This window comes from Calliphora vicina, chromosome 1, assembly GCF_958450345.1.
Source record: "Calliphora vicina chromosome 1, idCalVici1.1, whole genome shotgun sequence".
NCBI classification, from domain to species: Eukaryota; Metazoa; Arthropoda; class Insecta; order Diptera; family Calliphoridae; genus Calliphora; species Calliphora vicina.
The window spans coordinates 133,273,324-133,345,412 of NC_088780.1; the positions used below are offsets into that span (position 1 = coordinate 133,273,324).

General features: G+C 29.3%; 2 protein-coding genes across 2 annotated transcripts; one reads left to right on the forward strand and one right to left on the reverse strand.

The window, feature by feature from the left end:
* Positions 1 to 2,789: 2,789 nt before the first annotated feature.
* LOC135963887 (uncharacterized) lies at positions 2,790 to 24,387 on the forward strand. The gene is made up of 2 exons (XM_065515886.1): positions 2,790 to 3,135; positions 24,195 to 24,387. The coding sequence occupies exons 1-2, from the start codon at positions 2,863 to 2,865 to the stop codon at positions 24,357 to 24,359; spliced, it is 438 nt and encodes a 145-aa protein (XP_065371958.1). The 5' UTR covers positions 2,790 to 2,862; the 3' UTR covers positions 24,360 to 24,387.
* Positions 24,388 to 27,441: 3,054 nt separating this feature from the next.
* Positions 27,442 to 34,931, reverse strand: LOC135963886 (E3 ubiquitin-protein ligase TM129). Its single transcript, XM_065515885.1, has 3 exons — positions 34,305 to 34,931; positions 34,098 to 34,227; positions 27,442 to 28,061 (listed from the first exon to the last, which is right to left on the reverse strand). The coding sequence occupies exons 1-3, from the start codon at positions 34,808 to 34,810 to the stop codon at positions 27,477 to 27,479; spliced, it is 1,221 nt and encodes a 406-aa protein (XP_065371957.1). The 5' UTR covers positions 34,811 to 34,931; the 3' UTR covers positions 27,442 to 27,476.
* Between the last annotated feature and the right edge of the window lie 37,158 nt (positions 34,932 to 72,089).

Below are 72,089 nucleotides of genomic sequence, written 5' to 3' on the forward strand. Positions count from 1 at the left end.
TCCCACGGTGCACAATGATTTAGAAACAATTTATTCTGGAAATAATTCGATAGCTAGTGATAGTCTGCTTTTACACAGGGCAAGTTTTCTTGCCGCAAGTCTGAGTTTATAGGAGAGATAAACAAGAAGAAAGAAGAGAAAGGCACACACTTGCTTCTGCTGGCAAGTCTCTTCAATTCACTTTTGTTTACTCATTTTCACTATTTCGTCTATTAGGTTTTGACATACAGACGAGTTTAGTTTAAAAGAGAATCGAGAGACTTGCTTCAATAAAGTATATATTTGAATTTTACACAATCAGAGCTGAGGTATTCTCAGTTGATTTACATAGTTTCGTAGTTGTTAAGGGGCAAGTGATCGGCAAAAAGAGTTTGAAGCAACTCCAAAAGTTAAAGAGCTATGGCAAGATAAAAACTTTATGTTTGGGACATATTTTTCAGAATTTTAAGAATCTAAGTAAGGAAATTGGCAAAAATTATAAAGCCATTGATTAAAAGATCTTTATAGATCCAAGTATAAGTAACAAATTCTATTACGACGTATATTTTAAGTTAATTAAAATTTTAGATTGTGTCCTCGACAAAATCACCCAGCAAAAACTTGGTAATGACTTGCATTTACTTAATAACTAACTTTTCAATGACTAATACATACCGTATGTATTACTTAGTAGTCGTATAATGACCTATTTATTATCAATTCATATATAACTGCTTACTTTCTAGTCATTCTGTTATTACTGATAGCGGCTTCTGTGATACCTAACTGTCAATATGTTATTTAAGTCATTACTTGTAACTAGTTTTAGTGATATTAATGTAACGACATATTTTTAAGTCGCATAGAATTGAGACTTAAGAGAACTCCACAAGAAAAAGTCTAACGGGGTCAAGTCGCACGACCTCGGTAAGAGATCTTGTCCTCAAATCGCTCGTGCCGAATGACCAATGTGGCATGAGCTGTGTGGCCCGTAGCGCCGTCCTGTTGAAACTACATATCGTTGGTGTATATATCTTCCCCTTATGCCCGTAATTTCAACAAATAGATATCTATCAGTGTTTAGTTACTTATGGAGTAAAAATATTTGGTAATTTTTACCCGTAGATATTGATTTGAAGTTAATGTCAAGTTACCTTTTAGGCAAATTTATCTGCTGGGTATTTTACACCGTAGATATCTATTTGTTGATGTTACGGGCATTAAAAAACAATAGTGTATAATTTTTTTTTGTCATTTCGAAATAATTGAGTTTAAAATTTTTGTGTTAGTAGACATCTAGAACAAAAGTAATATTTCAATTGATCTTTTGACCCACTTTGTGGAAGTAGAATTGCACCAAATTTTGACCACATATAGAATCAGTTATGTAGATGCTTATACACTATTGTTTTATCGAGGGGACGATATCATCCATATCCATGTTCAATTTTCCATGACTCTGGCGCATTAATCAGGCTGAATTTAACCGATGGCATGGGTTATGTTGGCTTTGAGGGCAGCTGTGGTTAGTGGCTTATTTGCATAGACCTGCGACTTAAGAAAACCCACAAAAGTCTTACTGGGTCAAATCGCACGATCTCGGTGTGATATTCATCCCAATTATGAATACAAAATTCCGCGGGAGTTTGTTCCCCGGGAGTTTTATCCCATTGAATTTGAATAGGAAAAATGAGAAAAGGGGAAAAACTCCCTCGGAATTTTTATTCATAATTGGGCTGACTATGTCCTCAAATCTCTCGCGCAGAATGTCCAATGTGGCATGAACTGTGTGGCACGTAACTCTGTCCTGTTGAAACCACATATCGTTGGTGTCCATATCATCCATTAAATAAATATGGAACGATGCCCAGAACGCTCTTGGATCTCATGTGGATTCGAATCTTCCCAAATTCTACAATTTTGTTTATTGACGATATTCAGCGATCAGTTCCATTTATGGACATCCAGACATGGGACAGATCGCTGAATATGATTTTTTGACAAAACAATTTTATCAGTTGCACGTATTGTTGAACTAAATAAATGACAGCCAATACCCAATTGTCCCTATTGGAAGACCCTTTACAATAACTATTCAATTTCTTTGGGCTTAAGAAATAAATGAAAGTAAACAACACGTGGTTGACCGGCAGACTGACTTAAGTGTTTGTTTGATTATTTAAATAAAGGAATTAGGTAAATAACAAATAAATAATTTATTAAAATCTTTTGTTAAGAATCAAACAAAAGCAAGCTGCTTATTATAAAACTATTCAATTCAAATTCAATGAATTAAAAATACAACAATGAAATTGCTCTTTTTAAACAGACTAATTTCTGGCAAAATAGTTGCAGTTAAAATAAAAGAAATTTAGAAAACACAGTGTTTTTTTTCGAAAGAAAGTTTATACAAACAAAACAACAATATAAGAAAATTTCTGTGAGTGTAAAATAAAAGAAATTTGTTTAAATGTGTTTTAATATCATGCTAAATTATATAAAAACAAGTGTTAAATGAAATATTAAAACTAAGTTTAAGAATTACACGATTACAAAAGAGTTAAACCAAAAACAAACTAATTTTATTTAATAAAAAATAAACTATAAAATGTTTTTAATATAATAATAAAAAATATTCAAAATAAAAATGTTTATAATATATTTCATAAATAATTTTTTATTATTTTTCTAGAATAAAATTTAGAAAAAAAACACTTGAAATTATTTTTGTTTTCAAAAAAACAAAATTTTTCCATGAGTGTAATGTAAATAACTTTTTGTTTTTTTCAATTTCGAGAGTTGTTTAAAAACATTATTAACAATATAATAAACAATAAAAAGTAAAATAAACAGCAAAAAAAGTTAAAACAAAAAAAAAAAAATATGAGCAATACAATGACCGCTCATGAACCCATAAACTACTTGGATAGCATCCTTAACGAAGAGGAGAAACGCTGTGAGTACAGTCATCAATGGCGCAATTTCACCATATCACGTTCAGGTCGCTTCAAATCAAAAAACAAACATCGTAATGCTGTCGATGGTAAAATGTTTGATCATACAGCAGGCACAACATCTACTACATCATCGTCAGCAGCAGCAGCATCAATGGGAACTTCATCAGCTTTTAGTACATCCTCTTCAGATAAGGATAAGGTGAGTAGGTTAAAATGTTAATGTTAAAGAAAATTTTATTTTTTTCCCTTCAGTTTTTGGAGAATAAAAGTGTTGATCTACATTTAAATGATTATTATACCTAATGAGATTTAAACTTCATTACCATTAGCATCTGTAGCAGGGATGGACAATTTAATATTATGAGAATTTTTGTCATGGAAACTGTTGCCATATTCATATTCATAACCATAATTCGCTTAGGTAAACTGTAAATTTTGTAAAGTTTTTTCAATAACTTAAGTAGTCTATAATTAACTTTCAATACTTTTAAAATTTTCAGTTAGTATCATGATGTATGTATATATATGTACATCATTTTGCTAAGAACAATAGGTAATAAGTTATATGGATAAAAAAAACACCTGTTTGGCCAAAATGTCAAATTTTGACCTCCTATAACTCAGAGAGTTCTTGACCGATCTTGTTGAAAAATCGTGTCCGAATTACTATCCAATAGAACTAACATTGGTGCAAATTTCATCGGAAGACATCGATTTCAAAAGTTGGTTCACTTGACGTGAAATGCCCCATATATGTATGTATATGAAATCTTTTTATTCACATTTTCTTTCATGTTTTTTGATTTGAAATAATCGTGATAAAATTTTGCACAAATTTGTTCTAAGTGGACACACTAAACTTCTAAAAGAAGATGGTACATTTTTCTTCTCTGGAACATTCCTGATCTTCCAAAAATGGAGTTTATCGTAATACCACAACGAAGACTCCAAAACATCATCTGTTCCTGCAGTATTCGAAAAACGTTGATTTTTTTACCATTCTTGCTCTTGGCTCACCTCTTTCAATTGTTCTACCATTTTATTGTAGCATTGGTTTTTTAATTCATAGGCAAGGCATTGTTTTATAAACTTCGAAAAATATTTTTTTTTTTTTATTTTTTGATGTTTATGTCTTGACGATTTAAATTTTATGATCTAATTTTACAACACACGATTCAATCATGCTGGTTCAATCAAAAAAATATCAAACTATTTTTGATAAAGCACCAGCAGCTGGTACAATCACACCACAAGCTCATACACGATCAATCAGCTGGCACAATCATGATGTTGTTGTGTATGGGCCCTATAACCGAAATTCAATCATTCAATTGTTTATTCAATTTTGTTATGAATTAATTCCATCATGAATTTATTCAACGATGAATGAATTCTATTTAAATGAAAGACTTTGAATGAAACTATAGAACATGATTTTTGGATTGGATTTATTGGATGAAGAATGGCTGACATTTTTTAATTCGAAACTAATTTAAATTTACATAAATTTAATGAATTAATTCAACAAAATGAATGAATTATATTCAAATAAAAGTGTTTGAATGAATTTCAAGAATTTGATGAAATGTATTGCATAATTAATTGTGAATTAAAATTTTAAATTTAATTAAATATTTGTAAAAAGTTTTTTTTTTCAATTTTTTGGAAAAAAAAAATTTCGAATTGGTTTTTTAAATTAAATTTTTTTTTTTTAAAAAATTCCCATAGTAGGTTCAACTTAATATGGTCTTATATACGTCGTTGCAAAGGTCTTTGAAATATCTATCATTAGATATCCATGACTTAGTAATCCAGATATAGGTAAAAAATCGAGGTTGTCCTGGTTTTTTCCTGATATCTCAGCCATTTGTGGACCGATTTTCTCGATTTTAAATAACAATCGAGCTGGAAGAATTCCGGAGATATTGATTTATGAATCGTGTATGTAAGGGGGCTTCGGAACGTTGATTTCAACAGACAGACGGACAGACAGACTCCGCTATCTATAAGGATCCAGAATATATATATATATGTACTTTATAGGAAATTACAAACGGAATGACAAACTTATATATACCCTTCTCACGAAGGTGAATGGTATAAAAACAAAAACCGCATTGAAAAGATATGTCATCTATTGAAAATCCCACATAGATTTAGCGTTAACTATCGAACTGAAAAGTTATGTTCGAAAATTGCAATTCCCCAACTCTGATCAGAAATATATAAAATTTGTTATATAAAATTGATGACTTGTTTGTTCAAGTTTTTAGTATTTTATACAGTTCGTTCGTTTCGTTTCTTTGTTTCGAAATAAAAAGGGAGTTTTTAAAATAAAATTCAAACATATAAAAATGTTTTTTTTTTTTTTTTAATTCATACATATTTACTATATATGTATATGGGGGATTTCATGTCAAGTGAACCAACTTTTGAAATCGATGTCTTCCGATCGGGATGAAATTTGCACCAAGGTTAGCTCTATTGGATAGTAACTCAGACACAATTTTTCAACAACATCGGTCGAGAACTCTCTGAGTTATAGGGGGTAAAATTTTGACAATTTGGTCAAACAGGGGTTTTTTCTTATCCATGTAACTTATTACCTATTGTTCTTAGCAAAATGTGTTCCAAATAGTATAGATAGCTATTTCTTCGATCTTTCGAAAAAAAATATTTAAAAAAAAAAATAAAAAATTTTTAATATTTTTTTTCCGAAATCAAAAACTTTTTTGACTTTTTTTTAAAATACGCTATTTTTTTTTATTTTTTTTTTTTTCTTAAAATAAAGTTTAGATATTTTCCTTGAACACCTACTTGGTCGCTTAGTGGGATGCGAGTGGGATATCTATCAAAATAAATATTTTGTAACTCAAAACATAAAATTTTTGACTTTTTTTGCAAAATCAAAAACTTTGTTGACTTTTTTTTTTCAAAATGGACCCTTTTTTAATCTTTTTTTTTAGGTCAAACAAAAGCTTAGATATTATCCTTGAAGACCCTTTTGGTCGCTTAGTGGGATGCGAGTGGGATATCTATCAAAATAAATATTTTTTAACTCAAGACTTACAATTTTTGACTTTTTTTTTTGCAAATACGATTTTTTTTCCAAATGGGCCCTTTTTTTAAAATTTTTTTTGTAGTCAAAAGAAAGCTTAGGTCCATTCCTTTAAGATATTTTTAGTCCCTTAGTGGGATGCGAGTGGGATATCTATCAAAATAAATATTTTGTAACGCAAGACATACAATTTTTTAATTTTTTTTTGCAAAATCAAAATTTTTTTCCAATATGGGCCCTTTTTTAATTTTTTTTTTTTGCTCAAAAGAAAGCCTAGGTCCATTCCTTTAAGATATTTTTAGTCCCTTAGTGGGATGCGAGTGGGATATCTATCAAAATAAATGTTTTAACACAAAAATTTTATGTCTTGAGTTACAAAACATTTATTTTGATATATATCCCACTCGCATCCCACTAAGCGATCAAAACCATCTTAAAGGAATAGGCCTAAGCTTTCTTTATAGCAAAAAAAAAAATTACAAAAAGGGCCCATTTTAAAAAAAAGTCAAAAAAGTTTTTGATTTTGCCAAAAAATCAAAAATTGTATATCTTGAGTTACAAAATATTTATTTTGATAGATATTCCACTCGTATCCCACTAAGGGACCTAAAATATCTTAAAGGAATGGACCTAAGCTTTCTTTTGACTAAAAAAAAATTTTTAAAAAAGGGCCCATTTTGAAAAAAAATTCGAATTTGCAAAAAAAAAGTCAATAATTGAATGTCTTGAGTTACAACATTTTTATTTTAATAGATATCCTACTCACATCTTCCTAAGTGACAAAATAGCTCTTAAAGGAAAAGACCTAAGCTTTCTTTTGAGAAAAAAAAATTTTTAAAAAAAAGTCCCATATTGGAAAAAAATTTCGATTTTGCAAAAAAAAATTAAAAAATTGTATGTCTTGCGTTACAAAATATTTATTTTGATAGATATCCCACTCGCATCCCACTAAGGGACTAAAAATATCTTAAAGGAATGGACCTAGGCTTTCTTTTGAGCAAAAAAAAAAAATTAAAAAAGGGCCCATATTGGAAAAAAATTTTGATTTTGCAAAAAAAAATTAAAAAATTGTATGTCTTGCGTTACAAAATATTTATTTTGATAGATATCCTACTCGCATCCCACTAAGGGACTAAAAATATCTTAAAGGAATGGACCTAAGCTTTCTTTTGACTACAAAAAAAATTTTAAAAAAAGGGCCCATTTGGAAAAAAAAATCGTATTTGCAAAAAAAAAAGTCAAAAATTGTAAGTCTTGAGTTAAAAAATATTTATTTTGATAGATATCCCACTCGCATCTCACTAAGCGACCAAAAGGGTCTTCAAGGATAATATCTAAGCTTTTGTTTGACCTAAAAAAAAAGATTAAAAAAGGGTCCATTTTGAAAAAAAAAAGTCAACAAAGTTTTTGATTTTGCAAAAAAAGTCAAAAATTTTATGTTTTGAGTTACAAAATATTTATTTTGATAGATATCCCACTCGCATCCCACTAAGCGACCAAGTAGGTGTTCAAGGAAAATATCTAAACTTTATTTTAAGAAAAAAAAAAAAATAAAAAAAAATAGCGTATTTTAAAAAAAAGTCAAAAAAGTTTTTGATTTCGGAAAAAAAATATTAAAAATTTTTTATTTTTTTTTTTAAATATTTTTTTTCGAAAGATCGAAGAAATAGCTATCTATACTATTTGGAACACATTTTGCTAAGAACAATAGGTAATAAGTTACATGGATAAGAAAAAACCCCTGTTTGACCAAATTGTCAAAATTTTACCCCCTATAACTCAGAGAGTTCTCGACCGATGTTGTTGAAAAATTGTGTCTGAGTTACTATCCAATAGAGCTAACCTTGGTGCAAATTTCATCCCGATCGGAAGACATCGATTTCAAAAGTTGGTTCACTTGACATGAAATCCCCCATATATATGTTTAGTATGTATGTATATAATTTTATATAAATACACATGCATATTTATATGGCTTCTGTTAAAATATATAAATATTTTTTTTTTATTATTATAATTTAGTTTTGTACGAAAAAAAAAACACAACTCCAAGTCACAATTTAAATCTGACTCATATTTTTTCTTAGTTTTTTTTTGTTTGTTGTTTTCTTTCTTTAAGACTGTTGGGAGACACTATTATTAATTATAATAGACCTAAATAAGTTTTGATAAAAATGTTGGCAAAAAAAAAATAAAGTTGTCTGTTGTTGTTTTAACCATATTGAACTTTTTCCTATCACCACCTATGTTGTTTTTTCGATATTGTGTTTGATCTTGAAATACATTTATACACATAGATAGAAATATAGATACATTTTAATTTAGATAACGAAAAATTGTGTGATTCTTTAATTATGTGTTTAGTAGTCGGAGAGTACAGTGTGTATTAGAATAATGTTTACACTATTAGTGTTGAGAAGTTTACGAGCGAATCAGTTCAAAAGAATTAGGTACTTCAGAACTTATATCTGGCACCGAATTACCGCTTTTGATATCTAGTAAACTTGATCGTAATTTTCTTATTCGAGATTATGATATTCTATATCTATATAGAGCCAGAAAGTAGTACATACATATATTTTATTTTTAGATACCACAGCTCATACGATCACGAATGAGTTAATTCATCCTTAGTATTGTAAGCCATTTTTCCACAGTATTTACAGCGTTTGTTAGAAGTATGTTTAGACTTTTAATTAGTTCTCTCTGCTACTGTTGCAGGTTTTGTTACCTTCAACGCTTTCATATTTATTATTTTTTTATTTTATCACACAAATACATCAAATAATATAAAAAAGGTTTTTTTTTTGTTGCTGAAAAACTCAAATTTTGCAATTATTTGAAACGCAATATTTGAGTCTAGTTAATATAATATCGTTAAAAATGTTTGTTTTGTTAATTTATTTACTTTATGTCTTCTTTTTATTATTACTGTTGTTGTTTCTAACAAAGAAATATTAAATCCTATTTAACAATTACCTTCAATAAACATTAATACTCTTAACGTACTTATTGGAGCAATTAATTTATGAAAAATATATATTATAATATACAAAAATAAGTTTAAACTGTTTATATAATAAATACCCTACATTTGATCTGTGCAGTGAAAGAGATAATCTAAATCAAAAATCGCTCGCTCTAGAATGTGTGTAAGAGAAACATTCGCTTTAGGACACGTTACCTTAACGCACACATTAGGGCTAAGCAACATTTTCTACACAATTTATGATGGAACTTGTCACACTCGCCCAAAGCTAATCCCTTCTTAAAGATAAGAAAAATTATTTTAACGTTAAATGGTAAATTATATTAAAATTTAAGATAACAAATCCAATTGACATGAATACTCGCCGTTATCCATTGAACATCTGTTCGTGGGTGTAACAAACATCTAATCCAACTTATACTACCAGGATACGAGACAGTATGGTTCGTTAAATATTTAAAAAAAAAGTGATTGTACTTGTACCAAGTAACCATTACACACAAATGAAACCGGTATTACAAACATTTAGTGGCGTCTGCTTTGTTGGCTGTAATTCGAAAACAAAAGTAATAGTTATTTATTTATAATTCAAAATTATAGTGATTCAACTTAAACGGAAATTAAATCAAACAAATACATGATTCATTTTCGCTTGAACAGAATATTAGAAATAAATAAATTTATGTAACATTACAATAAAACAAAACAAAAACATACATTTAATTCTGTATGATGAATTTGTTTTTTATTTAATTTATTTTAGAATATGAGTATAATACCTATAAAACAACTAAAAATTTCAAACTGAAATCTGCCATATAATTTGAATATTGTATGATTTAGAGCAGGGGTTCTCAAAAGCTTTTGCTTCACGGCCCCCTGACTAGTGTTTATAAACCGGTTAACCGAAAAACCGGTTTTTCTTCGAAATCTCATTTTTTTGCGAACCGGTTAATTTAAAATGTTGATTTTCGGTTAACCGGTTTATCCGGTTTTTATCACTCGGTTAACCGGTTTTTAAAATTTGGGACTAAAATTGATAAATTTCATGTTTTGGTGCAATTTTTATATTCATTGTACACCCTTTATTGGTCTAATTTGAAATCTAAACTGCTGATTTACAATACAAACCTATTTAGACTGATATTTTTAAGAATTGCAATAATTCTAAATAGTAGAAGACGATGAGTTTACTTAAAAACTTTTTCACAATAAATTGCACATGAAACTATTAAAAATTAATAATGATTCATTATAAACTTAGTGATGATTTTACCTAACGTTAACTTGAATTTGATGTGCATACCTTCTTTCAATGAATTTGACTTCATTAGTGCGTTTTGTTCTTAAAATTTTATTTTATTAATCATTAAGCTAACGATTAGTGTCCCTTTTAAGAAATAAACGGTCTAAAATCCATGATTTGAAATATTTTTGAAATCTGATAATGGAGTTTTATTAATTATTTAGTATGATTTAAATGACAAATAATCACAGCTAAGAAGAAGTGCATTTGCATATTATAGGTCCTTTTTTGGACTTGCAACATTTTCTGTTTCATATCTGAAAGTCGAGGTGATAATAAATTTTTAAAATTATCAAATATTTAATTAAAAAACGGATTTACATTTTTTGGTTGAAATTTAATGAATAAACAAAACACTAAAACATATTTATACTCAATTCCATTTGAGTGAGATAACAATTTTGAAATTTTTACAAAATAAAATGGACTTAGCACTTTTGAATATTCATAGTTATTTAATATTAGCCATTACTGATTACTAATAACTACAAATTTTAAAGCTGTATATACTTTATTGGTCTTTTTATTTTTTCTACACATACATATGTATATGACGGTTAACCGGTTTTTTCAATGTCGGTTAATCGAAAACCCCGTTTTCTAAAAAAGGCCAATTTTCGGTTAACCGACAAACCGGTTTTTTAAAAAGTCGGTTTTTTATAAACACTACCCCTCACCCATTTCATTGAAAACACGCATCACTTCTCTTATACACAAAAAAAAAAACATTTCTATGGTCAGCTACATATAATTTATATTTCTTTTCGAGTCGAAATTGAGAAAATACAGATTGAAATCAAGAAATTCAAATTTATTTTGAGAAATAAAAAAATTGAATTCAACAAATCAAACTAATATTGAGAAAACCATGGAGAAAACCATGAGATGAATATTTCCTCCATCTTTTTTTTTGGGTATAAAAATGTCACATCTAGTTTTTAATTTTTTTTTAAATTATAATAAATACATATGTTTATTATAATTAATCTGACTTTTAATAAAATTCAACAATATTAATCATAATATTTTTTTTATCATTTGCTCCTCCATTTCAAGTTGAAATTGAGAAAATAAAAATTTATATTAAGAAAAAACAAACTGAACTTGATTTTCAAACTGATGATGAGAATATTGAGAAAATAGATGTTGCAATTTAGAAAATCAAGTTAATATTGGGAAAAACCCAATTGAAAATGAGAAATCGAAATTAATATGGAGAAAATAAAAATTATTATTATTATTTCTCAATATTAATTTAGGTTTTCTCAACATTAAGATGTATTTTTACAACTTCAATTTTCATTCTCTGAATATTAATTTCGATTTCTCAATTTCAATTGGGTTTTTCCCAATATTAACTTGATTTTCTAAATTACAACATCTATTTTCTCAATATTCTCATCTTCAGTTTGAAAATCAAGTTCAGTTTGTTTTTTCTTAATATAAATTTTTATTTTCTCAATTTCAACTTGAAATGGAGGAGCAAATGATAAAAAAAATATTATGATTAATATTGTTGAATTTTATTAAAAATCAGATTAATTATAATAAACATATGTATTTATTATAATTTAAAAAAAAATTAAAAACTAGATGTGACATTTTTATACCCAAAAAAAAAGATGGTGGAAATATTCATCTCAGACCCCCAAAGGATATATGTATATTCTGGGTCATCATATGATTCTAAAACGATCTAGCTATGTCCGTCTGTCTGCCAGTTGAAAACACGATAGGGCCCAAACGAAAGGAGTTAGCTGGATGAAATTTTATATAAATACTCTCAAAATCGGTCCATGAATTCACTTAGCCCTCATACAAATGTTCCCTCGGAATACTGTTTGAGCAGTCATAAATATGTTGTATTATGCGGCAATCCTGATAAAATTTTGCACAAATTAGTTGTAAGTATTCTGAAATTATATTGTAAAGTATGGCGAAAATCGGGCAACATTTTTCCCTAGTCACCATACAAGGTCCCCCTCAGAAAATGACTTGAACATTCATAATAAATAATATCTTGATGAAATTGGACATAAACAAGATTTATAAGAACCTAAATCTTTCTATCAACCATAAACTCTATATCAGAAAAATATTTTATTGTCACATATTGATGGTTGGTTGCATTAATTTAAGATAAGCTTAGAATTTTTTTTAAAAAAATTAATATTTTAAGACATATTAAGATGAATAAGATATTCTATATTGATTTAAAAATTAGACATTTTTGAAGTCAGATGTTATCAAATACATACATACATACATAAATATGTAAAAATATTAAACTTTTTTTAAAAAAAATTTGAGAAATATTAAAAACAATTCATTTTATTTAGAAATTTTTCAAACTCATTATTTTTCCCGATTATGCGGATTGATATTTCTACAAAAAATCTGTTTTCGTGTTATTTCAGAATTTATTAAAATTAAGACGATATTTTTAGAAAATTATTTGGACAAACCTTACCGAAGATATTTTCAAAAAACAAAATGATGTCAAAGTAAAAAAACAAAAATTTAAAAATTTTAACTTAAATATCATTTAAACTATAAGAGATAACTTAGTGAATTAAACCGGAATTTCTTAACTTTCCCACTTTCCATATTTGTACAAGTTATAAGCTGTAAAAAGTGTTCCTAACCAGAGGTGGTCGACTTTGACAGCATGAATCGTTGTATGCCAACAGTAGTTTAGAAGATTCTGATTTATTACCATTTTTTGCCGATCGACCATAATGTGCAACATCATTTAATGGATTTTATCACTTAAGTTTTATCAATTGGAAATATTGTGTTTATTGCAAAAACAACTGTCAAAAATTACAGCTTATCAGTTGCACAAACTGATGGACAGTTCGGCACTTTATTTGTTTTTGGTGTTTTTTTTTGTTTTTTTGCACATCATTACCTTTAATATTTATTTATATTGTTAGCGGAACTTTCTTATGCAATGATATAAAATATTGTGTTTTATTAGAAAGTGTGATTATTTTATATCAATTATTTGAAGAATTGGCCTGTCATCACTTATCAGCAGAGCTGAATTCATTCGATTGAGGAGTGAATAGCGATTGAGGAACATTTTATCATTTTAAGAATCGTGGCTTATTTTTTGTAATTTTTATCTGAACTGAAAAGTGAATTAAAAATTGAATTACAATTGAACATTAAAATGAATTCATTCAAATTTAAATTCAATTCATAATTTGGGCAAAATTAATGCATTCAAAAACTAAAAATTCGTTGCCTGGTTGATTCGAAGTTTCATTCAAAAATTCATCATTATTTTACAGCTCTGCTAACCAACAAGAACAGAATAAATATGTTTTAAGTGCCAAATAATGAAAATCTGAAATAGAGTCTGATTTTAATTGACAAGTCTTCAAAGTATCAATAATTTAAAAATACTTATCAGGTTCCAATCTTAGTACATCGTGTAATTGTGCCTACCTTTGGTATCTGAATTCAAAACTATCCATATCATTTTTATTTACAATTTTAGTTTGTATGTACAAAGTAAAGAACGCATGACGATTTTTGACAAATAAACAACTCTCAACGGTCTTATTTAGGTATATCTGTTACACGTGGATTCATAGAGAAATATTCATAGAGCGGAAAATCCCCTGTCAAAGACCTAACTCAGTTGTCAAAAACCTAAGTGGTGAGAATTTATTAGTAAATAAAACTATGTTAAGACAAAAACAACACTCGTATGTGTGATTATTTTGAGTAAAATTTTGTTTTGATTTTTTTTTTAGTTTCCGCTCTTGTTTCTATGCCTGGATTCCCGAAGCCTTAAACAAGTAAGAGTGTGACAATAAAATAATTTTCTGATATAGGGATTATATGGGAGGTAGAGTCAATTATGGACCGATCCTCACAAAAGTTGGTAGAACGATTTAGGTTCATATAAAATTGTTTATATCCAATTTTATCACGATATTAATTATCATAAAACAATTATGAATGTTCAAGACAATTTCTGAGTGGGACATGGGATGGGAATTAGGGAAAAATTTTGCCCGATTTTCGCCATACTTTACAGTATAATTTCAAAGTACTTAGAACTAATTTGTGCAAAATTTTATCAGGATGGCGCATAATCAAGATATTTATGACTGCTCAAACAGTATTCCGGAGGATATTTGTATGGGGGCTAGATGAAATCATGAAAATCGTTTGGGACCTATAGTGTTTTCAACAGACAGACTCATAGCTAGAACGTCTTAGAATATTGTGAGTACCCAGGATATATATATACTTTTTGGTTCTACGACGAATATTTTGATGTGTTTCAAACGGAATAACAAAATCAATATACCCCCCTATTTTTTGAGGGTCTGTATAAAAACATCTGTCAACAATGAAAGCAATAAAATTTTCTTTTGTTTGTCATTTTTATTATTTTTATTACTGTTTTAAAAACTCAAATACTTGTAGGTACTATAGTACTTTTATTTCGAAAATTTACGAATTTCTTTCATTATTTTCTTAACAAATGATTATTACTGTATTTTTAAAACGCACGAAACATACACAAAAAAAACTGTCGAGATTAATGAAGGTGACACAATTTTTCACAACAGTCACAAAATAATTATAACAAAATGAAAGCCTTATCAAAAGTGCATAAAAATCCGATAATCTAAATGTTTTTGATAGCCCAGTTTGAACACATTAAGTACTTGCTCTCATACTATATATGTACATATGATTACGAATTTTAGATTACTCTAGCGTGAGGTGCTGGAGTACTAAAATAATAATAATAACTTTAAAAAATATATATTTAAGCGAAATACAAATAAATTGACATTTTTGCTGAGTGGTAGCAATTAGTGGGCGTGGCGTTAAGTAGCTGCAATTATTTTGGAATTAATCTAAATTGCTAAGAATAATCCATCATATTTCAGATTTTTAAATGATTTGTTTGATATTTTTGACAGGTTGTCCGATATATTAAATGTTATATTATAGTTTTGCTTGTTATCATATAACAAGTGCTAGTAAATACATAGATATATGAAATAATTTTAAGATTATAATTTTATTAACGATTTTTAATGACAAGTATTGAGCGAAGTATTTAGATGTTCCATATAATTTATATACTTTAAATAAAAGTATGTTCGATTTATTGATGGTACTTATTTTCAAGATTTAAACTAATGCCCCCACTTATCTCATAACTATTTATACACTATTTAGTCGATCGAAAGCCGAATGATTATTAGTTCTTAAGAAGGACAGTTTAGTTATTGAGCGCTTCCATAGAACTTGTTGCGAAGTGATAATTTCAAAAAAAGATCTTTGGCCTCCAAACTAGGACGAGTAATAACGTATTCATGCGTTGCGGAAATACTACAGTTTTTCTAAGGATAAAGTTAATCACCCCTATTGCGAATCAATATTTCAAATGAAATTCATCAACTTTGTTCACGTGAAAAAATTCACCTTGTTGTGAAATTTTTAGATGGAATTTTGTAAACAGTAAACAGCTGTTACGAACAAAATTAACTATTGTAAATGAAACGTTCATGGGAATATCACGATAGCCATTTTCCCTTCGAGGGAAATGTTATTGCCGATAGGGGTGAATATTTGTTTAAATATTTTTTCTCTTTAAATCTAAAACTCTTAACGAGTATATAAGAAACTACTTATACAAAGGCATAACAATACAATGTATCGTCAAAAATAACACACATATATCGGAAACTCTCCTGTCAAGGACCTAACTCAGTTGTCAAAAACCTAAGTGGAGAGATTGTATTAGTAGAAAAAGCTTGTGGAAACAAAAACAATATTCATATGTGTGATTTTTTGAGTAATATTTTTGTTGGAGTTTTTATACCATTCACCTTCCTGAGAAGGGTATATATAAGTTTGTCATTCCGTTTGTAATTTCCACAAGATCCTTATAGATAGCGGAAGCCCCCAAATAACTTACATACACGATTCATACATCAATATCTCCGGAATTCTTCCGGCTCGGTTGCTATTTAAAATCGATAAAATCGGTCCACAAATGGCTGAGATATAAGGAAAAAACCAGAACAACCGCGATTTTTGACCTATATCTGGATTACTAAGTCATTAATATAGACAATATGAATATCTAATGATAGATATTTCAAAGACCTTTGCAACGACGTATATAAGACCATAGTAAATTTGACCTACAATGGGTAAAAATCGGAAAAAATATTTTTTAACCCGAATTTTTTTTTTCACCAAAAGTTTTTTTTTGGTAAATATTAAAAAAAAATTAAAAAACAAAAAAAAATTTAAAAAAAACAATTCGACAAATATTTTTTTTCCAAAAAATTAAAATAAATAAATTTTGTTTACCTAAAAATATTTAAAATTTTGGCCGACTTCATAAACGCAATAATGCAAAGCAATACTTTGTGACATTCATGAACGCATAAATGTTTTGTAAAGAAACATAAATAAAAACAGTTCACAAATTTGACAGATGCTGCGCATGGACAAGGATTGCCATACAATAATGAACTTGCGACATTGCCAAAACAAAATCTATTGCGTTTATGAACACTATGCATTGCAGTGTTGCTTTGCAAAATGCGTTTATGAAGTCAGCCTTTTATTTTGAAGTATAATTTGGTGAAGGGTATATAAGATTCGGCACAGCCGAATATAGATCTCTTACTTGGTTTTATTTCAATATCTACATATTCTACTTATTACACATTTTTTGGATATTTTTGGCATTTGATAAGAACAATTGTTGTTTTTGTAGAACTGATACCACCTTGTATGAATTCGGCTTGATTAGTTCCTTTTAAACTTTATAGAAGTATTTTATATTTATTTTCCCGTCAACTTAAGTGATATGGACTAGTTCGTTTAAAACAATTGGCACAAATTGCCCGTATGTAACCTAAACGAAAACTATGTATATCGATAACTTTTTCATTAACCTAAGTAATTGGGAAAATCCAATAAACCTTATTTTCCTTTTACATTTACAATTCTGTATATCATTGTTTTTATTACAGTATTAATATTGACGTTCATGTATTTTAAACCCCCATAATCAGTTCTTTCTAAACTAAAATGATAATCAAATGTTATATATTCGATCTTAATTACTACTTCTTAATATCCATTGAATTTTCAAATGTTATTTTTTTCAAATTACTTTGAATGTCACGTCTTTCAATTGTAGTTTTGATTATTTTTTTTTTAATTTCCATTACATTTGTATTCTTATCAGAACTTATGTATGTATGGAATGAATGTAGCAAGAACATGTAAACTTCCGTTTATAGTACTCATAAGTATGTTCAATCACTTCCTTTTTTATGCCCTTCTCATTATGTTTTGTTTTAAAAACTTAACGGCCGGGCCGGCGCTCATGTAAAGTTTTGTGCTGATAATTAATTAATTAATTATGTGACGTACGTAAAGCAATTTAATGTTCTTTATTTTTCCACTTACACACAATCGTTCTGTAATCACTTTGTACTTTATGTCACACAATTGTTTATAAGTTTTGTTTTCGTGTTTTTTTTTAATTTAAAGTTTATTTTAGTATGACTGTATTTATTGTTTTTTATTTATTTTTTTTAGCTTTTAGTTAAGGCTTTTTTAAGCCTCTCATTTGTAGATAAAATAAATATGAATGTATTTATGTACATTTATTTTTAAACATTAACGTATCACTTTTTCTATATAAATATTTAGTTTATTTTTTGCAAAGACTGTATAACATAGAAAAACTGAATAAATAAGTTTTCTTTTAACATTATTCTTAGCAATTAACGTCACACTTCTTTTGAATACAATAATCTGTTGTATAATGAGACCAACTATTAAAATTTTAAGTAAATTTAAATATTTCAAAATCTTTGTATAAAAACAATTTTAAAATATTTGTGTTTTAATGGGTGAATGAGGGAAGGACCAATTCATCGTTCAGTTTTCTCTTCTTTTCTTTTACATATGAAAAATAATTCTATCAGGAGAAACAAAATTGTGTGTATTTTTCAAAAAGTCAGTCGTCGGCACTCATAGCCACCAGGTGCCGAATATCATGGTTTATTTAGAATCAAAAACTCATGAGATCCAAGAGCTTCCAATGTATCCTGAAAATTTCACTATTTGGTGTGGATTTTGGGATTATCATCGGTGCATATTTATTTGAGATCGACGTTGGACAGGACATCAACGGCGAGTGCTATAGGTCGATGATTACCAAACTTTTTTTGGCCTGAACTGGATGATATGGACACCAACGATATGTGGCTTCAACGAAGTCGCGGCGGACATTTGCATTCGTTCATATTAAAGATATTTTGAAGCTCTAACACAATAAGAGTTTCGAATTAATTCAATTTAAGCTTAATTCACTAAAATCATAATTCGGAATTACAAAATATCAGCAATTCAAACCATTCACAACAAAAAAATCTTTAGTTTGATTCAAAGACTTTTACTTGAATAGAATTAATTCGATTATTCGATAATTATTGACCGAATAATTATACCCTACACCACCATAGTGGGGAGGGTATTATGCGTTTGTGCAGATGTTTGTAACGCCCAAAAATATTAGTCTAACACCCACCTTAAAGTATACCGATCGACTTAGAATCACTTTCTGAGTCGATTAAACGATGTCCGTCCGTCCGTCCGTCTGGTTGGCTGGCTGTCCATGTAAACCTTGTGCGCAGAGTACAGGTCGCAATTTTGAAGATATTTCGATAAAATTTGGTACATATTTTTTTTTTCGGCCCAAGGACCAAGCCTATTGAAACTGGCTGAAATCGGTCTATTATTTCACCTAGCCCCCATACAAATGTCCCCTCGAAATTGGACTTTATCGGTCATAAACGTTTAATTTATCTATGTATCTACACAAATTTCGCTCCAAATAAGTTTTATATATACAAAATTCATGTCACCAAATTTTGTTACGATCGGTCCATAATTAGTCATAGCTCCCATATAGACCCGCTTCCGAAAATCACTTTAACGTGCTTAAATCGCTTAAAAATGTTGGTATACACACAAAATTCAACATAGTTAACTTTAATATAGACATAAATCACACGACCTAATTCCATGGTGATCGGTCCATAATTGGTCATAGCTCTCATATAAGGCCCACTTCCGAAAATCACTCAAAAATATAAATTATTGATATTTTAAAAGAAAAATGTTTTTGCTCTTTTACTTAGTGTAGGGTATTATATGGTCGGGCTTGACCGACCATACTTTTTTTACTTGTTTTTATTCTTAATTGAAAAATTTTATTCGTTCGAATAAAAATTATTTTTTTACTCAATTATTCGAATGACAAACCTATTACAAAATGAATTGAAAAAAATGTTTAAAAAATATTTGTAATATATTTGGTCATGTTTTTGAAATCTGAGATTACGAAATATACAGCCCAATTATGAATAAAAAATCCCTCGGAGGTTTTATCCCATTGAATATGAATAGGAAAAATTTGAATAGATAAAATAAGAAAAGGGAATTTTTATTCATAATTGGGCTGATAGTTTTAAAAAAAGGGTGAATTCCAAAATGTATGTATGCAATGCAACCTTAAAAAGTCGAGCGGTTCTTAACGCAACCGTGTAAACTTTGATAATGTTTCATATCGCAAAATGTATAAAAAAGTAAAATCAGGCAGTATGATAAGTTTTTTTTTTAAATTTTAACTACGCGTTTGCATACATACATTTTGGAATTCATCCATAATTTTAATTTTATTGTCCCTCACTGTATATCTGGCCAAAAATACAACGCTCATATGGCTTCGAAATCTTTTTTTGAGTTTCTAGTAGGGTATTCAATCGGTTAACCGATTAATTTTGGTCGGTTAACTGTTCGAATAATTCAAAATTGCCGATTTTCAAATAACGAATAAACCGATTAATTTGTGTCGGTTAACCGATTAACCGAAAATTATTTTTTTTGCACTTTAACATATTTTTTTGGTTCTTAATTTTCAATTTTAATTCAAATTCAAATACAAATGTCAAAGTAAAATTACATATTTTTTCGAACATTCAAGAAATATATTTAGTGAGTATAATAACTGATATATTTAATTTACATGTAATTCTCGGATGAGAACATGATAATAGACGAAACTGGAGATACTTCTGAAACGAGTTTTTATCAGAACTTATTGAAATTATTAAAAGTATTTAAAATGTAAAAAGTGTAAAAAGGAGTCCATTGGAATAATGGAGGATTTCATATGCTTAGAAAAAACTAAAAAAATAACTGACAAATTGGATATTCTTTATCATGTCTTACTTTCGATTTCTCCAACATCTACAATCAGGGAGAGAGTTTTTTCCAAGTCGAATTTTATTAAAACTAAAGAAAATTATTTACTTTTTGGTTGAATTGTTATATTTTGTTTATTTTTTATGTTTTTGTTCTTTTTATTAATAAAATACTTCAATAAGTACACAAAATTCGTGATTTAGTTTCAGTTTAACATTTAAATAGAAATTATTTGGTTAATCGAATAATTTAAAATTAACCGATTATTAACCGATTAAATCTAAACCCCGATTAATTATTTGCTCGATTAACCGATTAAACCAGAAACCCGATTAATTGAATACCCTAGTTTCTAGACTGCGAACAGAAGAGGTAAAACGTACCTATCGGTGACAGTAGGGTATGATACTAATATGTATACCGACACCCACAGTTTTTTACTTGTTAATACAGGAAAAATTCGTTCTTTCGATACACTTAACTATCCTCTATATCAACAGAATGCTTGTAATCACAATAGTTTCTAAAAGCTTAGACTGTGTATAATTTTCGGGTACATTATTTATCTATTGAAACAGTAGGTTAGGTTTAATTTTAAACACCAATTTGTTTGCGATCGATACAAGAATATTAGAACATTTTGAGAAAACATTTTTATGAAACTATTTGGAATCTAAAGTAGATTACAGGTCCACATAGTTAATAAATAATCAATTAATTTAAAATAGACATCTTTTTAAATAAATTTCAAATTATTATTATTGTATATAACCATCATTGTCTTCTTAAATGGAATTTTTTTAAATTTGAAAAATATTCTTTCTTATGTACAGTGGTGGTCAAAACATATGCAACCAGCAACAGAATTTTACAAAAGTGGTTTAAACTAGTTTAAGATGTAAACAAAAATATTCATTTGCTTATAATATTTTTTAATTAATGCTTTAAAAATAAGAATATGAAATTTAATTCAGAATTTTTTGCATTGAAAAGAAAAAAAAAAATAAAAAACTACGTATGGGTTGATATTTCATTGGCCAAAACATATGCAACTAATTGCTTTTAAAACATTTCTGTCTATAAAACTTAATATTTCGTGGCAAATCCTATATTTTCAATGACGGCCTTACATCGGCAAGGCAGTGAAGCTATCAAATTGGTAATAAAATTTGCAGGAATAGCGTTCCAAGCATCTACCAATCCTTGAAACATAATATCTGTATTAGTGCAATTTTCGGGATCGATTCTTTGATTAACGATTTCCCAAATGTTCTCAATGGGATTTAAATCTAGTAATTGTGGTGGCCATTCCATTACCGAAATTCTTTCTTGTGCTAACCACGATTTAACAACATGTGAAGAATGCTTGGGGTCGTTATCGTGCTGAATAACTCATCGAAGAGGCATATTATCCACAGCATTTGGAAGCATTACTCTTTCCAAGATGTCTCTATAGATAAATCCATCCATTATTTCATTAATTTAGAGCGATGGGACAACTCCAGCAACAGAAAAACTGCCCCCATACCATTACGTTGCATCCTCCATGTTTCAGTGTCTTTTTACAGTATCGTGCTTGAAGCCGCGTGTTAAGTGGTCGTCTTACGTAACACATGAAATCACGAAATATTAAGTTTTATAGACAGAAATGTTTTAAAAGCAATTAGTTGCATATGTTTTGACCAATGAAATATCAACCCATACGTAGTTTTTTAATTTTTTTTTCTTTTCAATGCAAACAATTCTGAATTAAATTTCATATTCTTATTTTTAAAGCATTAATTAAAAAATATTATAAGCAAATGAATATTTTTGTTTACATCTTAAACTAGTTTAAACCACTTTTGTAAAATTCTGTTGCTGGTTGCATATGTTTTGACCACCACTGTACATATGTATGCATGTATATTATTGACATTTATTTATAACAATTTTATTGCGAATTTCGTCTGTCTTACTTCGTGTTTCTTGATTTCACAATTTGTGTTAAAGATAACGAAAGTACAGGTAAATTGTATTATTTTTGAAGGGACTTACCCAGTTATTTCGCAGAAAATGTTTTCTTTATTATTTTATTGATTTTCAATGTTTTGCAATTAATTGCAAAAGTGTTTTAGCAATTAACAATACACATTTGTTTGCTCTTAAAATACACAACAAATTATTTATTAAATGCAACGCTCCCTCCCAGTTTTTGGTAAAATGTTGTAGATATTGGAAATTTTGTAAAATTTATAAAATACTTAATTGTTAAAAGAAATTCTTTGTTACTAAGTACATATGTACATATGTCTAAGGAAAATGAAATCAATAATTTAACTACATCCATAAGTATGCTCAATAATTTCTGAATAAAATTCTGTTAATTCTTTTACTGGGAAATCTTTTTAACTTGATGCAGAAAATATACACAGATTAAAAATATAAAAAATTATGTTGCCTGTTCTAAATGTTGCCTTTTTTAGAAAATAATACAAAAACTGCAATTAAGGAATCAAAAAGGCAACATTTTTGCAATACAATACACTTAGTTGTTGAACATTATAGTGTAAACAATATGGTATTCAATCGATTAACCGTTAATTTTTGTCGGTTAACTGTTCGAATAATTTAAAATTGACGATTTTCAAATAACGAATAAACCTATTAATTTGTGTCGATTAACCGAAATGTCTCCTTTTTGCACTTTATACAGAATTATTTTTTAATATTTAATTTCTTAACTCGTGAATATTCCCTTCTAGCAATAGTTATTTGAAGTATAGTACGGAAACTGAAACTAAGGAATTTGGAAATGACATTTTTTCTAGAATATTCTATGATGAACTTTGTGATAATGAGTTGAAGGACGACATGGTAATAGACGAAACTAAAGACATTACTGAAACGAGTCTTTAATCAGTACTTAACGATACTATTAAAGTATTCAAAATCTAAAAAAATATGCTTAGAAAAAACTAAAAAAGATCGTGCCTTATTTTTGATTTTTCCAATTAAAACTAAAAAAAATCGTTTAAGATTGAAGCATTTAAATTACATTATTTTTTAAAAAGATTATTTCAGAAAATCTCCTTAAAATCTAAAAAAGAACTCTCATGTGTATATTTTTATTTATTGTTTTGTTGAATTATTATGTTTTGTTTGTTTTTGTTCTTTTTAGTAACAAAATGCTTATATAAGTATACAAAATTCGCGTTTTTCTTTTCAATTTAAAATTAAAATAGAAATTATTCGGTTAATCGAATAATTTAATATTAACCGATTAAATCTAAACCCCGATTAATTATTTGGTCGATTAACCGATTAATCCAGAAACCCGATTAATTGAATACCCTAGTAAACAACAAAGTTTTTTTTTTGCTTCGAAAATGTACAATTTTGTGCAAACAAAGCGTCATATGCGGGAAGTTTGGCTTTACTTCTTTAATTTGTATTCCTCTAAGTTCAAAAAAAATAAGAAAATAAATATAAATAAAAAAACATTTAAAATTAAATGAAAATTTTAAAAATAACTTCATCAAAATCTACAACTTTACCTATCAATACTCCAATTTCTGTTTAGTCTAACTTCCGTGAGAACTTCTTTAATTAATTTTATTTTATTGTTTCTTTTTATTTTATTTACAGATCTCATCACACTATGGTTCATCAACATTTGCCTCATCAACCACCAAATCCTATCAAAATCAAACAGCTACAACAAAATCGATCTCATCGTCATCATCATCGACCAATGCAAGACAACGCGACAAAATGGAAACCTATAAAAGTTACTACGAGACGAATTTATAAAGCCAGAACAGTTCTTATGTTTTTTTTTGTTTCAATATTAAAGATGACAAAAAACATAAATTAAGACCCACAAAAATGTTGAAATCAATAACAATGATAATTGATTTTTTGTTACCAGTTCTTAATATTTTCAAGCTACTTATATTATTAGTATAAGTCAGCAACATTTGGCGCATTAAATCCCTAAAAATTCCCAGCCATTATAAACAAGTGGTTATTATTATTAATTAATTAATTAATTAATACCTATATTAATAAAGTTTTATTAAGCCTAATTTTCCATAAAAATATTTATTTGCATACAAAATAATTTCTTTATGAGATTTGAATACTTTTTCTTTTTACAGTTTTGCTTAAAATTCTTTTAAAACTGGCTTTGCTGGAAACAGTTAGATTTATTTGTTAACTTTATTATTATTATTAATTTTTTAAATTTAATTTTGTTGGCATTACCACAATGTGTGTATTTTAAGGCTTAGTATGAAACAATATTGAGAAAACATGTATGTATAATTATTGAAAATTAAACGTAAATAATGGACTTATATATAAATACTTATCTATATTTTATATATGTATAAAATATTTAGCAGTAGTAAGATTATTTAAAGCATTATTATTAATAATTTAAGCAAATTCATCTTAGTAGAAATATATATTTGAAAAGTTTTGTGACTTTCATTACATAGGACCTTTAAATGGAATGAAAAATATACAAATGTTGTGTAGACGAAGTTTGTAATAAATGTGTACAATATTGTAGAATATATGTTAAGCTTTCATTTGATATATGGTGAGAACAATTAACGTAAAATATTGTTGTTAAAAAACAAACTGCCAATTACTGTATTTATGTTTGAATGTTTTCTCAGAATCTTAGCTTTGTATTCAAATTAGTTCAATATGAGCTTTATTGATTAAAATATTAATTTAGAATTAAAAATATCAGCAACTCATTTCGTAAAGTCATGTTCAAAAATCTAACTTCCTTAATCATAATGAATTTTATAATTTATCAAAGGTTTATAAAACAAACTATTTACTATGAAAATGTTGTTTATAAATTAAAGAAACAGCTTGAATTTTAACATTAATCTAGTACTCAACTGTCGATAACGTAAAACGCCAACAAGGCCTTACACGATAAGGCTGAATGCTTTCATTGAATGTTAATCTTAAATCTGTCGGATCTTTGATTAAAATTAAATAAATTTATTCCTTAAATCGGACCAAAATTGGATAACATTTGTGTAAGGGTTATACTATAAAACATTTTAAAATATTTTTCATAAAATATAGTAAAATCTAACGAACAAATATAAATGTTGAATTAATTAAATTATTAAATCAAGTTAAATTGTTTCTGATATCCATTGCGTTAATGAATTCATTATGAATTTCTTAGTAATTCAAACGTATTGAATTCATTCCTTATAGAAATTCATTCTTTACAGAATTAATTCCTTATTGAATCACTCAAGTTATCTTTCATTCAAATCCCTAACAAAATAGTTTAAGAAAATTTATTAAATTCTTCTTCAATTCAAATCTATTACAAATAGGTTTTAAACATTTTTTTTATTGAATTCATTTTGTAAATGATTATAATCACCACAAAAAACAAATTGAATGAAGACAAACTATTTTAATTCAATATGGATTAGATTTGAATTAAACAAATTTTAATCATTCATATGTTGAATAAATTCTGTTATAAATTAATTCAACGATGATTGAATTCTATTTAAATAAAAGCCTTTGCATGAACATAAGAATTAGATTTTGGGAATAGATTTATAGAATTAATGGCTGACATTTTTTAATTCCGAAAATAATTAATTCGATGCTCTATTTCAGAGATATGAAACACATATTAAAGTAATAACTTTAATATTTCGAAACTATTTTTTTATTAATGAATTACCAAAATATTTTTAAATCTTAAAGTAATCTTTCTCATTTCTAAACTTTAGTCACAACGAGGCCGGATATATTAAAAACCGATTCTTACCACAGGATAACAGTTTACGACTTTCTTTTGTGACGGTAACAAAAATACAATAAATTTGATCGTTTTAAAAACATTAAAAAAAAACTAAAAAACACCGTCCCAAAAGTTATCGTAAAATGTGATCGTCTAAGGCAGTGGTCGGTATAAGGAGCATATTCCGTTTTCTAGATTATAATAAAACATTTACTGTTAATAAACCCATCATATTTGGCCCCCGGTGGCTATGAGTGCCGACTATTGGTCTAATGGAACTTTTATCGCTTAATATTATCCTAAATCTAAAACATCTGTCATTCCTTCTATCAACATTTAAAGGTCCTATAATTAGATTCAAGAATAACTGTTTTCAACAACGAAATTAATACTTAAACAAAAAAACAATATAATATGCCAAATAGCTAAAAAAAATCAAGGGGAATTGGTGGAAAGTACTTAAATTTATAACTATAAAACGATTAATAAGAAAATAATAAATTAAAAACACATTACAATAGGACAATTTAAGTTTGTAATACAATTTTACATCGTTTGTTTTTTATATATTGATTATAATCATTATGATTTTTAATATTTAAGTTTTATTTTATATATATATATATATATAAATTGTTAATAATAGTAAAAAAAAGGTAAAGTAACTTTACAAGTATTTTTTGAAATAAACGTGATAATTTCCATAGTAGTTTAAGAAGAAAAAACATATTATAAATAAACACTGAAATATTGTATAAGAATATAAAAGACACTATTATAAATACATGTATTTATAGCTACATATAAATTATTAGTTACAAAAAAATAAAATTTTTAATTATAACATAAAATCTAAATAAAATTTAAAAAATATCTGTTTCTTTTTTTTCACAAGTTAAAAAAGTTGGTTACAAAAATAGTTTTCAGTACAAAACTTAAAATTACTTGCATGTAAGTAGAAAAAACCTAATTCATTATATGAACTAAACTTTTTAAAAATAAAGTGATAAGTAGTAATTTTTGTTTGCAAATATATGTATATGCATAAATTATGAACACAGTTCTATAAGTATTATTTTTTAGTTTGCTTATAAACAAAAAAAAAAAATCGTTAAAAGAAGGCTTAACTATAATCACGCTTGATTTTCATTATCTGTATTGTCGTTATTCTCAGTATTCAATGACGTCGTTCTCTCTATATAACTTACATCCAATACGCAAAACTTGGCCCGGCACATGGGACACGTACATTTCTGTTCCAGCCACACCTCACGTTCGTGTTCATTTTGTCGGGCGGCAAACCATCGGGCCAAACACTCTACACACCACATGGGCCGGCAATAGCAATTTGTACAGCACAGATCGGTAGCCAAAGGTCTGCCCTCACGATCTATGTCCTCACATTGTTTGTGTATCTTTATATTTGGTTCGGCTATCATGCAGGCAAAACACCTGTCGGTTATGCGATCAGCCTTGTAGATGGGATTAAGACTGACCTGCTGTTTAAACACATCTATGAAACGATCGATGACATTGCGATGGAATTGTATGTTGGAGGGTATTAAAATTGGTCGTGTTATACGCTCCTCAAGATTGCGAAATTCTAAGGCATTTATGCGTATGTGAAAGTCGGCTACACCAGCTCGATTTGTTTTAACTACAATGCTAACCATTTGTAGGGTATCGTTATTGTCCTGTGAGACGGTGTAGGTTTCGGTCTGAAATTAGAAAACATACAAATATTAATAAATTAATAAAGACTTTTTTTATACTAATCTCCACCAAAAAGATGGGGAGTATATTGATTTTGTTATTCCGTTCTATATGTTATTATAGAAATATTGGTCGTAGACCCACAAAACTATTATTTTTCAGAACCGAATCTATCTCCAACAAACCGAAAGTTTTAAATTGTAATCGATGGATAAATTTTAGGATTTACATTTTCTTAAAGAAATCAAATCATTTTTGAAGTTTACTCACTTTTCAGGCTCTCTGTATATATATAATTGGGATCGTTATATTATTCTAAGACGATCTAGCTAAGGTCATCTGTCTGTTGATAGCACGATAGTGTCTAGAGGGAAGGAACTATGGTATCAAATATTCCCAAAATATTTTCTGTTGATCAGATATATTTGACATTGAAAATGAGAAAAATCGGGAAATAGAAAACCTTCCGGAAACTATATTCCGTAATTTCAGTTTTCAAAAACATGACTTTTTACCACTTTTAAATAAATTTGTTTGTATAAAAATATAATTAAGTAGAAATTTATGACCGATTATTGATAATAAAAATAAATAAAGTTTATCAAAACATTGGCAAAACAATGAAAACTATAAACTTCTGCAGCAAATGTTTCACAGTGTGGACCGGGACATACATTTAAAAACATTAAGACATTTTCCGGAATTTGAATGGTGTTGGAAAACATCATAATCATCTGGTCGTGACAGTTGGATGAAGGAACAGTTAAGAACTTTCTTTTTAAAAAAATCTCTGATGTTTCTTTTTATGAAATGATACATTTTGTGTACACATTTCATATTACATTAATTGAGGAGCCACAGAACAAAATATATTTTTTTGAACATTAAAAAATTTTGGGAAATTGATTTTTTCTAGAAGATTTCAACCCAAATATTAGGTCTGTTCATTTACTTTCCCAGTAAATACTTGCAACGAGAGAATAAAATCAAAATTTACAAAATTACCCTCTTAAATTCTCAAAAATAGTAAAAAGTAAATGAACGCTTTTCCAGTAACAATTGTTTTATATACACAATTTTTTTATTTTATTCCTTTTAAAATGTATAAATACTCACATTTTCTTCAATTTTATTGATAATTCTTTTTTTTAAATTTTTTCAACACAAAAATAAAATTGTAAATAAATAAACAATAACAGAAAACATATGAAATATAAGCTGCTAACTATTACGAGTTCAAAATAGAACTTATAATAGTTTGCAACGAGAGAACACTCTCTAAAATTTATACGCTCTTGATTTTTTCTCTAGTTGCAGATTTTTTGAGTAAAAGAACGCTTTTCCAGTAACAATTGTTACTAACTAGTAACCACTTTTAGTTATTGAACAGAGCTATTATAAAAATACCAAAAAATATACATATTTGTAAAAAAATTCGAAAAATTTTCAATTTACATCTGATTGATTAAGATCCATATATATTTTTTTAGAAAAAAAAGATTATGTTCTATTTTGCACATCTTATCAACAATAGGTTCATTTACTTCCAAAAAAATCCACTTCTCTGCCTTTCACTGCCACTTGATATAAATTGTTCCCGATGAAAATAGATAAAATATTGCAAATATTTTTTCAATATAGTTCTTATTTTGTTAACATTTTGAAATAACTAAAAGCCAGATGGGGTTTTAAATAAGTCCTAAAACACTAATAGCTCATTTTCTTTGGCCAGGTCAAAATTTTTGTTGCTATTTCATTCCGCATACTTTATAAGCAAAAAACCACAACTTCCACGATTTTTGTATTATTTTTGATCTATATATCGAGATTATAGTCATTTAAAAGGCCTTTCCTAATAACGTATATAACACAAATAGAAATTCTGGCCGACATAGGTAAAAATCGGAACATTTTTTTACGACATTTTCATTTTCACCAACATTTTTTTAATCCAAAAAATTCTTTCTCAAATTTTGTTCAAGCTAAATTTTTTAACAAAAATTGATTTTTAATCTTTGGTGGTTTTCTTAATATAAGTAAATAAAACTACATATGTACACATCTGCTCAAAATAATAGATACACCTAATTGGAAAAAATTTAAATGGCGGTAACATTGAAAATTTCCTCGCAAGCGTTAAGAATACATCATATTATTAAAATTTCTATCTGGCAATGTCATGTCAGTCAAAAATCTGGCAACTATTTGCTTTCATGTTGATTTTTAAAAACGAATTTATTTGAATTACAAAAAATTATTTGCTCATAAAAATAGATACACATCAGTAATTTGTAATTTGTTTATATACAATTTTTTTTTTGTGCAATTTTTTGTTCCTATTTACGTGAAACAGTAAGTATAATTTAAATTTTAGCAACAATTTTATAAAAAATAGGACTCTTTTGAAGAAAATGGGACGAAATCATCATTGTACCGAAGATGAGAAAAAAATTGTTCAAACGATGAGAAATCAAGGAAAATCATTACGGGAAATAGCAAAGAGCATAGGAAGATCTTTACATTTTGTCCAAAATGCTTTATCTAAAAAACAAAAAAGAGCAACTCGCGGTAGACCAAAGAAAACCAGTCCAGAAACAGATAGGCGGATCGTCCTTATGGTTAAAAAAGACCCTTTCATATCATCGAAAGCTATTTCTGCGGAGCTATGTAACGAAATCAGTCCACAAACAGTTCGTCGTCGTCTTTTACAAGCTAAATTGCAGGGAAGAATTGCCAGAAAAGTGCCATTAATGCGCCAAAAAAATATCAAGACAAGATTAGAATTTGCTAAAGAGCACTTACAATGGTCCGGGTGTGAAGGCGAAAAAAATGGAGAAATATTTTATGGAGCGACGAAACAAAAATAAATTTGTTTGGAAACGACTGCCAAAGAAATGTACGCCGACCAAAAGGAAAAGAATTCCACGTTAAATTTACAAAAAAGACGGTAAAACATGGCGGGGGAAACATAATGGTTTGGGGTTGCTTTTCATGGAATGGTGTTGGTCCGATATTCCGAATAGAAGATACCATGAATGCTAGTGGGTATAGAGACATATTGGAAAACGTAATGCTTCCATATGCATCGGAAAATATGCCATTAATATGGACATTCCAGCAGGACAACGACCCAAAACATAGTTCAAGATTAGTTAAAAACTGGTTCTTGGAGAATAACGTACCTGTTTTAAGCTGGCCCAGCCAATCCCCTGATTTAAACCCAATAGAAAACTTGTGGAGTGAATTAAAGATAAGGCTTTCGAAGGAAGTTTTCAAAAATAAAGACGATTTATGGGAGAAAACGCAAAAATATGGTACGAGATTCCATTGGAGAAGTGTCAGAACTTGATATCCAGTATGCCCAGAAGAGTGGAGAAAGTTTTACAAAACAAAGGTGGATATACTGGATACTAGCTTTACTTTAATAATAAACTAATTTTTTTAAGATAAAATTTATTAGCTTTTGTTTAATAAGAATTTTTAAAAATGTATCTATTATTATGAGCACCAAATTTTTCGAAATTTAAGAAATTTAATTTACTTTATAATATTTATTATTAATTATGAAATATTTTGTTTTTGTTTTTTACTCTCCTTTTAACTATAAATAAAAATCGACTGAATTTTTTTTTATAATTTTACAATATACCATTATTTTTTTTCGTTTTTAAAAAATAAATTTTGGTGTATCTATTATTTTGAGCAGATGTGTACATTAGAGTTAATTTCAAAAATTTGATTTGCGGGTAGCATAATTTTTCTGAAGGTTTTTGCGTAAATAGAAATAATGGAGATCTTTGTTTTTTTTTTTGGAAAATTTTCACTCCTTGTGGTGGTTCAACGCACCTAAAGACGCGGATTTTGAGCACATTTTTCTGTAGAGCAAAAATGGTTGAATATATTGCAAATATGATTTCATTAGTCGATTCTGCATCAAAAATTAATACAATTGATGACTTTTGTAGCCTTAAAAATAGTTCCAAAAAACCACAACAGGGGGCGCAAATCTCATAAAAAAAATTTAGTTTTTTTAAACATGCACAATGAAAAGGCATTTTATTTTAAGCTTAGCAAAACGGCACCAATATTTCATTTCTATCACTAACCATTACAAATTTATGAGGCTTCAAAGTTATTTATTTAACAAGAAAATAATAATTGGTAAAAAAAAGTTTAGAATTAGTTTGCCTTAACAAAACATTTTTAAAGCCACATACCTTTTTAACGGGTTGTGATTAGGTTTTGGGGTTTCCCGGATAATTTTATTTCCCGGGAAACTGGAATGAAAAATTTCATTTCCCGGGAATCCCGGGAATGTTTTTTCAAATAAAAAAGTAATTGTGTCATATTATTAAAAAAAGAGAAACAATACATTACAATTCAATTGTACTCACATAAAACCAAAAAAAGTTTGTTAAAATATTTGGAGATCAATTGTTACTATAAAATTAAATATTAGCGGTATTTGTGGTGTAATGAGTAAAAGAGCAATTAAGTGTCACAAAATTTTATAAATTGTGAACGTACCTTTATAATTCGATGTCGATTAATATGTTAATGGGATTTGTAATTCACTTTTTAGATTATTTCTTTTGATTTTTCTGTTACATTTTCTATTTTATTTTATACAAAATATACATACGTATTTTAAAATAAAATTAAATTTATTTCTCAAATGTAATAAAACTATTTTTTTTTTAAATTTATTTTTCAAAATAATTAATGCATTCAATAAGTTATTCGACGAGAAAACTCTTTCGTTTTAATCCGGTGTTGGGTTTATAGTTAGTAAAGCATTATAAAGACAATCAACATTTTTTCACCGATTGCTACTTGCTTCAAATAAATCTAATTCCCGCTTAAAACTTTTAGCATTTGATTTTAAATGTTTAGGATTTCAATATTAATTGAATATTCTAATTGGTTTTTAAAATTTTGCACCATTTGTATTTCGGAAACCTCATCATCATCGCTTTGAACAGATGAGGGAACATTGTGGTCAAATAGGCGTTCATACATTTTCTGTCCATAAATTTTTAACATTGTGTTTTTATATTTTAATTTATCTTATAATGTTGAAGTTTTTACGTTTAATTTAATTGTATGAACCATTTTTTGAGAAATCATAACAGCTGTTCTTAAAGAGTGTTCATTATATCATCAGAAAAATGGTTTCATTTCGGCTTAATGCTTCTACTGTATCCTTAATAAGGTTTAAACCCTCCACTATTGTTTGGAACAAGCCATTCATCAAACAGAGAAGTAATATTTAAATATATTAAAGTATTTTTAATTAATTTTAAATTTCCCGTTTTTCCCGGGAATTCCCGACAATAATTTTACGGGAAATCCCGGGATTTCCCGGGCGGGAATGTTTCACTATTTTTTTGACATTTATGTATCATAGTGGAGAAATTTTTATTCTTACGATTTTCAACAGAAATTGTTCTTTTATAATTTTAAGGTTCTTTTATAATTTAAGGTGTTTTAGACCACAACTCTGTTTTATTTCTGATCAATATATACAGTAGCCCAATAAAGCCTACATACAGGAATTCAAATTCAATTTCTTTCGTTGAAAGCTGTGTTTGTAAGTTAAAAGTAATGAAATATATTTGTTAAAAAAATAAATTTACACTTAAAAAAATTAAAACAACATAACTTAAGTCGGGTTTAGCAACATTTCCTATTACGTCCGACATTTCACCGTTATTAGAATTTTTGATTCTGAGTCAAATAACGAATTTTTTTTTTGTTTTTTTGGGCTTTAATGTTCAAAATATTATGAAACTTAATAGCCCCAAAGTAGGCGTGACCAAGAATAAATTTTTTCGTTATTGTACTCAGAATCCAGAACTCTTATAACGGTAAACTTTTGGGCGTTATTTGATTAAAAAAAAACCGTAACATAATAATTATTCCTGTATGTAGACTTTCTTGGGCTACTGTATATATATTTTTGTGGGTCTGCGGTGAATGTTTCAATGCTTTACAAATGGAATGACATAATGGTTAAGAAATTGTATGGTTTATTAACCTACCTTGGCCACAGTGAGAGCGGTATCACTTTGATGAGCAAAATGTACGTTATACAGCGACGTTTTAATAATCCAATTTTCGGTGGCAATTACTGTTGATATGGAATTCAGTTTTTTCTTGTAAATATCCTGTCTGAAACAGGCAAAATAAATAAAATTAAAAATAATTCTTATACATTAATCTCAAACCCAAAGCAGCGCAGCGCTTACCTTCTAAATTCATTGCCAATATCAGAGATTACATTTGTGGTACTATTCGGCACATTTGAAAATTTCAACAGCGTCTGTGTTATGGGATGACGCTTCCAATTCTGTTGATACCAGTTTAATATCAAAGCTGGCACAGCCAAGACGGCCATTAAACTAAAACGTTGAGCCACTTTCCAGGTGAGTGTTTTAAAAGCCACCGCCTCCTGGGGCATAGGGAAGTCAGGATCTAGCTCAGATTCTTCTTCAATGTCATCGTATTCCGTAAAAACGGAAAACTTGAAACGATGTATGAGAAAGTAGATGGCCGGTAGACAGCTGTGTATGAAGAGATTCAGTGAAGTGCGTTTCTGGTGGTAACGAACAAAATTTAGATACTCCTCACCCAGCCAACGGGAGAATAGTTGTTCAATGGTTAGACCGAGACGTTGAAACTCCTCCGGTGGATAGATGATGCACATGCATAGGAGCAGATAAAATAGATTAAACAATAGTTCGGATTCGTCCATTGGTCGAAAAATCGTGAAGAATTTTTGCGTGAAAATTTAAGAACCGAAAACAAAAAAAATTTAATTAAAACCAAAATAAACCTTCTGCTGAAGGATAAATTATTTTACAAACACAAATTAAATGCGCTTTCTGTTATTGTGTGAGTGATTGTACAGAATTTTATTTATTTCTAGTGTATATTATAATATTAATTTTATTATGTTTTTTATCAATAACAAAACTGTTTCACATTCGTTCCTCTTTCCTTTGTGTTTCTTCTATGTTTTTTTTTCATTCTCTTTTCACTTGAGAGGTCGTTCTATTTGTGATGTGTCAAACAAAGATAGACAATGAAGAGTTGCCAGCAAGAAAATACAAAAATATCAACTCTGTTTTTGTGCAAACTAAATTTGGCTGCACTTTTTTAGTGATGACAAAACGAACGTAATTTGTTCCAAAAAATTCCCATATTCTTTTTTTTAAAGTTCGCTTAAAGACCACGAACCCGACTTTCTGGGAAATCAGCGAGCGAGCGCTGTTGGTTGCGCTGCTTGCTCCAGCAGAATGGGGAAAAAGGGGGGTGAAAAGAAGATTATTATATTAAGGCACAGACATATTACGGTTTCATGCCTGGCCGCGCATATTCCTGAGTACAGGTTCCCTGTGATGAGATTTTTCTGCATCACACCAAATACAGAAGGAGCACTCACTCACTACCTTAGCGCCATGGATATATTTGGCTTTGTTATCGATCGATTTGGCTTGTTAGCCTGGTTTCCCATTCGATCTCTTTCGCTTTCGGTTTATCGTAATGGATCCATTTTTCATCTCAAATAATGATTCGGTGCAAAAATGGTTTTCTTTTATAGCGTTTAAGACATCATAAAAAATCGTATTTCAAGGTCTCTCGACTTCAATTCGTATGGTATCCAAATTCCCTGCTTTTGGACGAGCGCTATAAAAAATAATTTTTGCACCGAGTCATTATTGGCGATGATAAATGGATGAATTACGATAACCCAAAGCGTGAGAGATCATATGTGAAGCCCGGCCAATTATCTGTATTTGGTGGGAGCAAAAGTGTCCTATATATGATTCGTTTGAAGCGAGCATTTACCGAAAAACTCCCAGAATATGCGGCCAGAATTAAGCCGTAAATATTCCATTATGATAACATGTTGCAATACCAGTTAAAAAGTATTTAGAATGAAGTGTTTGGAAGCTTTATAGTCCAGACCGTGCCCCGTCCGACTACTAATCAAAGACCTTTGCAACGACGTACAGTGGTTGACAAAACAATGGAAACTTTTCCAAATATTCCATATTTAAAATATTTTTTTAAAATACAAATTTTTTTTAGTATTTTACTTGTATAGTTTTATTTATATAAATTAACTGAAAAACAAACAACATAATTAATTATATTCTGAAAAAAGGGAACAAAATTAAAAATATTCACTATTTCGCTACTGACAAAACAATGGCAACTTTTAAACTTCTGCAAGAAATAAGTGTAAAACGAAAATAATATTTAAAAGAACGATGTAAAAAGCATCCTGTTTACAGTTATTTTATTTTTAAATTCTGGTAATTTTTCACAATTTATTTTTCTAAGTTTTTCACATAATTGCTCTTTTTCAAAGTTAACGAAAATGGCTATCGTCCTGTGAAAAAAACACTCATTTCTAAAAAGAACCGTTCTGCTCGTCTACAATTTGCCAGGGAGGCAGTGATGGGAGAACATTTGTAAGACGACCAAAGGGAAAAAGATTAGATCCAAAGTACACAAATAAGACTGTAAAGTTTGGCGGTGGCAATATTACGGTATGGGGATGTTTTTCAGGGCAAGGTATGGGCCCAATTCATATTATAAAATATGCTATGATAGGTATAGGATACAGAACCATATTAAACGATGTTATGTATCCATACGCTGAGGAAAATATGCCCCTAGTTTGGAGATTCCAACACGACAACGACCCGAAACACACCTCTAGGGTTGTAACCGAGTGGTTACAATCCAACGAGGTAAGTGTTTTGAAGTGGCCTGCCCAATCGCAAGATCTCAATCCCATAGAAAATCTATGGGAAATTGTAGATCGTAAAATAAGGACCCAAAATTACACCAGGAAGGAAGATTTATCGGAGGCGGTTATAAGGGAATGGCAAAATATTTCAAAGGAGACCATTGACTCTTTAATTGGTTCAATGCATCGTCGATGTGTAGAAGTTATAAAAAATAAGGGATATACAACAAAATATTGAGTTATTGCAAAGTTTAGACCATATTTGTTAAAATAATACCTAAGTTTCCATTGTTTTGTCAATGCCGTAATAAAGAAATCTTTTAATTTTGTTTTCTCATTTTTAAAATTTAATTAATTTGTCCTTTGTTTTTTATGTTAATAAAAGTATAAAAATAAAATACTACAAAAATGTTAAAATTTTTTAAAAAATTATTTCAGATTTTAGGCCAATATTTGGAAAAGTTTCCATTGTTTTGTCAACCACTGTATATAAGACCATAGTAAGTTGGACCTACAATGGGTCAAAATCAGAAAAATAAAAATTGAACCCGAATTTTTTTTTTCACCAAAAATTTTTTTTTTAAATTAAAAAAAAAACACTCATGGTGAAGGGTATAAAAATTGAAATAACAAAAAAACATTTTAACAAAAAAATTAAAAAAATAAATTTTGTTTACCTAAAAATATTTAAAATTTTTATTTTGAAGTATAATTTGGTGAAGGGTATATAAGATTCGGCACAGCCGAATATAGATCTCTTACTTGTTTGTTAAAAAGTAGTTTTATTTTAACATTTTGTTTACTCTATCTTTGTTTTCCACAACATCATTGCATATTTGACTCATGGAATCAGCCATTTTTTTTGCAAACGTTCTTGTCAATGGAAAACCACTCTTCCTGGATTTTTTCCCACAGGAAAAAACCCGGACTGAAACCATCCAGTTTGCTGTACAAGCAAGTGTGTACCCCTCTTCTTTTTTCTTGCCTTACTCTCCTATAAACTCAGACTTGCGGCAAAAAAACTTGCCCTGTGTAAAAGCAGACATAGTCCGGGGCGCATATTTTGTTCTTTAACCAATATACTGGACCGATACCAGAAGAAGAGAAACACCTCCATATCATGATGAATCCACGGCCTTGTTTTACGGTATTCTTTAACAGCTTCAGAATAATAGATCAATTTAAGATCAGAGTAGCTGCAAACTATTATTGAAATTAAACATATAATGGCCAGTTGTTAAAAACCTTTTCCTCGATATTTCCTTTCTAATAGATATTGATAGAGTTATACTTACATTACCCAAAATGTTCCATATTTGTTTGATATTGTTACGTTTTAACCTTTTCAAAACGCTGGTTTATTTCCTTTAAATAAACCGGATACTTTTGATTGCAAATAAAAGCCGTTTAGTAGTTTAAAAATTGTAACAACTCTTTATTTATTTAAAATGTACAACAACCACAGAATTAAATAGCCACTCAATGTTTTTTATACAGGTTTATAAATTCTCAGAATTACAGACACAATTTATAATGTACACGAATTTACTTGAAAAACACAACACACTTTAAGGCACTCAGATGATGTTTATTCGAAAAGCGTCTCTGATAAACTCACTCACGACTGCAACCTCTGCCACTATTTATAACACTGCATTACCATATAGAAAGCTCTTTAACTGTCAAAGTTCGAATATTCTAGATCATACGCCATCTGTGGTGTACAATCTACAATGTTCTTTAACTGAATATTCGAATTCAAACAGCGTTGCCAACTTACGATCAATGGTCAACTGAAAGCTTTTATTTAATAATGCCCACAGATATGTTACAGTTTGCTATTACAGCAATGTTATTTGAAAGCATTATGCTACTTTTAAATCAGCCCTTAAAATCGTCATATTTGAATTCAAGTACAATTTCGTAACAATATTGAAAATATCTATTGCTTTCTATACTAGAGATGATAACATTTTGTAGTCATGCTGTTAACTTTGGTTACAGGATGATCTTCTTCTGCAATTTTCTATTAATTTATTAATTTTTAATTTTGCTTACATATGTATGTACTATATTTTTTTATTATTTAAATAAAACAAAAATATAAAAGACACTCACATGTATTAAATACTGACATATCGATTAGATGTCAGTATTGTAAAACCTATAAAAATTTTTCATTTTTGTTTAATTCCAACAACAGTTTTTTTTTTTTTTTTTTAATTTTAAAGGAAATGCATGTGTTTACAATCCAAAAAAGGAACTCACACACATATTGCACATACAGATTAGAACACATTAGAAATAAAAGGGTTGCTAATTAAACTTATTTTACTAAATGCATATACATATACAGTGGATCGTATTAAATAAGTAATGATAATAACCAATGTATGTTTTTCAAGCTTTTTGAATACATATTTCATGTTCTCTATCTACGAACTGTCACTTTTAACATTCTCTTGCTCTCTCGTTACAAGTTTTTAAAAGTAAACGAACGGAATCCCGTAACTTCCAGTGATAATTTGTACAAATTATTAAAAATTATCAAGTACACGAACACAATTATAACCAGCAGTTAAGCAAGTAGTCAATGAATCCCTTAAAGACTGAATCCAATTTATATATTTTGGTCATTTGACACGTACATATGTGCTCTCTGTAGTGCAGAGAGACGACAATTGGTTACTTTATACATCCCAAGTAATCTAGACAATTGCCACTTATGTGACTCTAAGTAATCTGGAGTGTAGTCACTTTAAACGTTTTGTGAGTAATTCGTACAAACTGGTTTTATACAAATTGTGATGATATAATTCTCATCCAGTTTATTTTTATATTTGTTTAAGTATACTGATATCTCATGAAACATAGCATGAAGTCAATAGTCACTTTAATGTCTCTTAGTGACCTATGGCGAAGTCACTTCAACATTTTTTTGTACTGCACTTTATTTTACCCACCAGAGCGTTGACTATTTTCGATCAGCTATCGGACAGTCTCATTGTAATCAAAAAGGGTTAATTGACCCCCTGCTTAGGACATGCACGTGTTAAAATAAATAGTCATGTAGCTGATCAAGTAACCAGTTACAATACTAGTAAGGTAACTGACGCTATATAACCAGTATGTGAATCCAATGCATTGCCTACTTTGGACCAGCTATAAGACAGTCCCATTGTAATCAAAAAGGGTCAATTGACCTCCCGCTTAGGACATGCACACGATAACTAGTCACGTGGCTATTGAAGTAACTAGTTCCCACCCTAAATGACGGGTAAAATCACTACTCCATTTTTCATTGAAATTGAGAACATTATACATGATATTGAGAAAATTCCAAATGAAATTGAGAATTTCCATTTTCATTGAGAAAATTCCAATTGAAATTGAGAACATTTTATTTTACTCTACATAAATAATATACATTAAACAAAAAACATATGTATACAGTCTTATTGACCAACAGGCATATCTTGCAATTCCAAAGCACGTTGGTGGAATGATGCTGTATGTTGTATAGCTCTACTGCAATCTCCAGTAGTTATACAGGACTTGGAATCGTTTATTAATTCTTGAAGATATAAAATCCTCTGCTCTCTTACATTAGAAGGATTTACGGTTGGTATATTCATCTTTGACTTCAAAATACTTTTGATTCTGGACCAAATTATTTCAATAGGGTTAAGCATTGGTGAATATCGTAAAAGTGTTGCTGGAGAGTTATCGAAAATTTCACGTAAACGACTGTGGCAAGGGGCATTGTCACTAGGGTTTTTATCCCGGGAAATCCCGGTACATATTTCCCGATAATTTTGCCATTATTTTACTACCCGATTCCCGGGATTTTTAGTCGGGAATCCCGGGAAATAAAACCTGACGAAAATACATAGAAAACAAGTTTGAACTTCACCAAAAAACAGTGAAACGTTTTTTACAGTTTTTTGCTTATATCTCGGCAATAATAGATCGCTTATTATTATTATTATTATTATTATTATTATTATTATTATTATTATTATTATTATTATTATTATTATTATTATTATTATTATTATTATTATTATTATTATTATTATTATTATTATTATTATTATTATTATTATTATTATTATTATTATTATTATTATTATTATTATTATTATTATTATTATTATTATTATTATTATTATTATTATTATTATTATTATTATTATTATTATTATTATTATTATTATTATTATTATTATTATTATTATTATTATTATTATTATTATTATTATTATTATTATTATTATTATTATTATTATTATTATTATTATTATTATTATTATTATTATTATTATTATTATTATTATTATTATTATTATTATTATTATTATTATTATTATTATTATTATTATTATTATTATTATTATTATTATTATTATTATTATTATTATTATTATTATTATTATTATTATTATTATTATTATTATTATTATTATTATTATTATTATTATTATTATTATTATTATTATTATTATTATTATTATTATTATTATTATTATTATTATTATTATTATTATTATTATTATTATTATTATTATTATTATTATTATTATTATTATTATTATTATTATTATTATTATTATTATTATTATTATTATTATTATTATTATTATTATTATTATTATTATTATTATTATTATTATTATTATTATTATTATTATTATTATTATTATTATTATTATTATTATTATTATTATTATTATTATTATTATTATTATTATTATTATTATTATTATTATTATTATTATTATTATTATTATTATTATTATTATTATTATTATTATTATTATTATTATTATTATTATTATTATTATTATTATTATTATTATTATTATTATTATTATTATTATTATTATTATTATTATTATTATTATTATTATTATTATTATTATTATTATTATTATTATTATTATTATTATTATTATTATTATTATTATTATTATTATTATTATTATTATTATTATTATTATTATTATTATTATTATTATTATTATTATTATTATTATTATTATTATTATTATTATTATTATTATTATTATTATTATTATTATTATTATTATTATTATTATTATTATTATTATTATTATTATTATTTATTTGGGGTTTTTCGTATGAAAATTTAAAAAGTGAATTCATTATTTATATGTAGAATTTATTTCTTATTGAATCATTCTAATTTCTTCTTCAAATCCATAACAAAATAGCTTTAAAAATTTATTAAATTATTAAATTTTTCTTCAATTCAAATCTAGTACAAAAAGGCTTAAAGCTTGGTTTCCGCATACACCGTAATCGGCGCCGATAACGAAAACTGAAACTGAAAAACGTTGGTGTTCTTCACAGTCTCGTTTCTGAATTGTTTTCGTTTCAGTTGGGTGCGCTGCGGCATAAAACAGTAGAAAATAAAGAAAATTGATTTTTTTCATTCATTTTGATTTTCTTTAAATTTTAAATAAAAAAATAATTAAAATAATTTCGTTCCTACAGCACCGAAAACAACCTACTTGAAGTTGTTTTCGTTCCGGCCCAATATTGACAGGTTTTTCGTTACTGATCGGTGCCGTTTCGTTCCCAATTTTCGTTACATATTTCTGAAACGAACTTTTTTCTGTACAAATGTATGGAATTTCGTTTTCGGTGCCGATTACGGTGTATGCGGAAACGTAGCTTAAGACAATTTTTTCAATTAATTTTGTAAATGATTTGATTTAACAAAAATTTAATCATTCAAAGTTTGAATAAATTTTGTTATTAATTAACTTTAAAATTAAATCAGTTTAAACAAAGGCTTTGGAATTAATCTAAAAAATTAAATATTAGGAATGGATTTATGGAATGATAGGCTGACATTCTTTAATTACGGATTAAGATTTCAGTGAATTAAGCTCAAATTTTATTAATTAGTTCGAAGCTCTATTTTATTTAGAATTTTCCCAATTTCAATTGGAATTTTCTCAATTTCAATTGGAATTTTCCCAATTTCATTTGTAGTTTTCTAAATATCAATTTGAATTTCTCAATTTTATTTGGAATTTTCACAATTTCAAATGGAAATTCTCCATTTCAATTGGAATTTTCTCAATTTCATATTGAAATTCTCAATTTTATTTGGAATTTTCTCAATTTAAAATGGAAATTCTCAATTTCAATTGGAATTTTCTCAATTTAAAATGGAAATTCTCAATTTCATTTGGTATAGTTCGGGACTGTCCCCCAGAACTGGTGGGTAGTTACGAGCCTGAAAAAGCAAAAAGTGGGATTTGGTTTTATTGGGCGGGATGAGCATTGAAAAAGCGTGAGAATCTTTAATTTGCAAGTATTTATTTTGCCAACGGTCCCACTGTGAGACTAGCAAATAAATTTATACGCATAGAAATTGCAGGCGAAACGCACAAATAGCAAAATATTACAGCAAACAATTAGACACATACAAACAAATAAAATAAATATGTACACGTATACACCAACACATACAAACATTTGTTTGCATTTTAATGTGAATAAAAAAAAAATAATACGCACTCTGCCAAAGATAGAAAGAATACCATGCGTCGGTCGGTCGGCCCACAGGCCATAACACTTCAATAGTCGTCAGTCCCAGTAAAGAATACCAGTGAATATCTGAATGCAACTGCAAACGCATGCACTAATACTCACACACGCACGCACGCATACACCCAACGTCTTCCTTTACTGCAAGAACTGTGTGAAGAGAGAGGGGACTAGAGCGAGAGATAGAGCAATTAAAGGGTTGCGGGCGGGTTGTTTAAAAAATGAAATAATAAAACATTGTATGAAACTTAGAAATGCTAATGGGAGAATGTTTGAATTTGTTGCATGTTGCTTGGGAAAGGGTGGATTTAGTTTAGTCAGTTTGTTTATTTTTTTTGCCATTTGCCATGCAATTTTTATTTTTTTTTAACTTTGCATTTTGTTTAAGCCTTTTTGGTGGTATGGATTAATGGTTATAGATGGTTTGTTGTTGATAATGAGAGTAGGATGATGAGGATTAAGCAGGATACGGTGTGGGTAAATCAATAACACTCCTTATGGCCGTATGGTGAGTGGAATAATTGTAGGTACTTGCAAAATTCAAAATAGTTAGATCTGTCCTTGGTCTTACAAAAAAAATTTCAAGTCAATATCTCAATTTTATTCAAAAATATGCCACTTTAAAACTTCGTCCTTCAAAAAATGGGCCGCACGTTGGGATGAATCATGGTCAAAGTGGCGCTTAATTGATTTTTTAGAATTAATATTTATTTATTAAATTTGGTACCGGGTAAAAGTAGACAAAATTCTACATCACTAATAGCTAAAATCTTTATTCTAGGTTGCATACTTTTTCTGCAGTATACTGTCAAAGTGGATACATTTTTCGTATTTTTAGATAAAGTAATAAAAATTGAAATTAAAATAATTTATTTTTGTTAAAAAGCTAAATTTGTATGATGGAACCATCAGATATTTGAGTATATGAATAAGAATCTTTTATTTAGATTTTTTTTGGAAAAGTATTTTTATTTTTTTAAATGTTCCAAATTTAGAGTATTTTTAATATTTGATGGATAATAACTAAATATGTTTGTAGTTGTTTGTTTTTAAACTATATAATAAAAAATGTACAACAATTAGGCTTTTATTTTAACAAAAAAAAATGTTGCGCATGTTTGCACACCTTTCTTTAAATTAAGATTTTATTAAAAGACTCGAGCTGCACTGTTGCGGAAATGAAAAACTGGAAATAAATGAAAAAAAATGGAAATAAATCTGTAAATTCTAAACGTATTGTCCGATTTTAATAAAATTACCCGTGGTTATAGAGAAGGTGTAGCTTAGTTTAGGTTTTGAATCTGGAGTTAAATCACTAATACGCGCCGGAGCCTCAAGCCTCAAAGTGAGGTAACTCGGGATGACAAAAAACGCCTGTTTGGTCAAAGTGTCAAATTTGGAATCCCTCTAACTCAAAGAGTTTGTGACCGATATTGTTGAAAAATTGTGACTAAATTACTATCCAATAGGACCATCTTTGTTGCAAATTTCGTCCCGATCGAAAGACATCCATTTTAAAATTTTGTTCAATGGTCTTGAAAATTTTTTCTTTTGTGAACATTTTTTTTATAAAATTTTTTCTATTATTTTTACTTAATAAGGCATAATCTTTAAAAAAAATATATAGAAAAAATCTAACATTATTGCCTGAGTTAAGCGTCACTTTGGATGCGATTTAAACCACTGTGCACCGCTTAACTTAAACTCGAATACTCCTTGGCTTCGCCCACATCAAATTTTATCCCGATCATACCAGCCGTTTAGAAAGGCCAGATTTATTTATACGTTTTAGATTTCGTTGTTTCCATTCTATTAGAAATAAAAATGTGTTCAAAAACATGACTCATTTTTCACTACATCTAGAAAAATTTCTAGAAACTATTGTGAATCGAACAATATATTTTAAGGGTTTATTGTTAAACTACAACAGAATAATAAAGGTTTTCGGATGATATTTGCCATGTTAAAAAATATTTGTTTATTACAATCTAGTACTGTTCGGGCAACGTTCCGCGCACATTGCCCATTTTACCGCAATGAGACCCATTTGTGACTGAATGGTTACGTGAACAAACAAAATTGTCGAATTTGGAAAGATACCACTCACATGAGTTCCAGTAGCGTACAATTCTTCCCGAAAAAGTCACTGTTTGGTGTGGATTCTGGACTGTCGGCATCATCCGTTCATAATTCTTTACTTGTGGGGTTTTCTTAAGTCACAGGTCTATGCGAATAAGACACAAACCACAGCGGCCCTCAAAGCCAACATAACCCATGCCATCGGTCAAATTCAGCCTGATTTATATGCCAGAGTAATGGCATATGCGTGTTATCCAACGAATCTGCGGCGGACATTTGCACAATGTTTTATAATGGCATCGATAGGCATAACATTGTTTAATTGAAATTCAAAGATAGGAAACGCTTAATGAAAGTCCCTTTACCTATAATTATTTCAATCACTTTTCTTTTTCATTTGTGTGCGTATTAATGTGTTTATGTGTATTTTGAATACCAATACAAAATTACCATTTAGACATTATTTTTTTTACAAATTTTATATTGAATGGTTTAGGAACAACATTTTTGTTTTAGAAAATAAAATAAAACATTAGATATGCTCTCAAAAAGTATTTGTACATTCAAAAAGGTGGCCCAAAAAGTCAAGTATATTTTTCAAATTACAAGATATTTTTTACGCCGACGTATTTTTCCAACTCAAAATCTTTACTGTCAGTCAGAATTATTTCACGATGGAAAGAAACGACTTAAGGTAGAGTCACACATAAAATATATTTTAATTCTTTCATTTATATCAAAAATACTTTATATTTACGACTATTCAAAACAAAACATTTTGTTCTATTTTGTTTGATGCTGTTTGATCTTACAAAACACTTGTAAGAGTAAACACGTCAAACAAATTTGTGGTAATAAAAGTGGTTACGCTTTTTTGAGTAAATATTTCCCATGTAGGGAAATGAGGAATGTAGGGATTTTTGCCATGAAAACTGGACATGTGTGCATCCGATTTCCAAGTAATCATTCGAAATTGAAACCACTGAGCCATATGGCTTCCATATCGTGAACTTTGGGAGTCCAGAATGTTCGGCATCTTCCGTTCTTGTAAGGCCACAACGAAATTCAGTAAACCACTTTGGGTTGGGAGTTCCACTAGTATTTATCAAGCTTTGAATAGGTTTGAGTGATAGTTTTTTCCGCGAAATTCACATAGAACAAGTGAGGTTGCAAAAATCAAAATTTCATGTGCCTCTAAAAAATATTGAATAAAACTCTTTTACAGTAATTTGTCCAACGATTTCAAAAATGCTACTCTTATTAAAATCAGATTTTTTGTTCAGAAGATATAGCCCTTCAAAGTTGACTGATTTTCAGTTTTCAAAAAAACAGACAATTTTTAGGTAATTTGGTCCGCTTTCAGATACAACATATCGAAAATTATGTAACTGATTTTCATTATTTTTGATTCTTTTGATAGATATATTTATTAAGAAAAGAATATACAAAAATATTCTTCCAGGTAAATCGATATTACCAACTATCCATTTTTTCAATATTTATCAACTTTGAAGGAAAATTAGAAATAACTATCAATTTCTATATTTGCCATATTTTCAAAATAAGTTCAAATTAAGTTCTTTGATTACACCTTTACCTAATGCAAAAATTTCCAGCTGCCCGTCCTTGCCCCATTTTTTGCTAGAGGTAAAATTTTGAAAAAAGACATGTTCCAAACGATATTTACCAACTATACATTTTTTCAATATTTCTCAACTTTGATGGAAAATAGAAAAAAACTATCAATTTATATATTTTCCATATTTTAAAATAAATTCATTGATTATTCCTTTACCTAATGCAAAAATTTCCAGCTGCCCGTTCTTGCCCCATTTTTTGCTAGATGTAAAATTTTGAAAAAAGACATGGTTTCAAAAATGACATATGACCGTGAAAAACCAACCAACATTTTTTTAATCTTTTCTGGAATAATTTTAAATCATAAAAGCCTTTAAAAAAAAACATAAAAAATTAAAAAAATTTAAAAACTATTTTATTTTACTTCCCATAAAATTAATTTTTCCACAAATTTCAACTTTGCTAACCCATAAGTATGCACCTGAAAGGTGCAAAACCATTTTCAAACACTCATTTCATAGGCTGATCAATTATCTATCATATGCCTTTTAAATTTAAAAACTCTAATGGCGTGTATATCAACATTTTTAAGAGATATATGCTCATTAAAGTGATTTTCGGAAGAGGACCTTATATGGGAGCTATGGCTAATTATGGATCGATCACAATGAAATTAGGTCGTCTGATTTATATCTACATGCATTCTTTTTTTGCAAAAATGCGCAAAACGAAATAGGTATGTTAATAAAGGAGAGAGTACGTACTTTCAAATTGTACTAGGCTTTTTACGAAATATTAGGAATTCCCTAAGGTTCTATTCCATCAAACCTTAAATTTATGTAAAATTTAACACATTTTTAAAAATGGAAGCGATTTCAAAAGTGGTGGAAACATATATCTGCATTGAAATTAAAGATATGAAACCATTTTAACAAACACCGTTTACTTCATAAAAATCCCTTTTGCAAATAAAAAGTTATAAGCGATTGAATTTTCAAAATTTATTAGAAAATCCTACTTTTCAAACAGATAATAAAAAGGTGCATATTGAATCACCCTGTTTATAGGGAAAATATTTACATTGAGACCTAAATTTTTGGCTTCTGAGGTTCTCAGGTGTTTACTTTAATATGAGTATTTAAAATTTGGCGACAAAATAAAAAAAAGACTTTTGGCCGCTATTTAAAAATTAGCCGAATATATCACGTTTACTTGTTCACAGTGTCTTAATCGTGTAAAAATCGCTATGGAAACTAATAAAAAATGCGATTATCAGTAGCGACTGCCAATAATATCACAAATGTTGTTGATTTTTAAATTTGAAATCCAGCTATCTTGGAGAAAACTAATCATTCGAAAATTTCTATACAATTCGACAGTTCATTAAATATATCGCTGGCTTAACATGCAAAGGCTCTAAGTCCACTTTTTTTAGAAATTGATATTTTAATGCAGTAATGTACAATAAGTAAAAATACATCGATTACAAAGAAAAAATTGCAGTTATCTCGATTTTTGTTGTTGTTTTGTAGTGATGAGCAAAAGCGCTTAGTCTAATTTATCACAGTTTATCACAAGAAAAAGCTCTAAGTCTCTATAAAAAGTACAGTTTATGTAAAATTGTTCAATGACACGTATTAAAACAAGTAAGTAAATGAGCAACATTTTTCTTTTAAAATTTCAATAATTTATTTTCGGAAGAGCGTCTTATATGGGAGCTATGACTAATTATGGACCGATCGCCATGAGTTATTTGCGTGGAAGCGGGCTTTATATGGGAGCTATGACTAATTATTGACCGATCGGCATGAAATTAGGTGACATGATTTCCATATACTTATATTAAACTTATTTAGACTAAATTTGTATAGATACCTATATGAATTAAACATTTATGACAGATAAAGTATTTCGGGAGGACATTTGTATGGGAGGTAGGGGAAATGGGCCGATTTCAGCCAGTTTCAATAGGCTTAAACAAGTGTATGTACCACATTTTATAGAAATATCTTCAAAATCAATCGACTCATGAAGTGATTCTGAGTCTATCGGTATAAGTTAAGGTGGGTTTAATTAATATTTTTGGGCGTTATAAACATTTACACAAACACATTATAGCTATATTCGTGCCGAATCTTATATACCCTTCACCAAATTGTACTTTAAAATACAAATTTTAAATATTTTTAGGTATACAAAATTTAAAATTTTTTTTTTCAAAATTGTTTTTTAAAATTTAAAATTTTTTTTTTTCTAAATTGTTTTTTTTTTAAATTTTAATTTATTTTTTGTTTTTTAAATTTATTAGTGAAGAACAAGTAAGAGAGCTATATTCGGCTGTGCCGAATCTAAAATTAAAAAAGTTTTTTTTCCAATTTTTTTTTAAAAATTTTTTTTTAAACATTTTTTTTTTGGAAAAATAATTTATTTCAAAAAAATTTTTTGATGAAAAAAAAAATCGGGTTAAAAATATTTTTCCCGATTTTGACCCACTGTAGGTCCAACTTACTATAGCCTTATATACATCGTTGTAATGGACTTTGAAATATATATCATTAGATATCCATATTGTCTATATTTATGACTTAGTAATCCAGATATAGATCAAAATAGGGCAAACATCGAGGTTGTCCCGGTTTTTTGTAGATGTATGAATCATATGTATATGTAAGTAATTTGAGGGCTACGGAAAGTTGATTTCAACATACAGACGGACATGGCTATATCGACTTCGCTATCTATAACGATCCAGAATATATGTATATAGTTTGTGGGGTCGCAAATGAAAAATGTAGAAATTACAAAAAGAATGACAAACTTATATATACCCTTGCCACTCATTGTGAAGTGGAAAAGTACAATACATACTTTCATTGTAGTAAATAAGAAATGAAAGACAAGTTCTAAGAAAAAGATCTAAGTCCATCAAAAAATACAAACTAAGCAATAGAAAAAGCTCTAAAAAGCTTTTATCTCGGCAAATACTTATTTTATCATTTTGCTTTTACGCACATAGTAAACAAAGAAAAATGCAAAAAAAATTGCGTTTACAGAATTCAAAAATGTTTACGGAAAAAAAAGTTTGAATGTTTTTTGTCTCTCCTGTAAAATTTTAAAATATGGACTTAGAGCCTTTGCATGTTAAGCCAGCGATATGTATTTTATGTCAATTTTAAAAATAAAAAATCTTTGAGTATTTTAGCAAAAGTAGTGAAAACAAAAATTTAAAAATATCGAATTAATTTTTTTTTAAAACAAAATTACAATATCTTTTTAATTTAATATGCTAATTTTGTTATTAAAGAAATTGAATTCAGTTTAAAAACAAATATTTTGTTGGTTTTAAGAGCATATTACATGCTTTTGAGAGCATATTTAAGGTTTCTGTGGGGATGACTGAATTTCTGATGAGACAATGCACATATTTTTAGTTATTTGCAGAATAATGTTATATGATATAGGAAAAATATAAAACAAATTTTAATTTTTCCCCCTCCAAATGTTTGACTAAAATGATTGCTAAAGGCGAACATCATCCGAATATTCTAAAATTGGGTTAATATTGAAATTGTTTATTTCAAAAGGTCTGGCCATTTCGCAAATGATCTTTAAAAGGAATAACTTCCTAACTGGCATGCAAAAGTTTAATTTCACATACCCAGCATTTGAGCATGAAATTCGTCTAATTCCAATAAACACATACACAAATAAACTTATTCTTTCTACTGCTTTTCAACCCATTTAATGTGGTCAATGATTTACATTCATGAAACCCCAATGGCTTGAGTTAATGTACTCACTCGCATGTATGTATTCCAGTAAAGTAATCAATTGACTACAACAGTCTACATCCATGTATTATGGTCATTTGGAAATATCTATGAATATCTACATATTTATATCTACATATATTTGCTATGCACTTCTTATACTCTATTTCTATTTTTCATGCATTTTTGAACAATTTGCATTTTTTTTAGAGTTTATGGTTAAATTAAAAACAAAAAAAAAAAACGAACGCAAATAAATAATGTGTAGCATTTCTTTCTATAAACTTTGGTTAATTAAAAAATTGAGAGAACAAATTAGAAAAAATAAATTGCAAAAAAAAAAGGTTTTTGTGGCATACAACTCGTATATGAAATTAATAGTTTGTTTAGTGGTTGCGTATGCAGCAGTGAGGCATGCAAACTTGAAAAATGCTGAAATTGTTTAAAATTTTAATAATTTATATTGAAACATTTATGTAAAAGAGCAGTCTATGAAATAGATTTCTTTGACACGCCCATAATTTTTCAATAGAATATTTCGATGACAGTAATGATGTTTAAGCTGTAGTTTGCTGCTATTTCGATAGGGTAGTTTCCGAAACTACAATACTAAGTTCATTCTCAAAATTCCCAAGATGATAACAACAATATCCAGTTCCCTGTTATTCGTTTATGGAACAACAGAGCAAAACGTGACCATTGGATCAAGAAAGACTGACCTCTGAGACAAATCATGGCGGTTGAAAAACGAAATGTTATAAATTCGCCTTTGGTTTTTAAATATAAGATAATTTTGCATCCATTACACATTAAATTGGGATTTATGAAGCAGTTAGATACAACTGGTCTATTTTTGATGGCCCACAAATTAGACTTTTAATGAAAGACAATGATATCATACATTCACTGAATGATTTGGAAGCATCGGCTTGGAAATCTTTTGTTGCTGTTGTAGAAAATTTCTTAGAAAATCCGTAGGCTGAAAATTACGAGGAATTGGGTATAGACCTTATAATTAGCTTTAAAAATCTTGAATGTAAAATGAGCATAAAATCAGAGATGCCCAAGGCTAAAACTGTATTTGTATTGGTGAGCGAAAGAGAGCACCACTGAAAGATAAGTTTAGTGAACTAAATAAAAGATATTTTTAAGGCTTTACATAATTGTTAGCAATAATCAAGTCAACAATAATAATCAAATTTTCTGCGATATTAATCATTTTCGCAGACAATTTTGATTTTGTTGTTTTAATTAAAATCATTTTAAATCTGAAAAAAATTTGCAGACGTAAATTGAGGGAAAAACCCGACAACACTTCAATGAGTTTTTAAAGTTCGAAATATATTAAACAATCCAAATATTTCTTCCAGAGATCATGAAAATAAACAATCCAAAAACAACAAGTGCATTCGTAGCTGTCTCAGTGACGACTAAACAAAAGAGAATACGAATATGTGTGCGGTTAGCTTACACAATTGAGCTATGAAATGGGCATCAATGTTAAAAGTACACTATTTGCACAGTCATTTAGACAAGTTTCCTGAAAATCCTGTAACGTATAGCCAAGAACAAGGAGAACGTTCCCATCACAATTTTAAATGATGGAAGATAGATACCAATGTTGCTGGGATGAACATATGACGGCAGATTACTTTTGGAGTATCACGCGGGAGTGTCTTAAGGACCTCCATTGTAGAAATTTAAAAAAGCTTCTAACCTGTAAAATAATTCAGTTAAATAATTAAAATCAGTTTTAGTTTTGGCGGCACCAAAATCATTGTAGACCTATGTAATTAAACTAGATAAAAATTAACAAATATTTTACCCCGACTAGTAAAATTCAATGATAAATTTTGTCAGCATTCTTAAATGTTTAGATCAAATAAGTGATGTGCAATTTTAATCCAAAATGTTGATGTATAAATACCAAAACACTTATTTCGGTGTATGAAAATAACTCCAAATACACACGCAGAGAAAAAATACAGTTGGGCATGGTTACTGTAACCATTTCAATATTGTTACAAGTTTTTTAACTATATTATAGTCACAGTAACCATTTACATGATTGTGGTAACCATAATATGGTTAATTTACGATTCACATGATTGTATCAACCATATATATGGTTACAGTAAACAAGTATATGTTTGTGACAACCATTCATATGATGAAGGACTTATCATATTATGTTGCTCTCGGCTTAAGGCTTATCATAATCTGAGAACAACATATTATGATGAAATTATTAATCATAAATATGGTTGTCACAAACATATATTTGTTTACTGTAACCATATATATGGTTGATACAATCATCTGAATCACAAGTTAACCATATTATGTTTAACACAATCATGTAAATAGTTACTGTGACTATAATATTGTTAAAAATCTTGTAACACTATTTAAATGGTTACAGTAACCATGCCCAATTATATTTTTTCTCTGCGTGCAGAGAAATTTTATTTGGATGATATTTGGTTCATTTAAATTTAATATTTGTAATAGGTCATTGTTTTTTCTGGGTATTTTATTTTTCTTTTTTCTTTCTGTATTTAGCTTGTATATAAGAAAAATAAATTCAAACTTAAAATGAACTAAGAAATTTGGAAATGCAATTTTTTCAAAGTAATCACGTACATATGTTTACACTTTATACATCCTTCGATGGATTTTTAAAATGTATCTGTTCGATATTAAAATAGTTATCTATTTACTACATTTATGTTACATTTATCTACTACTCTGTCCCTCCTTAGCTGACTACTCCTATAATCAAGGAAGATAATTACATTTTTAGATTATTTTAAAATTATATTAGTTAAATAGTTTTCTATTGTTTATCCTTATACCATTATACATGTAATTTATACATGAATATCCTTTAATTCCTTTGTAAGTGTTAAACAATCACTTGTTGTTGCCTGTTGTTGTTAAATGAAATCATACACGTGTATTTGCAACACAGTTTAGCATATATCCCAGTAGTTCTAGGAGACAGTCCCGAACTACACCATTTTTCATTGAAATAGAGAAAATTCCAAATGAAATTGAGAATTTCAAATTAAAATTGAGAAAATTCCAAATGAAATTGAGAAATTCCATTTCAAATTGAGAAAATTCCAATTGAAATTGAGAATTTCCATTTTAAATTGAGAAAATTCCAAATGAAATTGAGAAATTCAAATTGAAATTTAGAAAATTACAAATGAAATTGGGAAAATTTTAAATCTAAATTGAGAAACATTATATAAATTATTTTAAATTAAAAAAAAAAAAATTATCGATTATATCAGATGTGGAAAGATGTGGTGGTCTGGATAGAAAGACCAATTTCAAAACATGGTTGGGCTCGTGTTGGATCCCGAACAGTTCTTTCGATACCTACTTCCCGTGTCCCCGACATCCACCTGATAGGTGCAATAGGTACCGCAGGCATTATTCAAATGGATAGTCGTAGAGGTTCGTTCACTGCCGAAAGTGCAAACGAATAGGTCAAAAGTGTTAATAGCAAGAGTTGGGTAATCAGTTATCTGAACTCGTTCTGGTATGTGACAATGCCCCTTGCCACAGTCGTTTACGTGAAATTTTCGACAAGTCTCCAGCAAACACTTTTACGATTGAATCCCTATTCACCAATGCTTAACTCTATTGAAATAATTTGGTCCAAAATCAAAAGTATTGTGAAGTCAAAGATGAATATACCAACAGTAAATCCTACTAATGTAGGAGAGTAGAGGATTTCATATATTCAAGACTTAATTAACCAAGATAACAAGTCCTGTATAACTACTGGAGAATGCAGTAGTTATACAGGAATTGCAACATATGCCTGTTGGTCAATAATTATAATATTTATTTATGTAGATTAAAATAAAATTTTCTCAATTTCATTTGGAATTTTTATACCCTACACCACCATAGTGGGGAGGGTATTATGCGTTTGTGCAGATGTTTGTAACGCCCAAAAATATTAGTCTAACACCCACCTTAAAGTATTCCGATGGACTTAGAATCACTTTCTGAGTCGATTAAACGATGTCCGTCCATCCGTCTGGCTGGCTCTCCATGTAAACCTTGTGCGCAGAGTACAGGTCGCAATTTTGAAGATATTTCGATCAAATTTGGTACATGTTATTTTTTCGGCCTAAGCCTATTGAAACTGGCTGCAATCGGTCCATTATTTCACCTTGCCCCCATACAAATGTTCTTCCGAAATTGGACTTTATCGGTCATAAATGTTTATTTATTTATATATGTATCTCTACAAATTCCGCTCCAAATAAGTTTTATATATACAAAATTTATGTCACCATATTTTACGATCGGTCCATTATTAGTCATAGCTCCCATATAGACCCGCTTCCGAAAATCACTTTAACGTGCATAAATCGCTTAAAAATGTTGGTATACTCACAAAATTCAACATAGTAAACTTTCATAGAGACATAAATCACACGACCTAATTTCATGGTGATCGGTCCATAATTGGTCGTAGCTACCATATAAGACCCCCTTCCGAAAATCACTCAAACATATAAATTATTGAAATTTAAAAAGAAAAATGTTTTTGTTCTTTTACTTAGTGTAGGGTATTATATGGTCGGGCCTGACCCACCATACTTTCTTACTTGTCTTAATTAGAATTTTCCCAATTTCAAATGGAAATTCTCCATTTCGTTTGGAATTTTCTCAATTTCATATTGAAATTCTCAATTTCATTTGGAATTTTCACAATTTGAAATGGAATTTCTCAATTTCATTTCGAATGTTCTCAATTTAAAATGGAAATTCTAAATTTCATTTGGAATTTTCTCAATTTAAAATGGAAATTTTCAATTTCATTTGGAATTGTCTCAATATCATGTTTAATGTTCTCAATTTCAATGAAAAATGGTGTAGTTATTTTAAGACGTGCATGCCCAATTAGTTGGCCAATTGATCCTTTTTGATTACAAAGAGACTGTCTGATAGCTGCTCAAAAGTATTCAACGCATTAATATACAGATTATATAGCGTCAATACATGTAACTAAATTTTTTAACATGTACGAATGCTAATTCGTAGCTAAAAGGGCATATCATAGATAGTCAAATAAACGATTGCTTGTAAGCAAACCTTCCTTCGACAAATCTCCAATAGTTTGCTTCTGGTGGGTAAAATAACTACTTTCTAAAGTACTGTACAAAATAAACGTTTAAAGTGACTACACTCTAGATTACTTAGAGACACTTAAGTGACAATTGTCGCCATGCTAGATTACTCTGCGCTAAAAAACACATATGTGTTGAATGACCCAACATATATTTATAAATTGGAGTCAGCCAAGTGATCATATATTAGTGACAATTACTGTCTTTAAGGGATACATTGACTACTTGCTTAACTGCTGGGATATATGTACAGAATATACATATGTATGTGTGTAGTATGTGGTAAATATTTGATATGACTAACTTTACAAAATTCTACACAATACGCTTTTGGTACTTAACAAATTGCCAAAACAATTTAAGGCATCACTTGTACAAAGCACTGAATTTTGCGCAAACATACATTCATAAACTGAAATCATAGCCAAACTTTGTCGGCATACAACCAACTATATACAGACATATGTTGCTGGTTGCAAGGAGTTGAAACGAACACACACAAAAAGCACAACTTCTATGTATTTACCCAGAGTAACCTTACAGGCATCATGCACAAATGCAGTCAACTTTTTGGGTGGCAATGTTGCCAAAAACAAAATATATGTATGCAACAGCAATATGGGCAAAAAATCAACCTAACGACAGCAGGAGCTTCAACATTATCATCATCATCATCGTTTATATACATAAGTAACTACAAACTACTACCGGCTGGATTTGTAGTCTGTGCTGCCGAAATATTTACTTTTACATTCAAATTGATGGTAATTTGTGTTTTTTTTAAAAGAGTGAATTGTCTGAGATAACTTTACTTTAAGTCTTCAGTTTTTTTGATTTTAGTTCTGTAGATTTTTTTTACTTTAAGTCTTCTGTAGATGGATACATCCTGCTTTATCCTGGAGTTGGACTATTATTATCTAGGAATAAATACAACTTACTTATAGACTGGAAACCTCACTCTGATCGAATTGTTATAGCAAGATCGAAAACTGGAGCCCAGAACATCACATTTGTACAGTCCAAAAGGAATACTGCTATAGGAAGGGGGTCATGTCTTCTATTAAATATAAACATTATTATGGGCTACATCAATGCGCAACTAGTTTCAGATAGCAGCAATATGGAGAGTAACATGGGTAGGCATTAGAGTATTCATACGACTAATGATCGTTCGATTAATCGAATAATTTCTTATGAATTATTTAATGAATATACATTTAAATTCATTAAATTGCTTAAAATTTTCATAATTACAATTTTAAATAAGTAATAATGACTTACAAAAGTTGTATTTTTTTGAAATTTAACAAATAACTAAAGATAATGGTAGTCTTTCGATCACTGTAGATGAGTGGTCCTATTAGCTCTTGCTATAAATATTACTGCAAGAAGTTACAATTGTAAAAACAAGTCTTTCAAAATGTTTAAATTAGTACTTGGCTGAATGGTTTTAGAATTGATTTCGGAACAGAAATTTTAGCGTCTAAACATGAATATATGCTGGCGAAATATTAGCAGAATCGCAATTAATAATCAAAATATTAACTTGGATTAAAGTGGTGTTGAAAGTGATTTCGAATGTGATTTTGAAACGGTCGTCGAAATTGATATTAAGGATGACATTTATAATGATTACGTTGAAATAGGCCATGATCTTAAAATATATATAAGTGATGTTATTAACCGAGTACGTAAGTGTTACAAAATATTTAATAAATCTAATGATAAACACACAATATTGCAAAGATACGTTTTGTTGGACATTTTTGTATAACATGGTAATAAACTTTTTGCGTATTTATAATTGCGTCAATTATGCACTTAAATTTAGCCAAAGAGTTTGCTAGTCAATTGTTTTGTAGATTGTTCGGTAGGGAATCTGATCAGAATATTTCTGATGAAAATATAACGATGGACTTTGTTTTCGAATGTTTAATAACATTACCAATACTCGAATTGTTATCTTTAACGTTATTTTTTTGTTTTTCTTTAACAATAAAATATTAAAAAAACTACATCAAAACTTCATACTTTACATTTTTAAGAAAATTTAAATTATTCGAATAATTCGATTAATTGTGATCGAATTAATCGAACAAGTTAAAATCTCTTAATCGAATTATTCGTTTTATTCCAACAAGAGAAAAATCGAATAATTTGAATACCCTAGTATGCATGCACAGGGAAATTTTTTTTGTAGAATTGTGAGCTATTCACGGAAATGTACATGTTGAACTAATTGGTCATTGCGTTGACCATATTACCCCACAAAAGGGTACTAAAGGTTACATTAGTGTCGCCGGATAAGATAACCGAAAACCAGATAGACCATATTGCTATAAGCAACCACTGACGAAGCTGCCTGATGGACGTCCAAAATCCGACTGCAACAGTGATCACCACCTAGTTATCGAAAATATTAAACTGAAGCTTCCAGCAATAAGGAAAAATAGCACATCACCAAAATGATTTAATACGTGGAAACTGCACAGTATAAGAATTGCTTCATAGAAGCTGCCAAAGAACCCATTGGATACAAAGTGCCTGATAGGAGAGCGATTGGATATCCGACGACACCTGGGATCTAACTATATTAAGAAGGCAATACAAGGTAAATCTTAACTCTTCAAAAACAATCCATGAAAAATGCAGTTCAGTGGAAGCGTATAAAATGCTCTTAGGGACAAAAGACGATGGACAGAAACTTTAGCCAAGGAAGCGCAGTCAACATCTGAATCTCATAGAAGTCGAGACCTTTATAGAGTCATGAGAAAACATGGAAAAAAGAGACTATCTGCCGGAAAGCCATTGAGAAATACACAAGGAAATTCTCCTTCAAATTCACCAAAAAAACTTCCAAAACAGAACAACTCGACATATAGGTGGGACATTACTCCAAAGATATTGTCACAGACAACGAACATCACCTGTTCATATCCAATACACCAAGAACGGAGAGATATACCAACCGGATTTTAATGAAATAAATAATTTTATTAATAGGCATAAGAACAATAAGGCACCCGGTTTTGACAATATCTTTGCAGAACTTCTCACTGACGACACGATCGCAAGTGCTCAACTTGTAATGATTATAATACACCGTTTCTTGCTAACTGATACCCTGGATGCCAAACTAAAAGATTGCATGATCATCAATATTCCAAAAACGGCATTTTGACTGATGTCAAAACCTGAAGGGGTATTACACTCCTCTCTATGGTGAATAAGGGCATAGGAGCATATGCAATAAGTGACTATCTGAGACACTTGACCCAGATATTCGTAAAGACTAAACTGATTTTCGCCACAATAAGTTGTGCATTGAGCACATCAGTTGCACATCTGTATAATAATATAATGGAACAATCTTGCGAGTGAAGATAACCACTATATCTAACCTTTGTCCATTTTAAAAAAGCATTGGATACCACCAATCTAACAATGATATGGAACACCCTTAAATGCAAGGCTATACCAGTGAATCTAATATCACTCCTTCGCTCCCTATACGCAAATACTTACGAGGACATTGTAAACGAACCAATAAATATAAACATCGGAGTTAGAAAAGGATGTTCACTATCGCTTTCAATTTGACTATCGATAATGTCATGCAACATGCTAACTTCGAATGAAGAGGGATCACCTGAAGCCTGAATGGTCGCTTGATGGATTTAGACATTTTCCCACTAGAATACAATTACTCAGACGTGCATGACAAAATATAAGATTTAGTACGAGAAGCGGCAAAATGTGGCCTTAAGATGAACGCTATAAACACCCAACTCACAAAATATGGAGGATCTCATGCAGTCGTAATCAACCGAATTAAAAGAGCTAGAAAAGGGCATGATCAATTGGACTCAGTAAGGAGATCTAACTTTCTCTCAGTGCTTACAAAATGCAACATATTTAGCAGCTGTGTAAAGTCTAAGTATCTCAACTGTGGAACGAAAGCGAAGCTTGGAACACCACAAGTTGAGATATACACAGTATATCTACAAGTATTTTCAAACCACTGTCAATGCAGAATACTAGGAGTTGCTGGCCAAATTAAGTGAGTCGTGATTAAGTTCAACGTTTCATACTCCCATAGCCATCGAAATCAAAAGACGTAAATGTTGATGGATTGGTAATGTACTGCGTAAACCCCAGGATGATATAACCAGAAACGCCATCAACTGGAATCCTCAAGAAAGCCGAAGAAGAGTATGTCCTAGACAACTTAAAGCTATGAGATCTTGGAGCGAGCTGAACACACTAGCATCAAACAAAAGCGAATGGAACAGTTGATGTTCATAGTAATTATACAGAGAGTAATCCACAAGTGAAGGAAACTAAAAACATCCCCGAGATCTGATTATTCATCACACAAATTATTTACTGTTGAGGGTCATACGCGTCCTATTCAGTATTACCATTAGACATAACCATACCACCAACTGTGATCCGATCATAGATTCCTATCAGGTAGTACTAGCTTTGGTGTTACAGTCATTTATCCTTATAAACTTATAGTTTTCAAAAACAATCGGTTCCTTCAACAAAACATGCATCGGATGCTGATTTAATTAACACCCAGTGTATAAGTTGAACATTGCGTCATGAACCTTATAATGTATCAATTGAACTTTGCAGTAACTTGGTCAATATTGGTTATGAACTGTGACACTAACCAAAAACTTGTATCAATCAACAACTTGTTATAATACAAATCAAACAATTTGTTCCTTTACAAAATGGCACACAAATGGCTTTTGATTTTCTCCTATTTAGTCGAGAACACAAGGAAAGGAAGCCTGTTGCTAAAATGTTTTGTTGAATTTAAATATTCCCAAATGTTGCTGCCATAGTTGCTGTTGCTAAATGTTTTAATACCATTTTAACCAGAGTGTAATACAGACTTACATGCATTTCATCATCATTTGCCACCACAAATAGTTTTAAGTACTTTTTCCAAAATACATACATTGTCTCTACGTCTTTATGCGTCTCTTTCTTTCCATAGGCAACAGGACTTGACTTGATCTGGCTTGTTTTAACAAACAATAAGAACATTATACTATTATTCACACAAAAATATTTTCCGAAAACAATTCAAATTGTTGAGTTTTATTGTTTTTAGATAATTGTCTGTACTTAATTTAGTTTCATTACACTCTTCTATATTTATGAGCAGAAATATGCCAGAAAGAAGTGTTTGTTATAAGGGCTCATGAACTATAGAAGTGTGAATTATTTACGAATTAAAATTTTAATTTGTTTTTTTTTTTTGGTTGGAAATTAGAATTTGCTTTTGTATGATTAGGAATACTAAATATTTAAGCAACAAAAAGAATAAAACTTTTAACTAAATTAAATTACTTAAGAGTATAATGATGACTAATTAAGTTGTAAAATATATTTATGTATGAAGTTCTGGTGATCCCTAAAAGGTTTTGTAAGCGGATGAATATTTTATATTATTATTACTGTAATTTCTGATAACTTGGTGACTCTTGTAAACTGTCTTAAAATTCACTTTGTCCCCTTTTGCTTCATGTACTAAGGATGTGAGAATAGGGATCTAGAGACATGGACTTAGTAAGAACTTTGGGGTTCAAAATGGGCAAAATCGGTCGAACAATAATGTCGTTTAAAACAATTAATACACGAGGATTTCTAGAAAAAAAGTCAAAAAAGTTTTTGATTTCGAAAAAAAAAAATATTAAAATTTGTTTATGTTTTATGCCAAAATGTAAAATTTTGACCCCCTCTAACTCAGAGAGTTCTCTACCGATCTTGTTGAAAAATTGCGTCTAAGTTACTATCCAATAGAACTAACCTTGGATAGTAACCCAAATTTCATTCCGATCAGAAAAATACACAAACAGTGTTCCAGCAGTTAGGACTTTTTAAATTAAACCAGGAATTTAATAATTAAAGTTTTAAAATTATAATTGTTATCTTTAGAGCATCTATCTTGCGATTTGACTTTTAAAATCGTCAATATTTTAACCGTGCTGTAAAGTAGCAACCTTAATTTTAAAATCCTAATAACCCAGCAGTTAAGCAAGCAGTAAATGTATCCCTTATAGACAATAATTCTCACTAATGTCAGATCAGTTGGCTGACTCCACTTGACACATATCTGCTATTTGTAATGCAGAGAGAAGTCAATTGGTTACTTTATACATTCCATGTAACCTAACGTAAATACAATTATCACTTAAGTGTCTGTAAGTAATCTATAGTGTAGTCACTTTAAACATTAATTGTGTTGTGCATTTGTCTCTAAGAAATCTAAAAGGGTCAATTGACCCTCTGCTTAGGATATGCACGTGTTAAAATGACTAGTTACATAGCTAGTTATGTAACTAGTTGCCACCATAAATGATAGCTTAAATCATTAGTGGACAGTCTCCTAAAACTGCTGAGAAATGACTGTCGGTAGCGGTAATGTTAATATTCAATTGCTGATAGATAAATCAAGACTTAATGCCAGTTTCTCGAAGTCGAAAGAAGTTAATCGATAACATTTAATGATATTTCTATAACAAATTAATTTTGTCCAGACAATATGTAGCCCACTAACGACAACAAAATATTAAAAACTTGGATAATATGCATTTTGAAGTTAAATATAACAAAATATGCATTATAAATGAAATATGCCCTAAAAATTCGATGCCATTTTACACCAAAATGTGCTATTCGGTTAGATAATAAGAAAAAAAAGCGAGAAAAAACATGCATTTGCATATAAATCCGCCCCCTAGTTATAAGGATGTTCCCAGCGGGAAAATATGATAGGACTTCAGTTTGTAGGCCTTCTAAAAGGCATACTTACTCATTCTATAATATCCGATACTCATTCCACACTGCCTGCTCTTAGAAGGTGTTCATGAAGCCCTATGAAGTCCCTTCTAATAACAAGTGAGTAAATGAAAATAGTCTACATCAAAAAATAAAATACTCTGCATCTCTTTGATGAACTCTCTTTACAAATTTACAACAATAAATTCCTTGTTGGCTACCAGCAGCCCATTATAAGTAGGCCTTCTCTCAGCCGCCCAAAAATATATAATATTTCGATATATTTCCATTAGAAATTCCAAATATTGAAAAATTTACCTTTGACCTTCACGATTTAAGGGTTAACGTTTTCCGATTTTAGGAAAACTTTCAGACTATATTTAAAATTACCTGGACTATAATATTCTGAACAGATTTTACTTAAAATTAATAACAGTAAGAAAATTGAGCTCATTCGCCAAAATATGGCCAAAAAATTAGTTTTTCTCGAAAATCGCAAAATTGATATAGCAGGAGGTATTGACACACTTTTTTCACATTTTTATTCACTATTATGTTGTAAATAAATCCTTATGTGATGATCAAAAAATTCTGAAATTTGTTTAACAAAATTTTTAAAAATTTGAAATTGGAGTTTTGAAACTGCCGTTAAAAAAATTTTATTTTTTTGGTTGTACCTGCGAATAGGTTAACTGTATCCTATGAAGATAAAAACTCATATACAAGTAAATATGGATATATTTTAAGTAAGAATAAACTTTTGTTTTAATATTTCTCAAAATATGTTTATTTTGTTCCTATATTTCTTGTTCTAGTGGCCTGAGACACGTTAATGGTCTGGCGATTTTTTAATAACTTTAACATTTTTAAACCAATTTTTGTCTTTTATATCTTATTAGAATGGCAATTACGTACACATTTCGATTCTTTTAAATTAAATTGCAAAATTAATTATTTAATGGCAAAAATTTAAAAAAAAACTGAAAAAAATTAATTTTTTCCCCTTGTAAATGCACCTCAAAACTAAATCGAAAGTAGGAACGGGTTGCCCTTCTTAGAACAAGCTAAAAATTTTGTTGGTGGTATTTTAGGTCACTAAGAAAGTTTTCAGCGGGTACCGTTTCAACATTTCAAAAAATTTAATTCTAAGGGACACATTTTCATTTTGTATCATGTCGCGATATCAAGCAATAGTAACTAGTGGTCAATACCAAAATACTCGACACTTTCAGAGTCGTATTTTTGAGTTCAAAAAGGAAAAAAATATCAATATTTGCCGGTGAAAAATTGCAACTCTGTTTTTGAAGTAAGAATTTTGCCATAAGGGGGAGTCCATCACCCACCTCGATCGATAGAAGCACTTTCTGATCGATAGAAGCACCGTCCTTCCGTCTGGCTGTCCATACAAAACTTGTGCGCAAAGTACAAGTCGCAATTTTGAAGATATTTCAGTAAAATTTGGCACATACATATTTATCGGACGAAGCCTATTAAAAATACCTGAAATCGGTTCATTATTTTTCACCTAGCCCCCGTACAAATGTCCTCACGAAATAACACGTTGTTGCCATAAATGTCTTATATATATAGACAAGTTCACACAAGTTCCTCCACAAATTTGTTTTATATTGTTACGAAATTGTACTTGAATTAAAATATAACGATTTTAAGGGCTGATTTAAAAGTAGCATAATGCTTTCAAATAACAGTGCTGTAATAGCAAACTGTAACATATCTGTGGGCATTATTAAATAAAAGCTTTCAGTTGACCATTGATCGTAAGTTGGCAATGCTGTTTGAATTCGAATATTCAGTTAAAGAAAGTACACCACAGATGGCGAATGATCTAGATTCTAGAATATTCGAACTTTGACAGTTAAAGAGCAATCTAGAGTGCAGATGGCAGTTTTATACATAGCGGCAGAGGTTGCAGTCGTTAGTCAGTTTATCAGAGACGCTATTTGAATAACATCAACTGAGTGCCTTAAAGTGTGCTGTATTTTTCAAGTGAATTCGTATACATTATAAAGTGTCTGTATTTCTGAGAATTTATAAACGTGTATAAAAAAAACATTGATTGACTATTTAATTCTGTTGTTGTACATTTTAAATAAATAAAGAGTTGTTACAATTTTCAAACTACTAAACGGCTTTTATTTGCAATCAAAAGTATCCGGTTTAATTAAAGGAAATAAACCATCATTTTGAAAAGGTTAAAACGTAACAATATAAATGGAAATCGCATTTAAAATTATTTTTGGATCAATCGAGCTCCCATATAAATCCCACTTCTGAAAATCACTTTAACGAGAAATAAGTTTCATATAACATAAATCACTCGACTTAATTTTAGGACGATCAGTCCATAATTGGCCATAACTCACACTTCCGAAAATCAATTACGAAAACAAAATTATTGAAATTCTAATTGAATAATGATTTGCTTATATGTATACTCAATGTAGATTATTATTTTCCTACTTGTTAAATGGTAAATTCACATTGAAAAAGTACTGAACCGAGTACCCAAACAAATGTATTGAGTATAGTATTGAGCAGTGTTTAAAAAGCTACGATAACTAACAAATTTTTAACTGTTGCTACAACTACTGCTTCAAAAAAGTGTATGAAGCGATAGCAGTAGCATTTGTCTTTTTTCGTTTTCTTGTTTTTTTAAAAATATAAAACTCTTAACAGAGCAGTAGTAATAAAACATGAATTGTAAATGGAGTAGTAGCATAAAAATACAAATCATTGCTACTGCTCTATATCGAGTTTTAATTTTTAAGGTAGCAGTAAAGTAGCAGTTGATGCAGCAGTTAAGGTAGTAATAAAAGTAGTCAAAAAAGAAAATCTTCAGTCATAACACCAAAATTTACAGAATTAAACACTGTGTGTTGTTTTTGTTTTGAGAGAGTTTGAAAGAATTATTCGATTTTATTCGTCTCAGATGTTCGTGTTGCTAACAGAAGGATCGTGTTTTCTGTGTGTATAACAAAAAAGCCGAACTTTTGTTTACAACACGACCAACATACACAAATATACATTCACAACAACAACACATAATATACTTTTTTGGCTGAAGATTTTTTTTTGACTTATTTTATTGCTACCTCAACTGCTACTTAGCTGCTACTTCAACTGCTACTTAACTGCTACTTCTTCTACTACCTCAACTGCTACTTCTATTACTACTAAATTTTAAAAGTAGCAGAATTAATAAAAAACTAATGACTGCTACATCAAAACTTTTTCTTTTTTAAGGTAGCAATAGAAAATAAATTACTCAGCTACTTTTAAGTTTTTCTTTTATTTGTACTACTACAACTACTGCTACCAAAATGTGAATGTAGCAGTAGTAGTAGTAATTATTGACTCCGAGTTTTTATTAATTTTTTAACTAGACTACTTGTGTTTTTTCGTTGCTACTGCTACTTGTAGTCTAGTTTTTTAAACACTGGTATTGAGTAGTCAAAAGTACCGACATATTACAACAGTCACTGCTTGTAGTAGTATATTCCAATGATGTTCAAAATCCACCTCAAATATGTAAGGTGGAATTTTTCCTTGTGTAGCAAAAAAAATATTTTTTTGTTTTAACAATAATTAAGTATTTTTCATCACATTACCCCTTTACATTGTATCAATACGCCCAAATCGTTTGCTTAAATCTTTTAACTTAATTTAGTATCTAAAATATAAATACATATTATAAACTAATGACACCGAAGATTATATTAAATAGGTACCTATGTACAATAATTAAAAACCATTAATTTAAAATCTTAAAATTTCACATTAAAATATTTAATTAAAATTTATTTACAATTTTGTTTACGAGTGTAAGAATAAATAATAATAAATTGCCATTTTATGTGTGTCATTAAAATGAAAAATTTCATTACGCTAATCTTTACACTAAATTATGCAAAAAAGATTAGAAAAGTTTACTGGCCTCTTCAAATGGGTATTTTTTTTTTTGCAAAAACAAAAAATAAATAAAAAAGAACTAATAATAGAAAAACAAAAAGAAGCATTCACAGTGGCTTGAGTTAAATTAAAATTCCAAATGAGTTTTTGACAAAAACATTTTGCATACGCACATACACGAAAAAGACAACAAACAACCAACAAATAAATAATACAACAACAACAAAAAGTTTACTTTTTTAACCATAAAAATTTGCACAAAAAAAGTGCAAAGAATATTGTATAAATAATTCTAGGGCAGCTCTACAGGCGGCATTGATCGATCATTGATTATGAAGCGGTAGAAAAAGTGGAGACACTCAGGCGGCCGCGGATGGAAAAAAAAATGTAGAACAGATTTTAGTTTACATCCCCCAAATGGTTGACCTGGATCCGCGCCAGCACTCAGGAGTCTTTTAAAGTCATTGTAGATTTTTTTTTTTAAAGAGTGAAACTAACTTTAAGGGTTTATGTTTATGTATCATTAAAAATATTTTATACTAGTTTAGTAAATGCGGGGCGGCTTCGCTCGGTAGCATTTACTAATGTTAGTTCTTCAAGTTTCTCCAACCCGCATACTACTGCCTGTTCTTATTTATTTGCAAATAAAATATTTAAATTTGTACTGCATACAATTGACTGGACCCAAAATAAAAAAAAATTTTGAGTTTTACCCAGAATTTCTTTTCTTTACAAACCATCTCCTGAAAATTTCGAATCGAATAAAAAAATCAGCCAAATCGCTCCAGCCGTTCTCACGTGATGTCATTATATACATGTACATGGACCATTTAATTTATATATATATATAGAAGAAGATACATTTATGCTGGTATAAATAAGTACGACACTCTGCTTATTTATTTGCCTTGTAGCTAATTCTATAGTCGGTTTGTGTCGTTACTTAATGTTTTGTATAATTTTTGCTTAAAGTATTTGTCGGACTCATGTTGTTTTTTCGTTTATTTTATTTTTTATTTTAGCAAATATTTTACTTACTTAGTTAGTTCAATGAACTTGTTGTATTGTGTATTAGTTACTCACAAAGTAATTTTGGTTGTCGTAGGTTAAGTACTCCGATGTGTATTCTATATACTCGTACATAAATATTCAAACATACAAAATTACTAACATATGTATCTGAATATTATCATACAAAACATTTCGCACTGGCTAAAATTTAAAGGTCTTTAATATGAAGGCCTTTTAAAAGACGTTATGAACTGATTTTCTTTAAGGAGACATTCTAAAAGAAATGCTTTCCATTACTTATTTGGTCAATTCACAAGGTCTCTTATCAGTCATATTGTCATAATGTCCTAATATATCACGACTCGGCGGCTCGGCTTAACCGACTCTTAGGCATTCGGCGCAGGTCTCTGCTGGTTGGTTACGATAACACAATAAACAAATAGTAGTATTATTTTAGGACATTTATTGCTTGAAAAGCAATAAAAACCATTGTGAAATATTAGGACAATATGACATGATAAGAGACCTTGTGAATTGACCAATTGTATTTCATTTTATACCCATCACCAAAAAGATGGGGGAGGGTCGCAGTATTGATGGCAGAATCAAAAAGTATATATATTCTGGGTCCTTATAAAATTCTACGAGATTTTGCTATGTCCGTCTGTCGGTCCGTCTCTCTGTTGATGGCTCGATAGGGCATCGAGGAAAAGACTTAACCCATTAAAAACCAAGACCATTTAAAATGAAAAATTTTTAAATTCATTTATTTATTTAAACTAAAAGAAAGAAAGAAAGAACATAGAAAATTAAAAAAAAATTTAAAAAAATTTTAGGAAACGTGTTTTTGGGGCTGTACCTGAATGGGTACAATGGCGTAAAGTGTATGCTATTTTTATAATGTGTGAAAATTTTTAAAACATTACTTTTTCAACACAACGCAATATCGCATTGTTCAGACAACCATCTTATTCTGTTATGACATTCACCCCATCGTAGGGGATTTTTTATCCTTTAAGGAAATTGGTTTCCAGGAGTAGTTGCGACACCAGAAGCCAGTGTAATTTGTATATGGGTCTCACCTTGTCAGTCGCATCTAAATTAGTGTTATCAGCCAAATTAACAAAACGTTTTATTTCATTGAATCTGTTCCGTGATATAATTTCGGAAATTTTGGAGTGCGAGTATCCTCGCAGAGCACCCAATACGTATCTTCTTTTGGCATAGAGGGAAATCCACTGTAAAGCAAAATACTCAAGAATATATTCAAATCTTCTGTGTTAAAGGATAAATTGTGTTTATTAGCTTGCGATGCATAAATGCAAGTCTGCTAAATGGTTAAACTAATAACCTTTTCCCATTCAAGAATGAAATAATATTGAACTCATTGTCCAAAAAAATAGTTTGAGACATTTGAACATCGCATGGTCTTATTATCCAAATAGAATTTGTTTTGCTTGATCTTGAGGGCATTATTTTCTGTCAGAACATCTCAAGTGGAACATCATCGTCGCTATCACTGTCACAAAATACTTATATTTCACTTGGTACATGCGATCTCTAACAAAGTCGTCAGCAACACCTTCATCTTCATCCATATTACAATCCGGATCTGATAAAATAATAGCTATCAAAATTGTGGTGCTCATATTTTTCCAAAAAATCTAGTTTTTAAAACATTTGAATTAAAAACTTCACGTTTTGATGGTCAGAAATTCTATTTTAGCGTAAGAAAAATCTTAAAAAAATAATACATATCAAGCCACTGTACCCAATTGGGTACACCGATTTTCCTAATCTCACAACTTTGCCCCAAAAAATTATTTTTATAAAATGTACACATAATCACTCTACTTCACAAAATTATAAAAAACTCTTCCTTTCGTAAAACTGTGTTTGCTCTCCGCAGCTCAATTGCTACTAACCTCGGTAATATTCCAAAAAATGATATAGCGTTATAAAAACAGGACAAAATATACCTTAAGGGTATTATTTTTTTAAAATTTGTATGTGTGATGTTTAAAAGCACAGTGTGTTGAATGCAAAATCACAAAAAAAGTTATCAAATTTATCTTGTTAAAAAATTTATGAATATTTGAATATTACCTTTTTTCTGTACTCAAGCAGGTACAATGGCTGGGAATGGGTTAAGGGGATGAAATGTACACCAACTATTCTACGTTGCTCAGAAATGTTTGGTATTGTAACTGGATAAAATCGGTCAAGTAGAACCAGAGTTATGAACCAAAATATGAGACAACATCCAATATTTTTGATATTTGATATTTTTCAAAAATGTTTTTGATAAAAAAATAATTTTTTTTTCCAACATAGTTTCCTTTGAGCTCTATATACTTATGGTGTTTTCTTTTCTGACACAAAATGTTGCCTATATATTTTGTACCATTTATTAAAGGTTACCCATACCCTCATAATGTGTTGCATTTTTAACGATCACAATAGAACAAAATCATTACCATTTATGCAATTTTCTTTTATATAGCTTCTAAATATTAAAAAACTATACTTTTTGCTTATATAAAAAGTGGTGCATTTCTAACCCTTTGATAAAATTGAGGGTGAAACATCTAGCATATATTCAGGGTTTTAGGGTAACATTATTAGAAAAGAACACGACCAAACTACATTTTTTTTCAGAAAAGAACACAAAGAAGGGTAAAAGGCAGATTAAATGCATCATTTATGCCAGAAAAGAAAACACCATTAGTTTAACGTTTCTCCATTTTTATTATCCCTTCCAGAAAATAAGATTTTTCTAGGTCTTCAAAATAGGCATTGGATTTATCCCGAGAAGCCCACTGTTTTGACTGCTGTCTGGTCTCTGGTATGTTGTGGTGGATCCATGTTTCGCACACGGTAACGAAACGGAGCACAAACTCGTCTATATTGCGGATGAACAATGTCAACCACTCATGCAAAGTTGTCACAGGATTACAAAAATGCAATCGATTGTGAGCAAACGCGGAACAATTTAAACCACTGAACCATGTGAGAAGTCTATTGCTTCCACAATCTCTCGCACTTTCAATCTCCAAACGGCCAATACCATATCGTGAATTCTTTTAATTGTTTCGTGTGTAGAGACCTCATCTGGGTGTCCAGAACGTTCGGAATCTTCTATGCTTGTACGGCCACAACGAAATTCAGTAAACCACTTTTTTACCATTGAAATTGCTCCCACAGTATTTATCAAGCGTAAATAATGCTTAATAAGCACACGAAAGCATACTTTTTCCCATTTTCTCCTAAATTCATGTGGTAGTCTGCTATCGGCTGTCAAACACAAACTAAATGACGCAGCTTGTTCAAATTATGACAGGAATCAACTGACAGATGACTGTTGACGGGAGCGGTGTAGACCTTACAGTTAAGAGGCGGGAAATCCATAAAGTCATGGACTTATTGACCCGCTCTCGTATATATATAAAAATCGCCATACTAAATTTAATTTAAAAGAACCACTTTAGAAAAATCAAACTTTTTTTTGTCAATTCCGGTCTTAATTTGATCGCATCCCCCATATTAGATCCACTCCCGAAAATCACTTAAATACGGATAAATCTCTTATAAATATCGTAATCAGTTTGAAATTCAACATGAATCGATTAAGCAAGTTTTACAATGTAATTTTGTGATCTTGCGCATATAAAATAAGGCCTTCTGGAAGGGCTCTTTACTGCATAATTTGCTCGCTGGATTTGTATAGTACTTGATATATGATTTTACTCAATAGTCTCGCTATCACATTATTCTTCGTATTGACAGAACTTTGAGTTTTGGAAACCACTAAAATAAAATACAAACAAAATTTAACCCAGTAACATTTCTTGATATTCATTTATCTTTATATATCTCTTATCAAACATGACGTAAGGTTATAGCAACATGCCATTTCTGCATGAGTTTGAAGAACTTTTTCTACTCTGAACGTATCGTTAAAATTGTAATAGAAGATGTTTTAAAGATATAGACGAGGACCCAATTTAAACCCGTAGCTATACCGTTTGAATTCGGATGGTCCACAGGGAGTAGAAGATAACCTCTTCGATTTAAAACTCTGATATCCATGGATACTGGCATATATCACGAAATTGGCTCAAACATAAGTTGTGTACTATTTTACATCAAGAAATATTGATTTGATACATTACAAAGTTGTCTCAAAATTTATGCAAGATTTGAAATTGCCGCCATTTGTGCATTAAAGTGTTGCCAACCAAAAAATAAACAGTTTGACAGCTGATAATTTATGGTTTGTAAAAACCACAGAGTACACAGAGATGACAATTTTGAAGTTTCAGAAATCCAACAACAGTTTTCTAGGGCAGTTCTCATGGAATGAAAAAG

Bases quoted from the DNA above. Each gene is read 5' to 3' on its own strand.
- LOC135963887 (XM_065515886.1), top strand. From the start codon at position 2,863: ATGAGCAATACAATGACCGCTCATGAACCCATAAACTACTTGGATAGC. The intron at 3,136-24,194 runs GTGAGTAGGTTA...TTTTATTTACAG, and splicing joins CCTCTTCAGATAAGGATAAG to ATCTCATCACACTATGGTTC.
- LOC135963886 (XM_065515885.1), bottom strand. From the start codon at position 34,810: ATGGACGAATCCGAACTATTGTTTAATCTATTTTATCTGCTCCTATGC. The intron at 34,228-34,304 runs GTAAGCGCTGCG...TGCCTGTTTCAG, and splicing joins ATTGGCAATGAATTTAGAAG to ACAGGATATTTACAAGAAAA. The intron at 28,062-34,097 runs GTAGGTTAATAA...TTCTAATTTCAG, and splicing joins CCGCTCTCACTGTGGCCAAG to ACCGAAACCTACACCGTCTC.